Source organism: Pholcus phalangioides, unplaced genomic scaffold, assembly GCF_987345545.1.
Source record: "Pholcus phalangioides strain wild (caught in Gottingen) unplaced genomic scaffold, Ppha-v1.0 ptg000037l_1, whole genome shotgun sequence".
Taxonomy (NCBI): Eukaryota; Metazoa; Arthropoda; class Arachnida; order Araneae; family Pholcidae; genus Pholcus; species Pholcus phalangioides.
Window position 1 is genome coordinate 2,874,912 of NW_028301624.1, and position 72,089 is coordinate 2,947,000.

Consider the following 72,089-nt stretch of genomic DNA (forward strand, 5'->3'; position numbering starts at 1 on the left):
GGAGTCTTTCCCAGTCCAGTCCGCACAACACATTATGAAGACATGTAAGCTTTTAAAAATGACGCTCTTTCGAGACCACTTCCAAAAAAAAAGCACAGTGCAAAATGTGTAAATTACAAGGTCTGATGTAAATAAGTCAAGGTAACCAGATGGTTTTTTTACTGCATTGTCCATCTTTTTTTAAACAGATTTATTTATACAGTCGAATCCTGTTTTAACAAATACCATTATAGCAAAAATCTCGTTTTAACAAACACTTTTATAATCCTCCACATAAATTTACACAGTAACAATGCGAAAAGATCTGGAATTCTTTCATAATTAAATTTTGTTATAACAAAGTGATTTCTTCAGTCTCTTGGAGTTCGTTATAACAGGATTCTACATTTCACTGTTCAATATGCCAGTGTAATCATTTTTGACAAATGAAGCACTCCCATTTCTAGCTCTTTGGTGAGCATTGCAAATATTGTTTTTGCCTCTGCATGCCCTAAAAAATGCAGTGGGCAATTAAATGCTACAAACCTAGAATAGCCTATGTATCCAACTGCTTTGTAATGCAAACTGTTGTTTCACCTATACACCAAATGTGGACTATAATTTTGAATGACGAATGTTCAAGACTGTGAAGTAGGAAACACAAAATTATTTTTTCCATCTAGACAGAAGTTTTTAATGACTATTCCACTTGTTGGAACCTCAAACTAAGCAAATGAAAAATGAATAAACCAAATAATCCACATACACCCCCTCCACCAAATAGCCTTAAAAACAATATAGTTTCCGCTTTGGCAGAATCATTAATTGCAATCCACAACATTTGTAATATTTTTGACAATATATATCAATGATTCCCCTGCTCAATTGAAATCATTACACAAATTTTGTTGATTTGGTAAAAAAGTAGGAAAAATTAAAACAAAAGTATAGGATATTTTACCGAAAAGTAGGAGCCCTGCATTTTGCTAAATGGAGTAAAAACTCACTCGCTGAGAGTGACAGGATTCCAATACTCAGCTCTGCCCCCGGTTAGGGTGCCTATGACTCTCACTAAATGCAGGCTCATTATAAACAGGTTTTACTGTATTAACTTCAACTATCAGGTATATAAGAAATCTAGTCACTCTCAAGGATATATATTTTTAATTTAACATAAATAAATACAATATCAATAACATCTTAATTGTGCACATGCACTTTTCCATGTGTTTTATTTTCACATGGAACCAGCATTTAAAGCATTTAAAATATTTTTTTCCTTTTGAAAACAACTAGAATCAAATCCAACTTTAAAAATTCAATTGCACTGTCAAAATAAAGCAAGAGAGCTTTTCTAAAAAAAATTATCAATGCATGTTCAAGAATAAAGGCGATCAACACTTAATTGACATTCACTAAAAAAAAAGTGAAATGATGTGTCTTACACAGTGTATAAGCTGCTGAAAAAAGAATCAACACTAATTTTACACGGTAACCTCACAAACCAATTGTCCTGTGGTAGCCTGATGTATTTAGTGCCGTCTCTGAACTCGCGGTAGTGTACTTCCTCTATGAAGCCTTTCCTGTTTATGAAAGACGAGAATAGGTCTTTGGATAATTTCTCTGGAGAGCTAAACAGATCAACTGGATTCTCACTTTTGCCAATTCGAATGAGACTCATGCGGAAGATATTGACGGACTGATCAGCCACACTGTCGTCATCCCACTCGATTAATTCCGCTGTTACATCACATGGAGAGAGGACCTGATCAAATTGGTTCTTGGTTTTTGGCTCGTTCTGGGACCCTTCAAAATTCAGATTAGAGAACGCATTGGAAAGCATATCATCCTCATCTCTGACATCTTGTTTTGGAAGAGTGAACTTTGCAGCCAATGTCTTCATTTCGTCGCTTATGGCTACGATGAGAAGTACTTCCGATTTCGTCACTACCATTCCTTGAATCTCCATTGTGAAGCATTTTCCATAGGCTTCTTGGACCTAGAGAATAAAAATTGATTCTTTCAGGAAACTTTTCAAAAGTAATTCTGGAATAACTTGTTATATCTCTTTTAATCGAAAGTTCTACGACTACTTCAAGGCATAAATTTTAATCAGCTTCACCATCAGAAATGCTTCCCTGTAGACCAACCCAGTATATTATGATAATGATATAAGATCAGAAAGGTTCAAATCAAAAATAGATTGACATTTTTTCTTTAAATTAGCCACAAAAAATTTTCTTCAAACATATTAGATGGCAAGTAGAAGATCAACAATTTTATTTTAAAAACTTTAAATATCCTTAAAACACATTTAGGATAACTATAGAAGCAACAGAAAATGATAGGCAAAGATTATACAAAGGATAAATTGTACTGAACCTGAACCTAAAGAATCAGATGCACACAGGTCCCAATCACTGTACCATTTCAAACCTTTCCTGAAAGATGGATACATCCAGAAATCCACAGCCCCAACATCCTACAGTAGAAATGCTATCTATTATATCACAGTCCAAGAGAACTAGCGCAAGGTCCCATTCAGCATACAGATATGCTCTAGGTAGTGTTTCCCAACCTTTTTGATATCACCGACCCTCCCTGTAGTGAAGGTAAATGTACCGCAAACCCCTTGTAGCGTCAGAAGGTTGATTTTGAAAAGCCTCCCTCCCATAAAATACAAAATATATTGTTTATTATAATTTGTATTCCATAAAAAATCAAATAAATTACTATTTCGCAGCACAAAAAGTGTCATTAATGCAACTGCGATAAAAAAAATTTTTAATGATCCCGTAGATCCCTTCACAAACCCCTGGAGGTCTGCAGACCACAGGGGTGGAAAATAATGCTCTAAGGAAAGAAAATGCCAGTCCTCTGTAGCTTAATGGTAGAGCACTCGCCCAGATTACAAGGTTCAATTCCCTACAGTGATGTGAATTTTCATTCCCAGATTCATCTTCATCTCCTCTTGGGTTTCAACTCTTTCGTACTTTGTAAGAAACAGTTGAGAATGACATCTTTTCAAATTGGTGCATGCTGAGATGTGTTGTGTGTGTGTATATATATATGACATATTTATGATGTCTGAGTTATGGGTGTCTTGCTGCAAGATGATTGAAGCAATGGATGAAAAAGCAGCTGGACTTAAGAAACGTAAAAAAGATTAAGATTCAGGGAAACCTCTTGCATGTTCTGGACAAAATCATAGTGGAAGGGGGGGGGGGAGGAGGATTTAACATACCATAAAGGATGATTCAACTTATGAATGATTTGATTTATGGAAGGTTGGAAAATGTTTGGAATAGATTCTGTTCACAAGTTTGAGTAGTGGCAATACATATTTTATGGCCAAATATATAGGTCTGGCCTGCAGAAATACCTGGGCAGTTCTGTCAGGTATTCACCAAATCTTTGGCCAAATCATATGAGAAACTGACTACTTTAGACTTAATGACTAGCCTTCTGAGATTCACAGTAACATACAGACTACATAAAATAGGCCATAAGGCACGAAACGATTTTTCTGCAGCTGAAAATTTCATCATTTCTCACATTTAAATACAATAAAACTTTGAAAGAGAAAAAAAAAGTTCACCATTTCAGATAGGTAGTAATCCCGTTGACACACATTTTTTCCACAATCAGTGTGCGCTGCAATACAGAATGGACGATCCTCCACAAAATACTTCTTCCAGATTTCATCTGCAGAAGAAAATAAGATACTAAGATTTTACTTGGAAAACATTGAAATATAGCACAATTTAATGATTTTATATTTCAAGGATGCCACATTTGGTATGCTTGAGCATGGGGTTACCAGATATTTTTGATATGCTCAGTGTCTCATGAACTTTCCAAATCTCCCCCCTTCCTAATTTTCATTTTCCTAGAATTGCTTTCTTTTCTTGGACAAAAAAAATTGAGCGGTGCTTTCCATCAGTGTGTGTTTGTATAGTTTTTCGAAACATATTTACACACTTTGACCAATCAATGTCAAAATTTACAGAAAACCAGAACCCTCCAGAAGATCTGCCGTTTTTTCAACAAAGCCTACTGGAATTTTTGTTCTTCACTGAAATAAAGGATTAAAATTATTTTACCAATTTATAAATTATGTTATGATAATTACGACTTGACTATAAATAGGAATATTTTTATCTCACATAACTTATTTGTCATGCTGAATGGTTTTTTTCATGTAAAATTCCCCCAAAATTCATTTTAATCTACTGTTTACTGATTTGCAGTAGATCTTCAATTCCCGCTATCAGAATTTTTTTCAGCAATTTTGGGCAAGTAACTGTTAACTTTTGGTATCATATTTGGCAACAAATGATGATTTGGATTTGAAATTCCAATTTCACATATTTTTCTCAAAGAAACATGGTCAGCTTAGGATTGGAAGATTTATTTTTAGAGATTTTTCATTTTGCAAAGTACACTTCATGGATTTTTCTATTAAGATACAAAAAATCAGAAGACTCTGATTTCCAATTTGAAGATTTTAACAATGACACAAAATCAGAAAGCTTCTGGGTTAGTCAAAAGCATTAACACCTATGGCATCATTTGTCCCTCGGGCAAAATAGTATTTGGGGCTCCTTCTACCAGGCAGGAAGTACCAAGCTACGACTTTGCATACTTTTCAAAACTATAGTACCAGATCCCATTGTCATGGAGTCACTCGAAGCCTTTGAGCCATGCCTGTTTAGGCCCATGCGTTGAAGCAGCCCTGGAAATTATCTTAGACTCCTTCCATCCAGAAGTAAATAAAAAAGGTGAAACACTACTTAATGCGAGATTCCTTGATAAATACCCTTTGATACGAAGAAGCCTCCTAAAAATAATGTGGGAAGGATTCTGTTTGGGTTCAAAAAGAGTTGTTCTTATTTGTTGATATAATGGTGTCACCTAATAATTTTGCTGACAAATTTTGAAAATTTTGTGTAGCCCTTAAATTCTTTAATTTAGTAATCACTCAGAGAAAATTTTAGGCTTCAAATGAAAAATTTTCAGTTGTCATGGCGACTCGACAACTGAGATTAGTCAACCCCTTCATTAATGAATAATTTGATAAATTCTCCTGAAAGCAAGTTACGTAACTAAAAAAATGATAAACAAACCTTCTGTGAATGCTTTCATCACTCTGCAGAATTTTGAATCCTCGAGCAAGTATCTGAGTCCAGATCTGACTTCCATCACAATGAATTTTGTATCCTCCTGTCCCAGGAACCATCCAGTGTATACCGGAATGCATTCCTGCCACTGATTCAGACGTATTTGAAAGTATTCTTCCTTTAATCCTTTCTTGTTCGTTTGAGCTAAAATCTGAATGGGAGAAAAAAAGATCTCCACATGAGGTTCATTTTTCGGCAGGTGGCATGCATACATCTTGTATTTAAGTTTCATAAATTGAAAGTGAATTTTTGGAAAAATGGTTAATGCATGAAGTCAAACAATCATTGTGTTTACCAGCAGATCTAACCATTTTTCGCAGTTCAGACCAACAAAATAATAGTCATAAACTCTTATGGATTGTGAGAGAAACGCTTTCACTCTAGCTGATATGAGGAGGAGACACTATCCTTACAGACATTTCAAATATCCTACCCCCCCCCCACCCCCTACATATGACCACTGCTTTTTGGGGAAGAAATTGTCTCCACAAAAGCTTCAAATAGAACCAATTTCCTTAATCCAGGAAGCTGTTTCCCCAGCAGGGGAGGGTTCTGTCTTCAAAACGGGTTTTCTTTCTATCAATCCCGAGAGACACGCTTTTCTTACATACTTGTCATGTTTAGTATTGATCTGAAATTCCTTAGTCAGTGGCATAGCCGGGGGGGGGGGAGCAGCAGGGGGGTGTGAAAGTTTTACCTACATTGCCACCTATTCTCCGAAATAAAATTTGATCCACACAAAAAAAAAAATTTTAAAGAACTTGAATTTTTTTTCTGCATCAAATACCTACGTGAGAAAAATAAAAACTTGATTTACATGCTTCCTCTTGCAGTTTCACTATGACTGGGTTTGTGCCATACATTTTAGAAAAGACAGAGAAAAGTGTAGGGATTTCCTTACTACCATTTTTCAAAATTGCTATTCAGCTCTTCATCTGAAAGCATGGTCAGGGCGGCCTGCTCCTTTTCAAAGGACAATACTTTACCACATCTTTGCCTAGATTTTTTGCCCACTGTTTATCGTTAAGGGTAGAGCTCCCAGAAACACCTTTTTTGGCACCTTAGTTCTGACAACTAAATGCTCATTCTGTTGTGAGGTAGTCTTGTAGAGCTTTGTTTAAGGTGCCTACCGAAAAATTTAGGTATGATAGAATCCTACGGTGGAAAGACCACCCAGCCTAGGAAGTGATGGCTAAATTTTGAGCTCCTAAAAATACCAGCCTATCTATAGGTGCCTCTGCTAGAATTACTAGCTTGCGTTAGCTCAGTGTCTAGAAAAAAAGATGAAAAGCAACTCTGAAATTCTGAGCCCCAAAAACCACCAAGATCAAATACAATGGAGTAATAGCATCTGAACAAGTTGTTTCTTGCAGATGAGTAAACTGAAAAAGAAAAAAGGTTAAGCTATAACAGGTCCCATAGCTCCTTAGATGCAGAGAACGGGGAGAGGAAATGACAACAACCTCAGGAACGTCATTTGAAGGGGGAGCGGGGGTCGTTATCCCCCCCGGCTTTTGAAAATACACTAAAAATAGTGTATATATATACACAAATATATATACATACATTGAGTACATGTGTTTTGCCCCCCCCCCCTCGGAAAAAGTTGAAATGACGGCCCTGAGCAACCTATATTGTGTGATGACTAGAACAGTTTAGTTGATAGATAGATATATTTAGTGTTTTTAAAAAATTTACTCTCAGAATCACTTTTTTCTTTTTGCGTGTTGTGTTTCATCTCAATCATCTGTTGCCTCATACAGTGAGTCGGAGGAATCATCCCTAGAATTTCATGACCGATGCCTTTTTTATCTCGGGACGCCTACATTGCTCTTCCAATTAATCAGTTGGAAATTTTCAAAATAATATAAATGCACTACTTATCACTTTCCTGAAACCGACTCTGAGTTCAAAATAAATACCATGGCGTGCCGTCTGCCAAAGTTCTGCTGTTTCATGCCAAATGCGAAGATCCCATACAATGGCACCCCCACATCCTGAAGCGGGCCACCTAGATATATTTGGTCCAACAAGAATTTGGACAAAGTATTTCTAGGAAATGTGAAATTTGATCAAACAAGCCTTGTCTATTCATCGCTCACTATACAGTTTTATTACTTTTATTTTTTCTGGAATCACTGAAATAACCAAGGAGTGAGGTAAATAAAAAGTTAAAGAAATCATGCAATTTTTAATACGTTTTGATACCCAATGAGTGACGTCTTAGAGGATAAATCAGACCCCCACTATTATGCTTCTGGGGATCCCACTTGGTTAGTTACCAAATCTTATCTCCTGGTTGCTCCTAGGCTAAGATGTTTGGTGGGCCCCTTGACCAGACTTTTTAAGGGTCCTTTCTATAGTGAATAGCCTACATAGGGTGAAAAAAACCAAAAGATGAGAATTGTTCTGCAGCCCTGTCAGCCCCACCCTTATGGGGGAGGGCACTGCTACTAAACCACACATGCTCCTCGTCTATATTCCTCTGCAGAACCTCAAACGAATTGGAATGTACGTGTATATGTTGTGAATCTGACGTGAAGTAATGTAATTTCTGTGCAATGCTTGTTCTGTGTAGTGCTGCCATCTGCCATCAATTTTTCTACCTGTGAGTAGAATGTAATATTACGGAGATACAAACTTGGGGGTGGGGGTATGTCGTGATGAGCCTTGGATTGGTCAACTCTGTCATTGAGTGAAAATTTCATTTTTATGAAATGCTGTCATCATCAATTTATGATTCACGATTGTGGAAAACAGATGTTGATGATATGTATGCAAATAATGAAAGATATTAAGAAAAATGATTCAGAATAAGCAAAAACGAATCAGTTAAGGAAAATACAATTTGTTTCTGTGTAAATTTCACTTTTTTTTCACAATTTCCTGTGTAAATTAAAAAAGTTCTTATGTAAATCTCAAGAATGAAAAAAAATAATAATTGTAACTTACTTGAGCAGTGACTTTGAATTTCCTGTGAGTGACAACGAGAATGACATTATACCCATATTCGGCAGCAAAATCGATGTAAGGTGCTAATTCCCACCTCCTCACATGAGTATTTTGTACGATAATTGGATGCGTACTTTTCTGACATTCCTGCTTTACTCTGCGTGGAAAGAAAAAAAAATTTGTAAAATGCATCATGACAAAATGAAAATTTGAGTAACAATACGTGGTAAAAAAACAAAATATTTGCAGCATACCAAGCCTATTTATTTTCTTTTATTTATTTTTTTCCATATAAGTGATTTCCTAATTTTTGAAACAGAATATGAAAAATTTCCCTGGAAAACGAACTTAAGTGGAGTGAAACCTTGAAGAGCTGTTAACTACAGAACATTATTACAACGATCTTAGATTGAAAACATATTAATATAGACACAGCTATGTCGAAACCATTACATTACATACCACCCATCTAACTACATTTTCCATATTCTAGGATGCAGGCCATGCATGAAAAGCTCTGCTCCACGAAGTGCTGGAATACCAGTAACCACTTTTGTGCAGAGTGGGTTCTCTCCCCTTTGAGAATGCCATTTTTGAGATTGAATAAAATACATAAAACCAATTATTTGCTAATGTCTTGCATTCGATAGCCTCATCTTTCGACTTCATCTTATTATCCAGTATAATAAAGCATTTTGCGAAATCACACAAACAGATTTGGTATTATAAAAAAATTGTTATTGCCACCTAAGAATATTCTTTGTATAGTTACTAAATTGCAGACTGAGAGCAGCACAAAATATTTTGAATTTATAGCAGCATATCTGTTAACATGAAAGAGGGTGAGGTCACTATGCCCTGAAAAAGTCAAGAGAAGTATTATTTTGGAACTTTTTCTCCAGGTAAAAATTATTTTTAGCCTAAAATGTTTTTGTCGCCTTGATTTCTTTGTCCAGTTCAACATTTTTGATCTTCTGAGGGAATCCGATATTAGTATTTTGATCATCTATCACCAAGTTCATATTTTGAATCACCTGATCACTAAGTATTAACCTTTTAAGCGGTTTTCAAAATTCTGCATTAAAACTGTCTCAGTAGGAATCCCTAAACTCCCTGTAAAATGCCCCACCCTTTTTCAATTAAAATATTTTTTTCCAATTTTTTTGCAGCTGATATATGTGCTTCTCCCCCCCCCCCCCCCTCCTCACCAAGAATGATAAAAACAAAAAGGAAGATAAATGATACACCTTTTCCTATTAGTTATACTGTACACACACATTCCCATATACTACCCCAAAGGGTTAGAAAAAAAAACATTGTCTCTCTTTTCTTCTGTTACAACTTCGATTCAAACTTTGAATCAAAGTGGAGTCAGCAGACTGGAAAATGATCTGTCAGTTTGGAGGAGAGGGAAATGGAAAACACATTTGCAAACAAAGTTCTCTGAACAGAGCTATCTGGGCTTTGCATTATGGAAATAAGAGGGTTTTAAGAAGGCGACATATTGTGTAATTGCCAAAATAAAAGGCATCACGTTATGTGAGATATCTTGTCAATGCTGCTGCAAAGGATAATGATGTTGTTAGTAATTTTATTTTTTTACATAATGAAAGAGAGTGTAATACTGCAAATCCTTTACAAAGACAAAACATCTAATCAAATTTTGTTAATCTATCAATCATAATTTTTTGTGGCAAATAAATAAGTGCATTTTCTGGTGTTACTAACAACTTCGATTTAGAAGATATGTCAGCAACAGCACAAGTGATGATAGAGCTGCATCACGATGTAGCAATAATCCCCTACAATGATATTTTTTTCATATTCTGCAAAACATTATTATGTCAAAGCTTAATTACAACTGGTTGGGATTTTGAAAAGCTTCTTTCAACAGTTCAAAGGCACAGCAATCAAATGGTAGCATACCCAGAGACTCAGTAAAAAGATATGAAGAAAATGATATTGAATTTGTCACTTTTTCCTTCTAACAATGTTATTGCAAGGAGCATGACCTTTAGTTTTGATAAGTGTGTGGTTACTTATTTTGGTTTGAAAAACCCACGTTTCACTTATGAGTTGAATGTTATTACTATCCCAGACACAACTATGGTCACAGATTTGGGAATTCTCATTGACAAGCAGCTTATGTTTTCTGAACATTGTTCTCAGCGGTGTTCAAAAAAGTTTTTCCTGGACTGGAATATGCTGTAAGCTTTGGAGACCATACCTGCAGAAGGACATAGATCTGATCATGGGGGAATGCAAAGAAGAGCCATGTGTGCTCTTCTTCCATGGCACATAAGGTTTGAGCTATGAAAAAAAAAAAAGGCTAAATTTCTTGAATACGTTTACATTAGAGGAGCGCAGATGTCGGGGGGGGGGGATATGACTGAAATGGGACTTAAAATTTTCAATGGGAAGGATAAGATGAATCATGAATTATTAATACACAGTCAATCAACTGCTTTGACAAGGGGACACCAGTATCGATTGGTGAGTACAATTCTAGGTTATGGTGTCAAAGGGAATTTTTCCTCTAATAAGGTTGTGAATAAATGGGATAGCTTAACTCTGGGGTGTCGTGAATTCTAACACAATTTACATGTTTAAAAAGAAATATGACAAACATATTGGTATAAATCAAGAAGCTGTCTATACTTGGAATAAGATAACCATAATTTTTTTATATGGGCAGTATATTTATATTTTATGATAATTATCGGTTTTTATTGCTCTTATTGGGTTGCTGTAGTTTTTATATAGTTTAAAAATACATATTTGACAACCATATTTTTTTATGGGAATCTTTTTTCGGCCACCTCCTTGGGTATTTTGTCCGTTTGTATTTGTATTTTTCAGGTGTGACTGATCACTTAGGACAACTGGTGCTTAACATTTTAAAAGTTTTGGAATGTCTTCTTCATAAATACGAGTCAAGACATTATTTTGACAAATGCGTTGAGAATTAGAATTTAGAATTTTTTTTTAACTTTTATTATCTTTAAACGCCTTGCTGTAAGAGATGTCAGCTGCTTATGTGTTAATGTAATTGCTCTTAGGTGTGTATTTATGTGCATATCATGTACACTCTATTCGCAAAAGTTGAACTTTGATACCTTGAATATCTCTTTAAGTCGAAGTTTTCACTCAGCCATAGAACTTTTACCATATATTAGTGTTAAAATTTTCTTTTACCTCAAAGTTTTCTCTTCATGTCGAAGTGTTAGGGAATGAGAGAAATTTAAAAAATAGCACTTAGAGATAAAACTTAACTAAATTCTATTTCCAAATATTAAATCTATTATCAAATGCTAAATATTATATTGCTGTGTTTAGTAATAGAATTTAGCAGATTCATTTGCCTGCTAGCAAAAATGAATGACTTCCTCATGAAAGGAAGGAACAAAAGAGAGCGACAGAAAACTTCATAATTCATTTCATTTATATGAGTATCATATATATGTCGGTTTGCATAATATGCTGTAGTAACATCTTCACTGTTGCCACAGTGATGATCGGCTGAAGTTTGTTTTCTGTGGTTCCCAACTTTGAGGAGAGAATGCAAGCCGGTCTCCACTTTAAAAAGTCTCACCACAAAGACCAACAGGCCTACAAAAGTACAATTATTCATTCACCATACTTCACTCATAGTTGGAAAATTCATGTCAGATGGCAGCACTACACATAACAAGCATTACACAGTAACAAACTTCATGTCAGGTACACAACATGTATACGCACATTTCAATATGTACAATTCATTAGAAATTCCGCAGAGGAATGAGGATGAGGTGCATGTCTGGTTTGATAGTATATATAGTATGTACGTTTAGTTTATTTCTAAATAGTTTCATTGAAATAATTTAATATGATTCTTCATCTTCAGTATATATATATATAGTTTGACATGTTTTACTAATACGATATTTGTAAATAGCACTGTTATTTCAATAAATTCTTTCTTTTTCCCATTCAGAAATAAAAATTTCGGATAAGTTGAACTAACAATAACTCGTACGTTTTTACCGGCCGTTGCATATTCAACTTATCAAGATTCGACTGTAATAGTGGACTTTAGTTATTTACATCTTTTTAGAAATATAACTTTTTAAAAAAATCACTCAAATATTTCAAGTTTCTACTTTTCATTCAAATATTTCAAGTTCTCTTTTTACCTTCGTTGACAAAACTGGTGCGATTCCTTCAGATTTTCCTTGGAGCGGAATTTGTCGCCGAACGCGTGACTAAAGAAACTGTCGGCTGAACAAATGACTCCAGCAGGATACGTATCTGCAATCATGGCACTGAGAGTTGTTTTACCTGTCCCCGAGAAACCGCGGATGATGAACATCACCTTCTTGCACTTGGTAAAATATGCAATGGACTTCTTATCGACCAGGAATGGATAGGTGAAGACCTCTTCTGGCCGCACATCACTGCCGGGTATGAAACGAGCCGTGGGGCTGTTTTTGAATGGCCTACCTTGGTCTGAAAAATTATCCAGAGAAATTTCCTTTTTACACGTATAGATATTGGACTATAAATATACTTTCATGAAAAATATTCAACCATTTCATAAAAGTATGAAAAGTAGTGTCTTATCGAACTGCAAGAATAAAAGAAAGACAAGAAATTAAAAATGTGATAAATATGAAAATGATTAAGAATTCAAATACAGTCGAATCCCGTTTTAACGAATACCATTATAGCGAAAATCTCGTTTTAACAAACACTTTTCTAATCCCTAAAATAAGTTTACATAGGAACAATGCTACGTAATCTGGATTTTCCTTTATAACGAAATTTCGTTTTAACGAAGTGATTCCTCCAGGTCTCTTGGCGTTCGTTATAACGGGATTTGACTGTATATTTGTTTTCCTGATTGGCATAAATTATCACAAAAATTCTTTTCGTAGGGAAGGCTGTGGCCAGAGAATTTCTTTTATGAATGGAGTTAACCGACGAGTTCCTTTTTTTCCTGGTTGCACTTTGAATGATGCTCACCATAGGCAGATACAGAGTGAGGGAAAACGGGGTGTGATCCCAATAAAAAAGTTATATTAATGACCGGCGGATTGGTGGAGGTGGACAACTGCTCCCCTTCGTTCGAAGAGCTTGTACCCACTTTGCCTGAGCACCCACAAGTCTAAAACAGTTTTCAACACCTTTATCACAAGCTGATATGTACCACGTGTTCAAAAAGCGACTTATTTTAATACAGAAGAATAAATACAGATAGAACATGTTTATTTGGTGTTTCCTTCATTCCTTTGAAGTAACTACCCTATGCACACAATTATGCATTTTTGTCATTGTTCTTACAAAGATGAAATTCGAATTGCAAGCCTTTTTTTTTGTCACAACTGCCAGTGCTCTTGTCGGTGCTCGCAGCATTTCTTTGGAACCTGAGAATCCTTGCAGCTTTAAGCAAATTCTTTATCCTAGGAAGAAGTCACATGGAGCAAGATCAAGCCAATAAGCTGGTTGTGGAAGTATCTTAATGTGATGTTTTGACAGCTAATCTCACAGCAGGCAGGACCCATGAGTCCTTAAGCATCTGCATGATTTGGTGAGACGCAAGCAACCAGATCTTTGGAAGGCCAAGTCATGGGTACTCCATCACGACAATGCGTAGGCTCACAGGTCCCCTCTTGGGGTCAGATTACCCGTCAAATATCACACATTTCGATACTTCTTAAACCAGCTTATTCCCCCGATCTTGCCCCATGTGACTTTTTCCTTAATACTTAAAGAATTTGCTTAAGGGGCAATGATTCCTCAGGTTCTAAAGAAGTGGAATGAGCAGCGATGGAAGCATTGGAGAGTGTGACAAAAAAAGGCTGGCAATCCGCATTTACATCTTTGTAAGAACAATGACAAAAATGTATTTTTGTCACTAAAATTTGTCTTGCACTTTGTCTGCACTAAATTTTGTCTTGCACTAAAATTTTTTTTAGTGCAAGACTTAGCATCAAATTGAACAGTCTGGGAATTCTAGGAGCTCATCTTTTCCATTTGCATGTATCAAACACAGAAATGAGCTGACCACATCACATAACTTCACAGGGTAGTTATTTCGAAAGAAAAACCAAATAAATATTCAAAGTGTATTCATTCTCCAGTAATAAAAATAAGTCTCAGAACTTTTTTGAACGTAGCAGTAGATTTATAAATATACTTTCATGAAGAAATAGTAACTCATTCGTAAAAGTATGAAAAGTAGACTCTTACCCAACTGCAAGCATAAAAAAGGATAATTAATTAAAAATGTAGTGTATACAAGTTGACGAAGAAAACTAAAAAGAGGTTCTTCACTTTTTTCCCCATTAGGTGACTAGAAATAACACAGGAGAGTACCTTTTTCTTTTCCTGCACACACACTTTGAATGATGCTCACAAGCCAAGCACCTGTATGTCTAAAATTTGATCATTTTCGACACACCATTGTCGTTTTCTGCACATGAGGACTAATTAAACTGAGACCTATAATTTATTACCAATTTCAAACACAGTGCTAAACTTTTTCCGTATTTTTTATACTCACAGAGAGGTTGGTGCACCCAGGGGTGGATGTAGAGCTTGCTGTTGGGAGGGGAGATTTGTGAAATTGATTGTGAACAGAGTTACCATACATCCCGCATTTTGTTCCCAGAACAGTCTTGGTTTTTTCTCCATCCTGACCTTTTTTGAAAAAACTGCCAGGTTTTTCACATTTTTTAGTCACGTTTTTCTTGAATTTTTTATTTAATCAAAAACGTTGATACAGCTAATCATATTTATTGAATGCAATATTACCACATAGAAGATCCGAAAATTTCACGAATTATCTCATTTTGCTTGGGGGGGGGGGATAGATCCACGCATGGGTACACCATTGAGTCCTGCTTCAGTTTCTGTTGTACCTCTGTATCAGGAAAGTTTCCGACATGGAAGAAAAACTTGCAAAACCATTAAACATCTTTTGGTACTTTAGCGAGTATCGACTTCATCTACAGAGCCTGTATGTCTAAAACAGTTACTTCGATCATAAGCAGAGATAAGCTTAAAGGTTAATGGGGGGGGGGGGGACCCAAAGCCTGGAAAATCCATAAAAAAATCTAGACATCAGCAAAATATTTTAGAAGCCAAGCATATTTCTTTTGCCTGAGCTAGTAATCACATATACAAAATTTTTGGCGCCAATATCAATTTTTAAATCGACCCGCCATCTGGTATTTGTCAAGCCCCATGGGTCACAATGATGCCAATACAGGTATGCATAAAAAATTAACGGCAGATGGCAGCACTACACATAACAACCATTACACAGAAACAGACTTCACGTTAACTTCACAACACATATATGTACAGCTTCCAGTGTAGTAATTTGCCCCCTTAATCATTACCGTCAGTTCTAGAGACAAAGAAGAATGAAACCGAAGTCCCATTCTATTATGTTCCATGCACTATTATCTGGGCAATTTTTCGCCTGCCCTGAGTACTCTTAATTTTTCAAAGTAAATTCAACGGTCCCCGCGCCAAAGCTGGCGAAGGCCATCAAGGGGACACGGCTGCAGTTGATTGCCAATATTTACATTTATATATCATCATCATCAACAACAACCATTTTCAATCCACTGCTGGATGAAGGTCTCCTCTAAATTTTTTCATTCTGCTCTGTCTGATCCTTTAACCATCCAGTTGACTGCAGCCACTTTCCTGATCTCGTCAATCCATCTTGAGTGGGGACGCCTTCTCGGATGTTTAACACTGTGGGGGTACCACTCTAGAATACTTGTGGTCCATCTGTTGTCCTGTCTTCTTGCAATATGTCCAGCCCATATATTTCCATTTCAAATGTTTGATTCTTTCCATGATATCATATATCTTTGTGTGGTTCCTTATCCAAGTGATTCGTTTTCTGTCTCTTCTTGTGATGCCTAACATACATCTTTCCATGCTCTTTTGCATTGTCTGTAGCCTTCGTATCATCTTGCTTGTGAGTGTCGAAGTGTCGTGAGTGTCATACAGCTCCATAAGTCAGTGCTGGTAGCACACAATGGTTAAAAACTTTTCTTTTCAGACATAATGGCATGTGACTCTTCAGAATTACACCGTTTTTGCCAAAAGTGCTCCATCCAATCCTGATCCTTCTGTTTATTTCATTAATGATTCCGTTATCCATGGTGATTTCTTGTCCCAGGTATACATAGCTTTCCACTTCTTCTATCTCTGTGTTGTTGAGCAAGAACTTTTGAGCTGTGTGCAGCGTAAAAATGCTGATTAATTAAAAAAATGTGAATTTCAGGTTTTTAAACCAATCAGCGATTTCACACTGCATGGGCCGTAGAAAACCTTTTCCTAGAAAAACCTGGCTTATAAGGACAGAGTTGAAAGAACTACAGCCTAGGCAATTCTTTTTTTTTTCCACACAATAAATTCATGTCCCCCCCCCACCCTACGGGTACAACTGACAGGGCCCGGGACAATTCTCACCATTTTTGGTTGGGGGGGGGAAGCGTGACACAATGGCCCACCAAAGATCTCAGCCTTGGGGTCTTGCTGCATGCCTTGAGTGGGGCTATGTACCCACCCAAAGGGTTCAAGTTTAGAGACCCAGAGGCTTTATTTAAGAAACTTTCCACAATAAATTTACTCAGTATGATATATCGATTGTATATCGATTATGTAGTTCATCCTTATTATTTAGTTACAAGTGTGTGGCAACACTATGTTTTGTTTATGTTTGGTAGAGTAAAGATGTCAGTAGAAAAACGGACGCAGCGGGTCTTGAGTCTGTCTCATTGTCCACATATTTAGTCGTTATTTCTTGTTTACAAATCTAAATACACTACAAAATGGCGCAGTCGGTTCTCGCTCTACGTGGCATCGTATAACGAAGTCCGGTTTACAGTCTAAGCAGCGTCGTGATACGGTGATCGTCTCGGTTTCTTTTTCCTTCCTATCACTATGGCTGACTTGCAGGAGCTTCTTCGTCAGAACTTGGAGGTCCAGACGAGAATTGTACAACTACTGGGGAATTCCACCGCTTCAAGTTCATCGCCGCATTTAGAAAAATACGTGGAGGGAGAGGACATAGAAGATTTCGTGGACAAATTCGAAACTTTGACCACGCTGTACAACTACTCGGAAGAGAAAAAGGTGGCTAGTTTCGTTACGTTGTTGCCGACAAGTACATTTTCGCTTCTCAAGAATTTGCTCCATCCAGAGACATATCAAACGTCACGATTTGATACGATCAAGGATCGTCTGATAGCCCATCTGAAGCCGAAACCTCTCGTGATTCCAAGTCGTCATACGTTTCTAAATAGGCGACAGAGGGAAGGGGAAAGCATCTCCAGTTATATTTCAGCATTACGGCGTCTTGCTATTCCATGTAATTACTCAGAGGCTCAGCTGAAGGTGATGCTCAGAGACGTCTTCGTTAGTGGATTATTAGATAAAATCATGCTCGACCGAATGTTCGAAGAAGATGATCCCGATCTGGATAAGGTTCTCAAACTCGCTTTGGCAATAGAGCAAGCACAGTCAAGTACTCAAGATATTCTTCATTCAAAGAATACTGCTTTCACGTCCGTGAATGAACTCAAGCCATCTACGACGCAAGAGGTAAACAAGAAAGCTAAGGCCAAATTACCAAAGGCTAAAGCTCCTTCTACAATGAAAATACAATGCTACCGTTGTGGTGATGAAAATCACAAGGCTCCCTCTTGCAGGAAAAAAAAATCTTCATTGTAAACTGTGTGGAAAAAAAGGTCACGTTCAACAAGTGTGCCGAAGTAAATCCAAGCTACACAAATTAGAGGATGTCGGTGAGACTTTTTCATTGAATCACATCAAAAGTGATCATCCGCTGCTCACTACAGTATTGATCGAAGGTCATCCAGTTGCAATGGAAATTGACACAGGTAGTGCAAAGGCTCTGTTGAGCTATTCTACATTTCGACAAATTCCGGACAAGCCTCTCAGCAAGACCAACGTTAAATTTCACACCTACAGTCAGAATATTATTGTTCCCATGGGAGTTGTCAAAGTCGCTGTTGCATACGAAAATCAGCGAATGGAACTGCCTGTTTATATTGTGGAACAAGACTTTTCTTCAATACTTGGACGCGAATGGATAGGGTCTCTGTCGCTGAAGTGGGACCGCATCCACCAAGTAAAAACACAAAGTGTCAAAGCTACAAAAGAAGCTGTTTTGGATCTAGTTAATGAGTACAGAGATATTTTTGCTGAAACTTCGGGGAAAGCATCTAATTACACTGCTAAATTAGTTCTCAAAGAACATTCACAGCCAGTCTTCCAGAAGGCTCGACCTGTTCCTTATGCATTACAGCCCATGGTGGAAAAAGAATTACAGCGCCTTGAAGTGGAAGGTATTTTGCAAAAAGTAGAAACTTCTGACTTTGCTACACCAGTTGTTCCAGTAAAAAAACCAGATGGTTCACTTAGACTGTGTGCTGACTATTCTCATACAGTCAATCCTCAATTACAAGTGCCACAGTATCCTGTACCAAGAACAGAAGATCTGTTTGCCAAGTTGTCCAAAGGAAAAATTTTTGCAAAGATGGACATTCGCACTGCATATCATAGCATACCTGTTGATGAAGCTACATCAAAGCTGCTCACATTAAATACACATAAAGGTCTGTATCAACCGAAAAGATTGATGTTTGGAATAAATGCTGCCCCTGCTATCTGGCAAAAGTACATTGATTCAGTTTTACTCAGTGTCCACATTGAAGGACTATGTATTTTCTTTGATGACATTCTGTTAGCTGCTGAAAATGAGCATGAGTTACTCTGCAAGTTGAGAACTGTTTTCCAACGTTTACGGGAAAATGGGTTACATCTCAATATTAAGAAGTGTGAATTTTTTGCCAAAGAAGTCAACTATCTAGGATTTACTATTTCGTCAGGTGGTGTGAAGAAATCCAGTGCCAAAGTAGAAGCTATTTTGAAAATTCAAAGACCTTCTAACGTGAAAGAATTGAAATATTTTCTCGGAATGGCTACATTTTATGCAAAGTTTTTTCCTCAACTATCTGCAATTGCTGCACCCTTACATGATCTCACAAAGAAGGATACAAAATTTAAATGGTCTCAAGCATGTGAGGGAAGCTTCAGGAAAATCAAAGAAGAAATTGCGTCGGACAAAATTCTGGTACACTATGATCCACAAAAGCCAATTGTGTTAGCTGTGGATGCAGGGCCTCGAGGACTGGGTGCCGTCATCTCGCATATGCTTCCTGATGGATCAGAATGCCCAATTTCTTTTGCATCCCGTACTTTGACTAATAGTGAAAGGAACTATAGCCAAATTGATAAGGAAGCACTAGCCATAAAATGGGGGATCGAAAAATTTCATTATTATTTGATGGGACGTAGATTCACATTGATCACAGATCACCAACCATTGATACACATATTTGGAAAAAAATCAAAGTTACCAGGATTATGTGCTACACGCTTACTTCACTATGCTCTATTCCTGCAAAATTTTCAATTTGACATTTGTTACAGGAAATCTGAAAATAATGGAAATGCAGATTGTCTGTCACGATTTCCACTTGCTTGTGAAGAACTGTTTTCAATGGACAGTGTTTCATTGCATCACCTGGAACACATATCAAAACTTCCTATGAGCTACAAAGAAATAGCTATCGCTTCTTCTCAAGACCCTGAATTGAGGCCGACATTGGAAAAATTACGCCAAGGTATCACTTTAGGTGCAAGAGATAGGAACTTTTCCTTACAAAGTGGGTGCATCATGAATGGACTTAGAGTCTACATACCCAAGAAATTTCAAAATTCAATCTTGGAAGAGCTACATGTGGGTCACATGGGAATTGTGAAAATGAAAGCGTTAGCAAGATCATATGTGTACTGGCCAAAAATTGACACAGATATTGAAAGACTTTGCAGAAATTGTCCTAGCTGTGCTCAGTTCAAAGGTTCTCCACCTAAAAATGACATTCATTACTGGGAATATCCTTCAAAACCATGGGAAAGAATTCATATAGATTATGCCATGTATGGGAACAAGACGTACTTACTTATTGTGGATGCTCATTCCAAATGGCCAGAAATTTACATCGTTCCTAACATGAACTCTAAGACATTGATCAGTATTCTGGACTCTTTGTTTGCACGTTATGGAATGCCAGGTACCATAGTCTCTGACAATCAAAGTACGTTTGTGGGGGAAGAGATGCAACAGTTTCTGAAGTCATGTGGAATACAACACCTCACTTCACCACCTTATCATGCAGCTTCAAATGGACAGGCGGAACGACATGTTTTCAACTTGAAGCAAGCATTACGATGTCTCAAAAGTAAAAACCTACCCGAACAGAAAGCTCTCAATATCTTTCTTCTAGCCTATAGAAGAGCACCTCAGGTTTCTACTGGATATAGTCCAGCGTTATTATTTTTAAAAAGGGAATTGCACACGAGATTGGACTTATCACGGCCTGACATAGTCAGAGAAGTAGAAGCAAAGACCAGAAAGAGAGTTACATTTCTTGATCATGTTTACGAGGTGGGACAAAAAGTGGCTGTAAGAGACTACAGATCTCCATATAAAAAGTGGGTTTTTGGTGCTGTTGTTTCCAGAGACGGGGAACTACAGTATACTATATCGGTACAAAATCAGCTATGGAGGAGACACAGTGACCAGATTCGTCCAGTTGGACCAAGCATAGCGTTAACTCCAGCGATAATACCAACACCATCACAGGAAGTAACTCCTGAACCAGTGCAAGCACCATCACTTCAAGACAGTGATGTTCCATCGCCAGAGGTGGAAAGTTCAACCATGACACAACCAACTGCTGTTAAAGGACATGATCCTGTGTTGAAGTCCTCAGACACACCATTAGCTGTGCGACGGACCCGAAGAAATATAAAACCTCCAGAAAGACTCAATTTGTAAAGGGGGAGGAATATGATATATCGATTGTATATCGATTATGTAGTTCATCCTTATTATTTAGTTACAAGTGTGTGGCAACACTATGTTTTGTTTATTACAGTTACAGTTGAATTAAGCAGGGCTATCGGCTGCAGAGACCATTCCCTGGCTGGGAGAGAGAAATGTGAGGTAGGTAATAAAATAAAGAAAATTGAAAATTCAAAACAGCAACAGTAGTAGATTACTACAAAAACAAAAAGAATGGAAATGGGATGATATGAAAAAGAAAATCTTCAGATCTAGGGGACGATGCTAGATCACTTTTGTGAGTTATGAGATGTAGTCCCAGGATGAGTGTGTGTTTAGGTTGGAAAGGACCTCAAAACCAGAAAGAAATGTTAAATAAATCTTTTACTTAACGAAATGAATTTTTCGAAATGACCAATCGATATACGGAGGTTGGACGCCATGAAGGTAGGCCAAGATTTAATGGGAGGAGAGGACGCAAAAAAGGATGGAATGCGATGACGCATGAAGCGGGAGCAGTTGAAAAGAAAATGGGTCGCAGTTTCCGGAAGTTGGCAGTGTGAACAGAGAGGGCTGTTAACTTTTTTGATGAAAAACAAGTAAGCATTAAGAGGCGCTCTATCACAGATTAACTTGTAAAAGAGGCGTTCAAATTTTGAATTAGAGAAGAGATGAGAAATCTGATTACAACAGTTGAAGAAAATTTGAAAGTCAGGAATAGTGGAATTAAGCGAATCAGATATATATTGACGAAATGAGAGTCATTTCATTCAAAAAAAATATGTTTGGTAGAGTAAAGATGTCAGTAGAAAAACGGACGCAGCGGGTCTTGAGTCTGTCTCATTGTCCACATATTTAGTCGTTATTTCTTGTTTACAAATCTAAATACACTACACTCAGACATCAATTTAATTAGCAGAAAGAGATACGCTTCTGAATGGGAAGGAGGGGGGGGCATGGTTAAGATTGGGGGGCCAACAAGTTAAAAAAATGTTAAGAATGTCACAATATGGTTTTAAAGTAGCCAACATTTGTTTACAAACATGTCTAATTACACTGGACTTACTTCTCGCCGGGAAGCCGCCGAAGCTGCGCCTATAGCCCCTACTAGACCCACCATTTGCCATCGCTAAATAAATGGATTCGGAGCTAAATAAACGACGTCTAACTAGTTAAAAAACAACCAGTAAATTGCGACACACAAAGGCACGTCAAACACCACGTTCACGCCACCTTCTTATCGAAACTAAAACTGTCCCGCTTCTGATTACGAAGTGTTGCACTTTTGAGAACCGTTGGTCTTCTCGCCATGACGAAAAATGAGATTATTTTTGTTGAAAAAGTTCAGAACTTGTTGGTAAATTGAAAAAAAATGATATTTCTATCAGTGAAATGCCGTCTTGAATGCCGGAAATTTTTCGTATTTGCCCATATTTGAATTCCGTTCGTTTTCCGAGACCAAAAAAAGTAGGACCTATGCTGTCATCTATTATCCAGAAAGTAAAGCCGGGTTTTCCTAGGAGCAGGCTTCCTGTGACGCGCGCAACGTGATTCGCCCAGCGCGACACGTCGTTCACTCACCAGTAAGAAAAGCAGCATGACTGTTTTCCTACAGAGCGCAATACGGCTCACGACAGCGCTTTACGTCGGGCGTTATTGGCAGACTGCTTCTGGAGGAGTCAAATGCGTCGTGCGCCCGCGGTTTTGCCGATATTCTCTTCACTCGTGTGTTTTATTTTCCTTCCGTTCAAACCGGAGCATGCAGACGACAGAGTAGCTGATGACAAATCCATATATAGCCGACTTGATCTGATGCGCCTCGCTAGGAAAACACAAACGCGTAGCGTGATTATGTAACACGTTTCTGTCGCCACGAAATAGTCTAATTCGGTTCACGCTGTGCTATTCCTAGGAAAACCCGGCTTTAATGGGAAAGCTGTTCAACTAGTATTATTTTTAAAACATAGATGACGACAAAAGTTTCTTCATGTCCACTGAGCTATAAGTAAAGCTTATTTATAGCTCAGTGTTTTTTGTGAAGTTTTTGCTGCCATCTAGTTTTCAAGTATGATACTAAATCTGACTTTTATTATTTTTTATAAATACTAGATAGCAGCAGATGTGCCACAATAGATCAAATTTACCTCGATGAGGTTTTTGAGTCTGGCGATAGATGGCACTGAAACTCCCAATATTTAGACGTAAAATTATTATCCAAGAATAATGGATTCATTTTCGTGTATTTGACATCCGGAATCATTTTTATTAAGAGAAACTTATTAGGATTATTGTTTTCCTTCAATAATAGTTCCATCATCATCAACATCACTATTACCGTCATCATCATCACTATCATCATTTGTTTTTCGTAGTGAAGTGTAAGCCGTGAAAGCGTGTTCGGTAATGTGTTGAAATTTCGAAAAGAGGAAAGCGCAAAATGTCTTCGAGGACAGCTCATAAAATTAACACCAAGTGGCGTTCCGACGATATCAGAGCTGGGGAAAGCATCGATTTCTCGACGTTTTGTTTGAAGCCGCTGGTGTTGAAAGGCTTGCACAAAGCCGGTTTCAAAATCCCATCCCCGGTCCAGTTGAAGTCGATTCCGTTCGCGGTATTTGGCGAAGGTAAATATGCACAAATGAGGTTTAAATGTCTGGCTGAATTTTTTTTAAGGCTAGTTTATGGCTACGTTTAGCTGCTCTTCGTTTTTACGAAATTGTATATTTGGCTACTCTAATGTAGGGCGGCTTAAGCGAGAGTGCAAGGGGTGCGGTGCACTCGGCCGGGAAGTGATGAATGGCGGCTGAACAGCTGTATGATCCCTCTTGGAAATGTGCTGGCGACTTTTTTTTTCTTTGTTGAGGAAAAATGTCAGACAGCTTGACAAATTGCCGCCAAGAGTGAAACGTAGACATGCTTTTGGAGGTTTTTCATGCCAAATAAAACATCAACCAGTAAACCTAATTCACAAGCAGGGCTGCAACTGAGATAGCAATCACGTCTATGCTCCTTCAACATACATGAAGGGGGTGAAAATTTGAGCTAACCCCAGCTGACCAGTTGCGGCTTCTTCCTACTTTATTTTTGTGACTTTTTTGTTATTGCCTAACTCGATTTGGCACTATTTGCTACAGTTACTTGTGATACGATCATAAAATTTTGAAACGTGCAGGAGAGGATGGTGTCGGTGGAATATTGCTGTTTTGGCATAATCAGAATTCTGCGACAAAAAGGTATACCATATAATGAGATACAGACTGCAAAGGGTATACCATCGTTTTCTGCATTTCCCGCCATATTTCGATTGAAGAGGTTGGCTGAATAATGGTGTATATTCCATTTTTTGCAAAATCTTTTCTTTTTTCTACCTTTGAAGACCGAACACTACCCCCACTTCCCATCTCAGTGAGATATTGAAGCTTTCCCAGAGGATGGGCATATATTTTTTTTGGATGATTTTTTTGACTGAATAATGTTCTATATAGCTTCCATGCCACGTTCCTAAAGTAAGTTCCTGTTGAAATCGACAGATGTAGTTGCTAGGCATACCAGGTGTACAAGTATGAAATGCGGATTTTTTTTTTTTTTTTTAAATTCGGAAGAATGATAAAAAGTGCTTTATTCAAAGTATGCTCCATTGCTTGTTATACATTTCCCCCATCTTTCCTGAAATTTGTGAATACCACGCCAGTAAAAATCTTCCTCTTTTGCTGCGAACCATTCATCGAGCTATTTTTTCACATCTTCGTATGAACCAAAGCGTTGCTCAGAAAGTACGTGACCCATCAATGCAAACAAGTGGTAATCGGAAGTAGCCAAGTCTGGTGAATAAGCCGCATAGGGTAGAACTTCCAGCTGAGTGCTTCCAACGTGCCGCGAACCGCTTTTGCTGTATGTGATGGAACATTGAACATTGTCAAGGAGGATTTCACATTGTCATGGGGCATTGCAATTGGAAACAGCTTGTTGACTAACGCCCAATTGCTCTGTTTTTGTGTGTGTGTAGTATCATCTTCGTCCAACAATGTTTCCAATTCCACATCTTTTTCTTTTTTTTTGGCGGTTTTCCATGTTCCTTGTCTGTAACATCGAAGTCGCCACTTTTGAAAAACCTAAACCATCATTCACACGTATCTTGCGATGGAGCATGCTCACCATAAGCTTCTCGAAGTAATCGGTATGATTCAGCAGCAGTTTTCTTCAAATGAAAACAAAAAAATTAATGCTGTCCGCGAATGCACTTTGTTCAGTATAACTTTCGACATATTGAACACAACAATACAACACTCTGCACACACTTTTCCAATTTATTACTTGTGCGCATCTGACACTTGTTGATGACACAACAAAATGGTGCAGTGTCAAATCTTTGTAGCACAAACTGCATTGGTGCACCATCTGTTTTCTGAAATCCGCATTTCATACTTGTACACCTGGTATTTGCATGGCTCCAATCCATGTAGAGAAAAGCTGTTTCTGTTATTGCAGGATGACTTTTATGGTGTCTCTTAAGTTTGATAAAACGGCAAACCGTTGTTTGGCCGAACACTTCAATTATTGAATATTGTCGTATATTATAGATTGAGATAATAAACTGTGTATGTATATTCCATCTTGAATTCATCTCTGTGAAAGTGGCGATTGCTTGACGCAAAATAAAGTCGTCACGTTGGTGCTAACCATGCTTATGAAATAATAAACTGGTAAACTTAATTCATGAGCAAGGCTGCAACTGAGGGGGGGGGGGGGCAGTAGCCTGATGGTGGACCAGACAGCTTTCTCTCTGACCACGGGCACCAAACTTCATGCTTGCTATGGCTGACCAAGTATATAGTTGCAGCCCTGTTCACAAGTATGATTCAAGCCTCAACAGGGAAGCGGAGAAATATTCTTGATTATTGCATATTCAGGGGTGGGAAATTTGCGCCGCACTGCGCCAAAACTAATATCTTGCTCCATCCTGCTCCAATAGCGTATTTTCGCATTTTTCTGCGCCAAATAGTGAATTTTGCTTCAGTATGCCCGGAATTTCGGAAAGGACGTCAAAAAATTTTTGTTTCTGCTTGCCGCGAAACGTTTCTTTACGAGAGAGAAGAGCGTGTTTTATTCCACTATACTTAAACTATCGGCCCCTGATCGGGCTTTCCATCACGAAACCCCGATATTGTCCGTGATCGTGGAACTGAAGATGGTTTGCAATGCCTTTCAGCTTTAAAGTGCAAATTCGAGTGTTTCCGTTTAAAAAAAAAGTCATCACTGGAAGCAGCAGAAATTTCTGTAGTCGATTAACATTGTGTTAAATCCCGATGTTTCGTGAAAAAAAATGTTCATTCCGGGAGTAAAAAGTGCATGTCCGCCGAATTACGAATGTTAGTTTAGAAACTTTGTCGAATAACGAGCGTTAAATCGTCAATCTCGCCAAATAGCGAGTGTCAGATCGCCAATCTCGCCAGATAATGAGTGCTGAAATTCTCTCCCATTTTGCAACAATTTCTTTCCAAGTATAAAAAAATTAAAAACTTATAAAAATTTTTTAGCTCATTTGAAGTGCTGCTGTTCAAGGCAGCAAATAGTGCCCTCAGTAAGCAAAAATCATCTTAAATAGACGGGTGCAAAAAATTTTATGATAGCCGCTCTTTCAAACAAGGTGTCAAAAGCCTAAAACAAAAAACAAAAATCAAGCTGAAGAAAAGATGTTTGATAACAAAAGACAGTGCAGTTTTATTTTGAAAAGGATTGAGGGTTAACGAAAATATTCTTGTTAATTTTACTGCTCCAATTTATAAATATCTGCTCCGAATCCCATATTTTGCTGCTCCAAATCCCGAATTTGCTGCTCCAAAATGGACTTAGTCACTTCCCACCCCTGCATATTAGCTGAGTGATTTTGTTCTAAAATTGATTTTTCTATATTGGGAGGGGGGTGCGGAATGTCCTTCTTGCACATTTTTTTTTTTTTCTGAGCAGGAAAAACTTTTATCCTGCGACACTCCCTATAGCTACTACTACTAAACCAGACATGCACCTCATCCATATTCCTCTGCGGAACCTCTAACGAATTAGTACATGTTGGAGTGTACGTGTAGTAAAACCAGGAGTGAAGTTTGTTTCTGTGTAATATTTGTTATGTGTAGTGCTGCCATCTGCCACCAGTTTTTATAACTGTGAGTGAAGTGTAATGATTGAATGATTTATTGTTGTAGGCCTGTCGCACTCTGTGGTGAGACTTATGCAGGGATCGGCTCGCATTTGTGCCTCGAAGTTGGGAACCACAGAAAACCAACTTCAGCCAAACACCACTGTGGTGACGGTGGGGTTCGACTCTTTATAGCTGGAGGAGAGGCTACAAACACTCCACAAAAGCAAATCTTAACAGCATTAGAAACGGTTGTAGTATAATACTTCTGGCGAGAAGGGCATCTGAGAGCGTGGCAATAAGTTATCGAGTGAAAGGAACAAAACCGAAGAAACAGGGAAAAGGGAATAATAACAATAAAAAACGAACAGTGGAACAGCTATAGTATTAATTGTTTTTTTGGCAATTTCTTTTTCTTTGGCAAGAAAAATGTCTGAAATCATGATGAGAAGTCACCAAGAGTGAAACTGAGTGGCGACTAGTCATGGATTCCAGGGTTCAGTCTTATTTTATGAAATTTTAATTACCACCAAATTCATTACAATAAATAGCTCGCTCCTGAATGAAGGTAAGCTGGCTTTTGAAAATACACTAAAAATGGTATATATATATATATACATTGAGTACATGTGCTTTGTCTCTCCCCCCCCCCCCCTTCGGAAAAAGTTAAAATGACGGCCCTGGGGTAAGGCCCGCCGTATAAAGACCACCCCGTATAAGACGGGGCCAATAGAAGAAAATATAGTCAATAAAGGGGGCCATGGGTTGAAGAAAAAAAAGGAATAGGTTGAAAGCCACTGCATTAGAAAAGCCAAACCACTTTTGTCTTATTCAATTTTTTTATGAAATAATTTCAGTTTGACTTATTTGTGCATTGCTAAATATTTTTTCTTTTTTTCCCCCGTCAGATTTGATCATACAAGCCAAGTCTGGCACTGGGAAAACATGTGTCTTCGCTATCGCTGCTCTGGAAATTCTTGTTGACAGTCCAACTTTACAGGTGATGGTTTCATTTGCTGAGTTCATATCTTAAATGAATCGGTAAAACTTCAGATTACGAGCAACCTCGGTGTATGAGTGTCTCATACAAAGGTTTGCAACAACTGGCTGATGTAAATAGAGTCACTATGGGGGAACTTGAAAACCATTTGTGCCTAAAATAAGCTTATTTTTTAAGGGTTTTAACAATTTGCTGTAGTGGATTAGGACAAAAAAAAATCCAACTGCCTTTGCAGGGAATCAAGCCCACATCCTCTCACTTTTCAGTAGAGCGCATTAGACTGCATGGAGAATGAATATCTCAATCTTTCGTTAGAGCCGGTGTGTACTGAACAGGTCCATACATGGATGGTCAGACCGAACCTAACTCAGGCCAAAGATCACAATTGCTGACACTGCCACCAGGTGGCAACTTATCCTAGGATGATTATAGCCACCTTATCTGTTCAGTGGGCACGAGCTCTAAGGAGAGATTGAGATATTCATTGCTTAGTGAGTCTAGTGAGTCTGACACACTTCCGGAAAGATAGAAGACGTGGGTTTGATTCCCGTGAGGGCAGTTGAATTTTCTCTTTTTCCTAAATTCATCTTTGCTTCAGCCAGTTGCTAAAAACCTTTATATGAATAGCGGAGAGTGACATCATTCTAAGCTTGTTTTCATTCACTGAATTGGAATCTGATGACACAAATATGGAAAGTGGTCATTAAATCCTGGAAAATTCTGAAAAAAGAAAACTTGAATTCATAGAATGATGCAATAAATGGCTTATTAATATACGCTATAGTTAGGCCTAGCTAACAAATGAGCATTTTGACTATGTTATTGCAAAGTTTGGTTTCTTAATGCACAGACCCTTTGTGTGAAAAAATTGAAATATATAATTATTCACTTGCATTCTAATTTTTAATATTTTTATGTCAAACTTTAAATATGTGCTAGCTTCTGGTTGGCTGACTGTTTTGCGCCCTGTATTTTCCAGGTGCTGATTCTAGCACCGACACGTGAAATAGCTGTGCAGGTATGTGGTGTAATCAATTCGATAGGTGCGCTGCTCGCAAAGCTTCAATGCCATATGTTTATTGGTGGAACTCCAGTTTCCGAAGATTTCAAGAAACTCGAAAACTGTCAGATAGCAGTTGGAACCATGGGTAAGATTTTTTTGTATTTTACTAAAAAAAAAAAAATCTTTCTTCAAACAGAAAACCGTGGAGGGGGAAGAAATGTCGAGTGAATGTAGTCCCGTAATTTTAAAGCTAATGAATACTTCAAAAAAGTGTCAACTGATCTGAAAAGAGTGATGATTAAAAAGTTTTATGAGATCAGGCCAAATCCTGTGTGACCACGTTTAGTAGTAGCACATCATGGTTCTCTCTCAAAATGTAAAATTTATGATTAAAAATAATGTTCTTATCTCGAAACAAAGAAAAAAATCACAAAATAGTACTGTATTTAAAGATAGCTAGGGAAGTAAAGCCAAAAGTAGTGCAATGTAGCAAAAAGTGGACTATCAACAGTTCAATACTTCATTGTCCTCATGAGAATCTTTCCTGCTGCTTCAAGGATGAGCTGCTTAAGTATTTTGCGGACCGGTGCAAAATCAGCCTTGCTGCCCTTTAAAATGGAGTCCCCATCCCGCGAAAACCATGGTGCACGCCAAGTTTGCATGGGCACCTGAAAATGAACAATCAACTACTATTCCATAGTCATAAAAAAAACATTCGATCTGCTGTTCAGTAAAAAAATGAAAGTGGAAAAATGCAAGCTCCTGGGAAATTAAATTTTTGGGGAGGGGGCTGTCGGGGTTAGAGAACCAATTATTTACACAGGGCTGCAATTATATACTCTTCCAGCCAGACAAGCATGCGTTATGCCTACCTTGTGTATATTTTTTAGAATTTTAAAAGAGAAAAAATTTAGCAAACCCTCTGCTCCGGTGCTTGGGGCACTCTATATCTACCTCCATCCTTTTCTTGGCTTGTGGGAGGTCTATGGCAACCCTAGGCAAGAAGGTGCAATGTCTGAATCTTAGAGGTCTTGGACAGAATTTTAAGCTATTTGCTTTGTTAAAACATCAAAGTCAAATTGCAATCGAAATATTTTTATCCCATTATGCTGCCCCCCTGCAATTTAATGTCCAGACACAACCACACCTGCCAAAGTCTTACCATGTGCTGCTTAAAGGTACAACAGAAACAGCGATAACTTGACTGCAGGAAGCTTACCAGCACAGTAGTTAATGCTTCAACCTTGGTAAGATTAGTTTGTAACTATTACCTACTTCAATTTGTCTTGTTGCTCAAGTACCATATTTTTGGTGTTATCGTAAATATCGGCAGATATTGTGACTGTATGTGTGTAATTAGTTATTATTCAGTTACATTGTTCATGTCAAAAATCATGCTAAAACATTAAATCTGATTTAAACATTAAAGAATGAATGCCCAATTCAAAGGGAGAAAAGAATTAGGCATGAACAAGATAAAGTAAAGCTCATGGGATAAGTGGAGGTTTGCTCATTAAAAATACCATGTTTTCCCAAAACATGGGACCCGGGCATAGTAAATAAGAGCCGGTCATATACCATAGCTGCCAAGTCTCTCAGATTTTCCTGGAGGCTCCTGAATTTCTACTCTTTCTCCCGGACTCCGGAAAAATTCTTTTGTCTCCCAAATGTTGCCTGTGATTGTAAAAAATCCCTACATTTAGGAAAAAATTATTCCCCAAGAATTTATGCTAAAGAAAAAAACTGCTGCTTTATAAGAGTTCTGTAAATTGTCACAATTTCATCAAATCACAAAAAAAAAAAAATTCCATTTTTGGGAAGAAAACACAAATTTCAACAAACGTCAGTCCGGCCTTTCAAAATCCAAAATCGGCACTATCAAGTATATATGCTTTATCCATATGTCCTGTTTCAGTCCCGACAGATTTTTTGGTTTGCGAAATTTGATTTTTGAGATGTTATTTAACCTACTGGATGACCATGAATAACGATGGCTTGCACAATGTCACTGTTTTTGCAACAGGAAAATATCCATAAAATTTCCCTTTTACTAATGAAAAATCCCTAAAATGTTTTAAAAATTCCCTTTTACATTTATTGTACAAAATTTGGATCCGTGCAAAAAACTCCCAAATTCTCATTCTTTATAAAGTTCGCAGCTATGCTATACTGATTTGTGCTCTAAAAAATTCATTAGGGCTTATTTTCAGGTGTTGTACTATTTTTCCGATATACAAAGATCTGAATTATCTGCGAATGTCCGTAAAATTTGGCTTGAATTTCTTACTACTGTATATACTGAGAACCAACAAAATTTTTGTAATTCATGTCAGCATATCTATTAAAATGGAAAGGGGGCTGCTGTGTTTTAGAAAATTTGAAGAACATTATTTTGAACATTTTTCTTTGAAAAAAAAATGGCTCTTAAAAATTTTTTAACTGGTACCTATATTTTTTTGTGATTTGTCAAGTCTTGCCTTATATCTAATCTATCTAGAAATAAAGCTCTCTTAAAATGAGCATTTGTTGTCTATGGGGGGCCTGCTCCTAGTGCATTGGTACTACAGCTATCACTGATTTCATCCCCAATTTCCCCATATGCTGAGACGGCCCTGCTTTCAATAACTTGTTTTATGTACCTAGAATATCACAAATCTCAAGATAGGTAATGAACAGGACACATGCCCCACTTCATTTCTTAGAGATATATCAAAGCAGACCTGCCAGCTCTCCCGATTTAGGCGGGAGACTCTGGATTTTTCATCCTTCCTCCCGCTCTCCGGATTTTCGCAGAAAATTAGATTTTACGCAAGCTTTCACCCATAGAGGACAGTCGTGGTCATTTCCATCGAGCAGCCTTAAAAAAAGTCTCTGTAACCACATTTAAGCAACTAGCAAAGATGCGACTTCGTTTTTGTAGCGTTTATCGGCAATCATTTATCAGGGGCATGACCTTGGTTGCCGAAATTCCTGTATAATCGTTATTGTATTCCATTAACAACTGTGCGGTAAACACATTTTTTCGTCGGCAGCTTTGTCATTTGAGTTATTTTTTTAAATATTTCTTCCGATTAAACTTCTGTGTTCAGAAAGAAAATATAAAACTGTAAGCTATAATAAAGTTAAAATATAAAGCTTTTAAGAGTTCATATACCCAAGATAGAATCACTGATAGCATTCACGAAAGGAAACATATATTTTATGAACAATATGTAGATGTGATTTCTCTATTCTGCTCAGGGGCAATGCAGAACCTGCCTTGGGGGGGGGGGGGGTCCCCCTCGGGAGAATTTCTGGATTTCAAAAGTTGGCACGTCTGTCAAAGTGTTAAACTGTAGATAGGCAATCATTCTTGAATGAATCCTTACTTTGGAGTTGTCTGCTTCTCGTCTGAGGCACCGATTTTGAGTATTCAGTTATTTGATTAATATTGTTATTTTAAGTAAAATTAAATAAACAGATGGTAACCAAAGCGATAAAAATTTATGTATTAATGTTATATATATTTTGTAAATTTAGTGCATTCGTCAAATGTTACAGCAGCCGTGAAAATGTGTCCATGTCGCTGATTATTTTAACTAGGGCTTATTTTTGGGGTTGGGCATCCTGAAAAATTGTGCTAGGACTTATATATTGGTTAGGTTTTTTTATTTTCAAAGAGACACTGTAGATTTAACAGATAAGCATGCTCATCTTTTCACAACATTTTCGTGTATAGAAAACGTGTGTCTAACAGCAGCCAACTCTACGAAGATGTATTCCACTCCCTATAGAAAAAGTGTGGTATTTACTCTGTTTTCTGATGAATATACATATTTTTTCATGATTTATATTAGAATGTGAAGTGTTTATTGCAGCATCAGTGAATAACCACAAGTTTCCTAACTCTACATTTCATAACATCTGATTTTTACAGGTCGACTTAGACAGCTTGTCGAGTTGGGTGTCATGACCGTTGGCTGTGTTCGGTTGCTGGTACTTGATGAAGCAGACAATATGATGAACTATTCGTTTTCGGAAGATTTGCAGTAAGATTTTTAATTATTTTGTTCAAAAAAAATCTTAATTTAATTAGCTATTATTTTCATAATTCCCTAAGAATGTTTGGCTATACATAACTGACCAATATTAATATTTTCAGACATCCTATTTACTACAAACAGACGATTTTAGAGAAATCCTTTGGTACTTCAATATCCACAAAAGAGCAACAGGCCTACAACAATACAATTCAGTTATTAAATTTCACTCATAGTTAGAAAAATTGATGGCATTACACAGAAACAAACTTCACATCAGGTTCACAACATGTAAATGCACATTCCCACATGTACCAATTCTTTAAAAGTTCTGCAGAGGAATATGGGTGAGGTGCATGTGATGTTAGTTAGTAGTACTGCTATGAGATCATTTTTTTCAATTTTGAGTGAGTTCAATTTCTCAAATTTTTTTTAACTTAAAACATTGAAGTGAAACCTGTAGCAGCCAGCTCTCTGAATGACTGCCCCATTCTTGTGTAATCACAGGTTCTTAACCTTTTATTGTAGGTGCCAATGCTTCCAATTATTTGGGAAGCCTTCCAATTTTTTAATCTTATTAAAAATCTTCTGGTGAGAAACCAAATTATTCAGATTTTTTTTTTGTTTACTTATAGAACAGTTCTTGAAAACCCCCAAATTGGGCTTTGCAAAAATGGAAGTCCCCCAAAAGAAAATTTCTTAACCCCCTTGTAAATCTAGGCTATACAGTCGAATACTGTTTTAACGAATACCGTTATAACGAAAATCTTGTTTTAACTAACACTTTTCTAATCCCCCCCCCCAAATAAGTTTACATAGGAACAATGCTAGGTAACCTGGAATTCCTTTATAATGAAATTTCGTTAAAACAAAGTGATTCTTCCAGTCTCTTGACTTTTGTTATAACAGGATTCGACTGTATTATAAATAATGTTTTAAGAACTGGCTTAATATTAATAACATTATTTATTACATTAAAAGTAGGTACATAAACTAAGCACTAGAGTTAAAAGGCCCAAACTGCTTACTCACTGGAGACACAAAACGTTGCGCTTACAAAAGCCCCATTGCCACTACATGATAGCAAAATAACCCCTCTTGATTTTAGCCTTTTAAATGGCTAAGTATATTACAGTTTCCTTGACAAAAATATGAAAAATTGGGATTCGAAATAACTGGTAATCATTGGTTGTTGCCAAATATGATGCCACAGATAAGCAATGTTGCCAGTTATTGCTAAAATCAACAGTGGCAGGAAATAAAGCATGACTGCACATAACAGTTGATTAAAATGAATTCTGCAAAAAATAGACATTTATAGCATTGAAAATATGTGAGATATTCATATTTATAGTCATAGTTATCGTAATATAATTTATAGGTTGTAAAATTTTTTTTTAATCCATGATTTTAGTGAAGAATAAAAATTCATGTAGGTTTCGTTGAAAATGTTAGAAAAACAAGACATTTTTAAAGAAAAAAGTTGATACTGCCATAATTAGGGAAAAAATGCAAGAATGTCCTGTGGAAAACATGGTTATATGGTCAACCTGTGCGGTCCTCAAAAAAAACCCCATTTTCCCCTTTTATTTGTATGACTTTTTTTTGGCAGTGAAATATTTCATTGGAACCATAATCTCACCTCAATGCCTGGCTGAGGAAGCCTACATTATTCTAGTGTTTAAGTAGTAATCTAGTTAAAAAACAGTTGTATTCTGATGTCTGTTCATTAATGCCTAAGTAACTTGAGTGAGTTAAATAGAGCTTTGCATATGCACCAGGCAATTTTAGTAGACTGCCGTCTTCTTACAATATTGTTCAGAAAATCTTCACCCTTTTTTGTCTCCCTGTCTTTCTTTATAGCTACATATGTAATCGTTTACCAGAATCGAAACAAGTTTTGGCTCTCAGTGCAACCTACCCACCAGATCTACTTGATTGTGTCAAGAAGGTGATGAGAACTCCGAAAATTATTCGAATTGATGAAACAGAGCTTGCTCTAAAAGGTGCCTATTTTTTCCATTATATTCTCGCACCATATTTTATATTTTTTCCATATAAGTCTGGAGGTTTTGAATACCAATGTATAAAACACAGAGAATAATATTATTGTCCATAAGTCTATGCTTACGTTATACATTGTAAAATTTATTACTCAAATATTTATTTAACCCTCTCAGTGGCATTGCCGATGTGTCTTGCCTAACTTGATGCTTTCTATTTCAGCAATTACGAGTTGCTTTGAAAATTTTATTCCATATAAAAATTCTCATGCAGCATCTGTTAATGCACTAATTAAACTCATTTATTTTCACCTAAAAATTTCTTAGATCAGGGTGTATAAATTCACAGAGCTTTAAAGAGTATTTTCAACCAAAGCAGAGCTGACAAGACTTGATACCCAAAGCATTTGTTTTGCACGTTTGAATACAGCTTCAATTAGAAAACCATTGCATTATAAATGCTAGTAAATGTACCATATCATAGTGCAAAAGTAAGAATAACTAAGTTTGACATATACAAGCTAGCATTGCCAAATTAAATGACATTTTTGTCCTACAGTTTAGTATTTTGATCGCTAGATATATTTCAATGTTATGCGCAATAAGAGTATCGTTTTAAGTATCAGTGGTTATCTAGATCATTTAATAATAACAGAAATCAATATTACATTCATGATGTAATAAACTTTTTTAAACACTTATGTGTTGTAAAAAAAGAGGACAGCAGACTGTTTATATCAATGCAAACATATATATATAAGCAGTTGCAGAAATTTTGGAAGGTCAAGAGTCATCTTGAATCAAAGAATGTCAAATCGTTCCACAGTTTTCCCTTCAATGTTCATGTTATGCTTTATTCAAATTTTATAAGAAAAAAAAACATATTGTCCAAAATAATTCTGTCTAGAGTAGAAAATTATTTTAGAATCATATTTTAAATATTTATTCTTTGCATAACATAGTCACTTTAAACATTACATGCAATTAACGTGTGCATTTCCAATGGGAATTTTTATATCGAAAAGCAATATTTTTGAGGTTTTTGATGTGACAACAGTTAAACTGCGGTTTAAACCGTCAAAAACTGCTATGTGTCAAAAACATGCCAACCCTGGCAGAAAGTAGTTTCATGATAACGTAATTACATTTTTAAAGGGTAGATAGTGCTAAATACTGATGTTACTAAATGTCTTTGAAATAGCAAAAACTGAAGAATTTAAAAATGTATTGAGGGTGATTGTGAGAGAAATATATAAAATGTCATTGTAGTTTCGAAATTTCCTCCGTTGTAGAGGGATTTATCATTGTATCAAGTATAGTTGTAGTGAGGTTTCTCTGTATCTCTATAATTCCAATTGCTATTGCAGAAATTAATAGTTTCCAGAAACACTTTAAGACATCAAAAGTTAATCTATATGAACAGGTGAGTCTCTGCAAGGTTCCCTCTGAACATTGCAATTACACCAAGTCATGACAAAATGTTCCATTTTACGAGTAAATAAAAAATCAAATTTAGCAAATAAGTAGTGTCTATTCACTATTGGGTCAATTCGGCTGTTCATTTATCTGATTAGCCAAATTGCTAAAAATAATAGAAATAAAAAGCCAATGAAAAAAAATCTGTCTCCATATATTGAGAGGTCGTCTTTTTACTTCATCAAAAAGTTCATTACAGTCAATATCCATTTTAACAACTGGTAAGATGAGTCCCAAATGTTTACATATAATGAGTATCCTGCATGTTTTCCTTTTGATAAAAAGTTTATTTTTGATGTATGGGAGGGGATCGTTATAATGAGCGACTTGTATATAGAAAATTTATTACAGATAGATTAACAAAAGTATGAATCTTATACAAGAAATTTCATAATATAGACTAAAAGTTATTATGTGGAGACTCCTCTGTATCTGGTTAATTCTTATGTATTTTGTTTTTATTTGAAGGTATCCTGCAATTCTACCAGATCATTCGTTATCATCCCATTCATAACATTGTTTCACAAGCCAAATTTTCTGCATTGCTTGATATTTTGAATAATGTTGCATTTTCCCAGTGTTTGGTATATTGTCGAAGCATTGGAAGGTAAGTTTGTGTCTTGTGTTATGCAAATCGTGGATTGAATCCATGTCTTTTTTTCAGCAAATGTTTTCAGTGTTTGATTTATTTTAAAGAATTTCGCTTACCTTTCAGGGTGGATTATGTTTGTGATCTACTTAACAAAAGTGATCATGCTGCCGCAAAGATATCGAGCGGAGACAGCCAAGAAATGCGGATAACTGCAATGAATATGCTGAAGGATTTTCAGTGTAGAATTATGGTATCCTCTGATCTTGTAAGTGTTATTTTTTACTTCGGTAGGTGTATGCTCTTGATTTTTTGTTCAAAATATGAAGTGAAGTTGATGTAGCCTTGCTTATATTAAGTTATATGTTGAGATAAATGAACTAAAATTGAGATAAATTAAAACTTCCATGTTATGGGATTCAATCAATGGCTTTTATTCAATAATGTCAAGGTATTGAGATTTCTGTTTTTCCTTCTCATTCAGACTGCACGAGGAATTGATGCTGAAAATGTGGATATGGTAATCAATTTAGATATCCCAGATACATTAGAAACTTACTTGCATCGAATCGGAAGAGCTGGACGATATGGTCAGTTAAATTTTGAATTTATTTCCAGTTTGTGTTTTTTATCTTTCAAAATTGCCGTTAGAGATGTTAATGTCTCAATCGGATACCTCTCAATTCATAAATAATCTCTTGGTTGTTTTTTTTCCTAACAAATTCAGCTTTTGTTGATTGTAATCTTGTGTTAATTATAACAATCAAATGCTGCACGTCATTAATATCATTTCATTTCTCAAAAGGTTCTAAAGCGATTGCGATAACATTTGCTACTAGCGGACAGGAAGAACAAAAATTAGGCTTATTCGAAAAGCATGGGAATTTCAAAGTCAATGCTTTGCCAAGTAAATTTTTTTTCTTTGCTTACACACACATTTACTTTGGTATGAATGTGTTTTATTGCTCTCAAACTTAAAATGAAGTGTACTCTGTCAAAATGTTCATATATCTTGTTGACAGTTTTAATTTTGAAAATATGAAGTCAAACTTGGTTATACTGGCATTAAAGAAACTCCTGTATTTTTTCTTTTTGTTGATACTGAGGTTGAGGTTTTTGATATACAGTAAAACATAAATTAATTGAGATGATCACTAAAGATATAAAACAAAAAGCCTGTCAATCATAGGGGAATTTATTTTGTCCGATAACTTTTTCTCTGTAAACATCCAGTTGTTTAATCTCATGCTGATTCTTAAATTTGTTGAGCCAACCTTGGTCTGCCATGAACAACTCATCGCCACCCAGCCGGTTATTGAGCACCATCGCTTTCTCTTACAGTATGTTAAAACGTACATTACAAACCACCCTTTGGCTACTTTACTGTCAAAATCAAAACCTTTATCAAGCTCAAAATTTAGTTTTGTTTTGTTTATCCTGTTTTTAAAGGTTATTTTTTTAAATCATTTAATTATTTAATTTTGGATTTGTGTCATGCCCAGTCTCTGACCATCATTTTTGCAATACCATATCCCACAACGGTTCTCTTCATTGATTGGTCATCTTTTAGTCTTTTAATTGTTGTCACGTCCATTTTACAATGACACCACAACTCTCTTTCTTTTGAACAGCCTACCGTATTGTGTGTCTGCTAATCGTGTTAGAACCTTCAGGCTGTAGACGTTTGTTCAATCAATTCGTTTGTTCTGTTGTTCTTTTTTTTTTGTTATGAAACTGATATTCTGTGAACCATGACAATATCTGCAGAGTAGTGTTTTCCAAATCACCCACAGGGGGGGGGGGGGGGGTTGGAACATACCTGTGGAGCAGTGATGGTTACAGGTATAACGTAGGATCCTATGAGATTGCTCCAAAGTGGGTAATAAGAAAAACAAATTTCTGAGTAGTGAGGAGAGGGGTGGATGAACAAAAAAATTTTAGAACTATAGTGCAGAGCTGTGTTTCCAGGCCCATATTAGACTCGGGCAACAGGGGCATTCCCTCAGGGCTCCAGGCCAAATGATGGGCCCCACAAAAATGAATACTTACTTTGCATGATCCTTTCAAGGGGACCCCAAGAAAAGTCTGCCCATGGGCTTTGATAAGGTATGCTACGGTCCTTAGTGTTTCCTAACCTTTTTGATGTTGCAGACTCTCTGTAGTGAAAGTCAATGCTCCACATATCCCCTGTAATGCCAGAATGTGTTTCAACGCCACCCTTCCATAAAATCCAAAATATGGGGTTTTTTTTATAATTTGCATAACAAAAAATAATTTTTTAAAAATTGCTATTTCAAAACACATTTGTCAATCACGCAATGGTATTAAATGAAAATTATCTCATGGACCCCTTAGAAAGTACTCGCAGACCCCAGGTTCAAAGACACTGGTGTAGAGGGTTTATCATTATATCAACAGGAATTATGGCAGTGATGCACAAACTTTTTAGTCTGGGGACCAGATATGCAGTATTTCTGTCGCTTGTGGACCAGAAACTAGTATGTATGGTGTGACCACATGACCCAATACATTTCCATAGTTTTTGCTGTACCAAATTTTTAAATAAAATTTCCCGTTTTCACCTCTTACTTTCAATCAGGCTTACTTGAACTTTTGAAATAAAGAATTAAGATTTCTTTCACAATTTAGTCATAATCATCATAAAATAATTTATATTATAATTAATATATAGTCAAACCTCGTTAATGAATCACTCTTGGGAGAACAAAAATATGACTTATTAAGCGGAGTGACTCGCTAAATGGAGCAAGCCATAGCTGTGCCAGTTACTGCCTGAGGACAATTGGGACTTCGAAAAAGTGACCCGGTAAGCAGAGTGACGAGTTAACCGGGTGACGTATTAACGAGGTTTGACTGTAGTCATATAAACATATTCATCTCACATATTTGTCAAATATATACACTTTTGTGAATAATAAATTTTCACCCATTGCGTCTTGTGGAAGCTCTCTACTTCCCACCATTGGTGATTTTTCAGCAATTTTAGCGATAGTTGTTGTACTTCACAACTTATAGTTGATTGTTTACAACTTTACTTGTTTTTGAAATTTTTTATGGCTATACTATAATTGAGAACTTCCATTTGACACTTTTTGGGTGATAATTTGTGATATCCAGTAGGATCCCGATTTTCTATATCCTATATTTTTATGAAGAAAATATGTTCAGCGTAGGTATTTATACTTTCCTACCGGAACACCTTTGGTGAGCTGGATGTAAATCCTTAGCAGGCCATAGTTTGCCCTAGTCAAGGGTATCTTAACTTCTCGCCGAGACACTGCCTTAACAGTCTCTTGGTGCATGAGGTGTCTCTGGTGACCTTGCATAGCAGTTTGCATCTATTATGTCAGACTTGAAAGGTGGGAGGGGCTCGATGCATTGTTCAGCCTTGGAGGGGGGAGCATGGTGCAGTTGATGTTTCTGCACGTGTCACCAAACTTACACAGTTTCTTTGCCGCCTCCTTCTAATTCTGTGTTGTGGCATGGCCCCCACAACATGCAGCAGGGCCCCTAGGCTAAGATTTTTAGCGGGGCTTCTCAATAGTGAATTTATAGTGTGCAAAAGCAAAAAATGATAATCATTCTTGGCCAGAGTCCTTTCAGCCCTACGTTTGGGGCGTGGGCATGGATGTTGGTACCACTATAAAATGAGCTTGGCATATGAGCAACTAAATCATGACTGTATTGTACAGTCAGACCTTGTTGTAACATCATATAACTGAGGATCAAATAAATATTGACAAGCAAGGTGATGTGATATGATATGCAGTAATCCAAATTCGGTAATTATGGCAGGATTTTCATAAATTGATGTCTTAAGTTAGGTGATATTGAAAGCCTTAAAGCATAGATGCTCAACCTGTGGCTCTTGGAGTCATCTGATATGGCCCATGACCTCAAACCTAATTTTGCAAAAATGGACTAAGCAACACATTGCCAGATCGCTTAAGTAACCAGCGGAAAGTTCCACATCACTTAAATGTCCTATTGCACATTTCCAGATCTTTTGAAGGACCAGCACTGCATTTCCAGATCACTTTAATGACCCGCTGTGCAGTTCCATATCACTTCTTCTACACACATTCCCAGATCACTTTAGTGACCCACGGTATGTACCCAGATTATTTCATCCCCCCCCCCCCCCCCCCCACTGTAAATACCCAGATCACTCAAGTGACCTGCAGCATATGTTTAGATCACGTTCCATCAATTTCTCTGTGGCCTATTCACAAATCACTTGAGTTACGGGACCTGTGACGCTTTTCTAGAAGCTTTTCTAGGCTCATGCGCATTTCCCATGTGACTTGGCCCACACCACATTCCCAAATCACTTAAGTGACCCACATTTTCAAACCTATGAAGTGGCCCACGTTCTCCTAAATGAGAGTGAAAAAAAGCAAAAAGCACCTTTGCTTTTTTTCTCTTTTTTTATACCATGTAAATGTTTCCCCCCCCCCCCCCTCCACATCTGTCGGAAATGGAAGATGTAACCCTTAGTGACAGTATCATATCAATATTTTTTTTATCAACTCAACGTACAAATTCTATTGCAGATCCTCTTCCTTGGGAGTTGCTGACATGGACAGCAGAAATGCTCAAAGAATGTAAAACAAGGCGTTGCAAGCGTACCTTAGCTGAATTCAATGAACTACCTTCTCTGGCAGACACCTGTGAAAATGACAAAGCAGATGATTGGGAAACTGATCAGTTAAACTCGGATTATCAGGGGAAAAATGGAGTGAGTGGTACAAGCATTGAAACCATCAAATCAAGCAAAATAGCAACTTCAGAAAGCAGCAGTACAGAATCCAGTGATGATGATGACGTGAAGAAATACCAAACTCCCAATTCAAGGCATCGCTTGTCATCTGACTGTGATGACACGAAAGTTTTCACTGATGCTGTGGAAGATGAATTCAGCGATATCAATGAGGCTGGACCAGCATTAACTGTCGAGGAAATCAAAGCATGCAGCTTCTCGTCAACTAATAAAGTTTTCGATTGCACTGCAGATGATGATGTCACTCTAATTGCGGAGGAATCCGGCTGTTTGACTTCAGTTTGCGAGAACTTTGAAAACAAATCAACTTTACTCAATCCCAGAAGTCCTGGTGGATTGTGCGTGCTTCCAGAAGAGAGTGGTGAATTGAGTGCCTCACAATCGTCTTTACTGCTTGAGCAAGAAAATGAAAACATTGGTTCAGCTGTGTTGGGTGAAAAGCAAAAAGATACTGATGCGGAGAAAACAATAGACCTGCAAGATTCTTATATGAGCAATAGTGATTCGTCATCACGTGCTGATATTGAAATTAAAAGCAACTCGAGTCACTCGGATACTGAAGCAAAATATAATGATTGCAATAGCTTGGGTATGAATTTGAATGGTAATATAGAAACTATCGTTACCCCAATTGACAATAAGCAAAATGTCATTAAGTGTGAACCCAAGGAAAAATACAACATTGTCTCAGAAATTTCAATTGTTGAAATGATGAACAAGTTGTGCTTGCAAGAAAATATTGGTTCTTTCCTTTCTTATGAGGAGCTTCTGAATGATTACAATGCCTGCATGATAAAAGGCATCAATCTTGAAGTGAACTACGAACAGGTTGATTTGACGGAAAAGAAATTAAGCCACAGTACGCTTTCAATTGTCCAAGAATATCTCTTGCAGCAGAAAAGAGCCTTAAGTCATAATATAGCTGAAATATCTTGTAATGCCTCAGAACCTACTGCTGGGAAAAAGTACAATGGTTCAAATGGCATTGTGTCCGAGCAACAGTCAACCACATTATCATCGACAAAACATGAGAGTACCGGGAAGAAGTCTCCGGAATGCCAAAAACTCTTTGAAGGAAAGGAAAGTGGTGACGATCTTGAAGAACATAAGGAAGACCAGGTATGTTCCGTAATGAGCAAAGATCAAAATGCAGCCGATAACACGGATGCCAAGACATTGCTGTACAAGATTCCAGAAAATGGCAGAGTGAACAAAAAGAAATGGGAAAAAGATGTCAAGAGACTGGTGGGTTCGAAGATGAAAGGTAGAAAATCGCCTGTTTTGGAGCATGAGAACACCAAAAGTGTTGCATTGTCGAGTAATGGTTGCAATTCTCAAGAGAAAAATTATGAAATTTCAGAATTAAATGCTCCAGAAAACCATAAAGAAATTATTGAAAATAGCCCAAATAAAGATCAAGTATGTGATAATGAAAACGATACTGTGTATTTATGTCGAGGTACAAAAGAAAGAGAGCGAAGGTTTGGAACAAAAACTCATTCAGATGAAAAACAGTTTTCTGTAGGTTACAGAGCTTTGAAATATAGGTCTGGTAATGTTGTGCCTAACGGAAAGGACTCTCGAAGGTATCCAGGTGAAGAGAATGCAGATCCCGAGACAAAACCACATTTTCGGCATGTTAAGAGGGGTCATAAACAAATTAGAAGTCGAGGAGACTCTCATTCTGAACGTGAAGCATGCGTTGACGTAGCTCAGCAGCACAGATATGATCAGTCAAAGTTTCGCAGAGCTACTCACTCTGGTAATATGAATAAAAAAATGAGTTATAGTGATAAAAGAAATCATTTCGCTGCCGAATATTGCGCCAAATATCAACCCTACCTTCCTGGATTTAGACGTAATCAAGAAAGTTGCCCTGCTCGACATTCCAATGGTCACGAGGATAGACCCCATCATTGTGCATTTGAAGATGATAGGCAGAGGTACGACGACATTTTCAGGTATGCTGAACAGGACTCCAGTTTCATTTCGCTAAAGAAGTACATTCACTGCTGTGGCTGTCCCCACAATCAGGCTCCTTCTGCTAAAGATGGCGGGTTTTTGGATGTGCTATTTGAATGTGCAAGTCACCGTTTCTGCTGTGAACATAGGGAGCTGAAGGAATCGTGTTGTCTTTTTGGGAAACACAAGTGGATTACCTCACCACCTCTGAGGTGTGCTTTTGGGCAGCGTAGTTTTTATCGCCGGGATGAAGGAGTTAATCTGCATGATCAGCTGTTGGAGAGATTGAGATTCAAGGCCCAGCTTCAGCCCTGTGCTACTCGTCATTGAAAGTTCCTGTGTGTGTGCACCAATATTTTGTATTTATATGTGTGTTTATGTATGAAAATTACTGAGTAATTTACGATAGTACTTATTAACATGTTATCTTGAAAAATTTATCGTTCGTAAATGTATTTTCTAAGTTAACAAAAACTAATTTCGTCCTTTTCATGTCATTAAATCATCTGTAATTCTATACTAACGAAGTATAACTACAACTGTTAGTGTTTTGAGTAATCTTGAATTCTTACTTTCATTCATTGCGTATCAAATGATTATTGAATAGTCCCGCTACAAGATCAACGTGTACTTAAAGTATTTATTTTTTCCATTTCATGCATTATTAGACTTCTTGTTCATGTTATGTCAATTAAAGAGATAATGTCGGAACAATGATATGTGTGAAAGCTCCATACATTACATATCAGGATGCGCTTCTTTTGACCATTGAAGCACAGATGTGACCACATATCGAGTATTTGGCTTGGTACAAATTTCATTCAACATACTCAATAGCTATCAAACTGGTATTTCCCTAATGCCAAAAAATCAGGTGGTTTAATCGATGAAATTATGTGTGCCTGATCTTCCAAAAGTTTTTATTGCAGATCTACTTTTATTTCCAAATTAAAAATTCAACTTTAAGTTTGTTAAGGGTGAGGGTCTAAACTTCCTAGTGAAAATTTTGATTTGTATAAAACCCGAGTACAAGATGCAATTTGGCTACGTCACGTCAGACAGTCCTTTTCTTCTAAGTGAAGTGATCAAGGTATCAAGAAGCGCTCGTCAGCAACTAAACTTTTGCACATTTGGCTTTTAATTCTAGAAAAGAATAAAATTATCCAACACCACACATGACGTAGCCAAATCTAATTCCTGCTTGGATCTATAAATATGTTTGCTTTTTTCATGTAAACTCAATTCATACTGTATTTGGTTTACATAATTGAAGTCGTTTGTCATATTGCATATCAATTTATAATGAATATAAGATGTAATTATAATATAGTAATGTATTGGATGTATAACTTAATGTAAAGATAATTTTGTAATGAGATGTTTAAAAGTGGAGGAGCTTAATATAGCAAGAGAAAAAAAAAGTATGAAGAGTTATGTATACCAATTGTTTTTTTCCCCTGTCGAGTCTATTCATTTTGGAACATTCATCATTCTTATTTCGAGTTAACTGTGTTTGATGTGTTCAATGCCAAATATAAAAATGATTCATTTGACTGTGAATTCTGTTTAGTGTACTAACTGTAAATTCTAGGGTCTACTTTGCTAATTAACATATGTAATTTAATATTGTTTTGGTATAACATAGAATGTACACATGTAACATAGAAGCTATCAGAAAATAAAATTTTTAAATATCATGTTCATGAATCGGTACAGTAGAACTCCAATTACAGTGACCTCTCGCTTATGCACCAGTACAAGGAAACAGGAAAAAAAGATGTATAAGAGTGAATAGCATTATGTACCTATAGATTGTGAGTGCAGAAAATTGTGTCTCATAACTGAGAGAAAAGTATAAGTGAGAGATCTCTGTATTTGAGCTAATGTAGTCAGGACCTAACTTGGATTACTGAAACCTCATATCATACAGAATGGACAGAATTTTGAGATTGAGTAAAATTAATTGAATCGTAAATGGTGAAAATTTTACATTTACCCAAAAATTATTTCTAACTATTATGCTGTAGGAAAAAATGCTCGTTTAAAAATATGAAATGAATATAGTATAGACTTGCACTGTAATGTACAGGGTGATTACACATAAAATAAAGTTCCTGTACTCATCTAAATACAGCAAAATTTTCAGGACGTCTTAAGACCATGGGAGAGAGATTTATGCAATAAAAATAATAGTTCAATTTTTTACCACCAAGTGAAATGCTGATGCTTTTTTTATTGCATTTCTTTTTTTGATGTTCCATATAGGGTATGTACCAAGTTTCAATGGACTACGTCCACCAGAACAGGTGCTACATAGGTCGAATCTGTCATTGTACTGACAGGCGCTACATTAGTCTGAGCAGTGGCAGAATAGAATTGAAACTACTCAGATCGATGTGTTCTGATGGATGTATTCCATTGAACCTTGGTATATATGCTATATGGACCATGGGAACAAAGAAAATGATATAAAAAGTGCCAATATTTCACCTGGTGGTAAAAAATTTTAATATTTTTATTGCATGAATCTCTCTCCAGTGGTCTCATTTAAACATCCTGAAAATGCAGCTGTATTCAGATGAGTAGTTTTTCTCTAACTACTCAGAGAATGAGAACTTATAATAATCTTATTTATTATCTTTACATTATTTATTGTAATCTTATTTATTATACTCTCCCTGTATTTACAGATTACAACATTTTGGAGATTACATACAATACACTAGAACCCTGCTAATTCAAAAATCCGCTTAATCCAAAGGGTTCTTTAAGAAAAAGGTGTGAATGGGAAACTTGAAGAATAAACAGCAGAAAAACAAACGCGTATAAATTCTTTGTTGTGACACATATTTTACATATTGACAATTAATGTATGATCTTGCCTCATAGTGATGAATCACATAGTTGCCTTGAAAAAATCTGTTTTCATTTAAAGTGGCATATACCTAACAGATGGAGTTCGTTGTGAGTAGTGCTTCCATCTGCCATCGGTTTTTCTAACTATGAGTGAAGTGTAATAATTGAATATTTGTACCGTTTGTAGGCCTGTTGCTCTCTGTGGCCAGACTTTTTAAAGGGAATCATGATGTCTACAGGGGTTGCCTTATCATGCTGCTCCATTTAGAGAAGGGCAGTTTCAAAACCTGCCACAACTTCTTAGCCAGCCTTTGGTGGCAGAGCATCATAATCTAACCCAGAGGTTCTCGTGGCTCCCTTGCTATGGTAACATTTATCCATGACGCCCCAGAATAGTCTAAGAAAGAACCATTCCAAAGCACTGAATAGGCAATCATCAATGTTTGCAGCTCACCGCGACACCCTTGACAGTGGTTGGCGACGTCTCTAGGGAAACAACGCACACTTTGAGAACCATTGATCTAATCCATCACTTGACGATGGGTCATTGCCAGTTGAAACTTTGGAGACGATATCTGCATCTGTGAAATTTTGGTGGCTGTAAGCTTGAGGATTTTGTCAGAATCCTTTGTTGTTTTTTGATTATCATCAAAAGCAAGTCTTGGCCATAATTTTTCCCAGGTTTTCTTTAGCGAAGTTTCCTTCACGTTTCCCCTTGCCTCTGGGCCAGTAAATGGCATTTTTCATCATTTTTTTTGAGAATGGAAAGGGATTCATTCTCATCTTCAATGAGATAGTGAAGTAACATATTTCTTATACACTTGTTTTGATGTTTTCAAACTCCTCTTAGTTCATTGGCTGAAGCAAAGATGTAACAGTGAAAGATGAAAAAAAAAAGCTGTAATTTCCCTGCAATTGTTTGTCATTGTTAAACTGAATTATGTGGTGTGTAACTCTTGTACCACCCATAGGGATACTCACTATTATTACAGTTTAAAAAAAAAAACCATGGTTAGGAAACAAACCCTGGTAATCTGAGCAGGTTCACAGTCAGTTCGGATTATCAGGGTTCTAGTGTACTGTGAGAAATTGTCTTTCATTACCTTCTGTCATCAAGAATTCTTAAATGCTTCAGGGAACCCCATGATACTCACAAGCAACAAGTTTAAGGAAAGCCTTGTGGTCTCGAAATGCCCCTTACATTTCCCAAATCTGAAATCTTTGAAAATTAGAAGAAACAAAATGAAAATTTATGTAATCTTACATAAGCAATGAATATTTTTAAATTTTATCTAACCTGAACATGCTTTCAACCAACTTTCATCTTTTTCTCTGTTATGTGTTATACTGTGCTGAAGTTTCTGTATCAAATGTAACATTCTCTTTTCTTTTTCCCGTCTTCAATAATAAAAGTGCTTTAAAGCAAGTATTTCAACATTATAATTGAATTTTTATACTTATGCTAGATTTCGTGCTCTCAAGGTATCAATGCACATTCAATGTGATTAGCATTAAAATCATTTTCCCACACGTAGTGAGATTGTTCTGACAATAGTAAGATGTGTTGTGCTTCTGAGTCAAAATAAGGTTTATTTATACAATATTATTGACCCTGGGGCCTATACAAGAGAATGCGATTGAAAATGACGAAGATATTGGTTGATATTGGATAAAAAACTAGTGATGTTATTTATTTATACAATAAGTAATTGTGGACAAAGAAAATATAATTCTCTCTCTTGCATCATGAATAAATTTGAAACGATAAAAAAATGTCTTCCTTTTACATTTGAATGCTGTCTGTATATCAATAAAATGTCTATTTTCTTGGATTGCCTTCCTTTATAGCAATCAAAGAATTTGATGTCTATTGCCTCACAAAATTAGACTGACGTTATAAAAGTCTGTCTATGGAACCTCAGTAAATCTTTATTGCTTTCTTTCATGTTTGCTTTACTGTCAAAGTGAATTTATTCGATTTTAATGTCTCATATATATATATATTGGAATAAAGCTTTTTGTGGCAGTGTTTTGGTGATGCCATCTATTTTGCGAAACATATATGCAATGTTAGGTTCCACTAGGAAATAATTCTGACACAATAGCCACTGCAGAGGCAATAGGCAAACACTTATAGACTTTTCGAACAAGAACACGTGAGTGACAACCTGTCTACCACCAGGGCTGCAGGGCTCGGCACGGGTCACTTTTCCCCTAAAAGTCACTTTTTTAGAAGCTGGTCACTTTTATTACCTATTTTCGGGCCCAGGTCACTTTTTCCACTTTTTTTTAGCAAAAAAACCTTGGTCTCGCGCGCTTTTCTGCTGCCAGTGTTTTTCTTTTCTTCAAGGAGGAACTTTACCGGTTCAAGGTCGCTAATTTTCTCCCTCCCTTCATTGAACTACGACCGTACAAGGAACCCCTATATGTATATGAAGGCATCTTTATCTTCCCGGGAGCATACCGTGTGACGTCAGCATAACTTGATTTCAAGGCGCTTGGAAAGGAAGTTCCTTAGTTAAAGATTCGTCATTGTATGGAAAAGCCGGTCGGAAAAAAATAGTGTGAAAGGCGTACTTGCAACAAAAAATGTTTTCCCCTCCTCTACTACCATTCTTTCTTATTTCCCCACTCGTTCTTTCATTTTCATCTTATTTTAAAATTGATCCTTTATTTTATTTGTTTTAAAAAGTTTTAGTCCTAAGGGCCGAATTCCTTTCTTGGAGCATCGAGCAAGTTACATTTGTTGTTTGTTCTATCGTTACTTTCATTAATTTTTTTAAATGACGATTTAAAGGCTCATTTACATTGAGCGAGTTTATAAAGAGAGCCCGTGCAGAAACTAACGTACGCGCAGCGGGAGAATACCAAAGCGCGCATATTAAAGATGCGTACTATTAATACTTATTAAGCGTATTGTTAGTACGCTTTGGAGAATACTCTTGTAGCTGGCCAACGTTAAAGAAGCTCGCAAGTATTTTGAACTTACTTACAATAAAAAAATATCATCCGACTGAAAATCGCGATCTATCTAGAAATAAAATTCGTACTATTTTTCTAACGGGATTTAAATCTCAGCAAGAAACCGTAGCCCCAGATATGATCGAAAGGAGAACTATTTATGAAAAGATACAGAATCCTGCAATTCAACGTTTATGGAAGTATGACGTCACTCTCTGCTACCACACGAAGGTTTTTAACAACTGGCTGTTGCAAAGATATATTTTGGAAAGAGAGAAAATTCAACTGCCCCTGCTGGAAATCGAACCCACGTCCTTTCACTTTCCGGTTGAATTTTCTCTTTCCAAAATATATCTTCGCAACAGCCAGTTGTTAAAAACCTTCGTGTGGTAGCGGAGAGTGACGTCATCCTTCCATAAGTCGCCATCTGGTGGCAACGTCAGCAGTTGTGAGCTTGGCCTGAGTCTGGTCTGGCCGTCCATGTACGGTCCTTTTCAGTGTACACGAGCTCCAAGGAAAGATTGAGAGATTCGTTGCCTCTGTAGTTCGTTCACCCGGAAAGTGAAAGGACGTGGGTTCGATTCCTCGCAGGGGCAGTTGAATTTTCTCTCTTTCCAAAATATATCTTCGCAACAGCCAGTTGTTAAAACCTTCGGATTCAACGTTTAGTTTAACCAAATCAGATGAAAATTGGTCATCAGGCTGATGAAAACTCAGTTAACGTGCATGCGGGCCGTACATAGAGGCGGATTTAACGGTGGGCACACCGACCGCGCCTTTGGCCCCCTACTTTATACTTTTTGCCTCATTTGAGGGGCGTAATATTAATTTTTTTATGCCCGGTGCCGTCAACAACTGACCTTTATCCGCTTCTGGTCGTAACTTAATTTAGAGCATCTTCACGATGCTGATTGTTGACTTAATATCGACATATTGCGCTCCATTCTCGGTGTTGTGTAAAAAAAATCCCCTTTTCAGACCTCGGAAGTTATTACGTTTTTGTCTCGAGTCGCTGTTATGACCGCAATAGCAGAGGGCGGGGTCTGGTTCCACGGGTGTTGAACGAGGAAGGGTGCCGAGTTTACTCTTTTTTCCGTTATTAAAAATGGATACCGGCCCCGGGCGATAGTAAATTTTCGTTCGTACTTGCGGCCTGGGTTGCTACATACCGTGATCAAATCCAAAACTGGGGGGGGGGGGGAATGGAATTTTTTAGAAAAGGAAATAAATTCCTTTGCAAAATTATCGAATTTCACAGTCAAGGGGTAGTAAAATTACATTTCCCCTCCAGAAAAAATATCGTATTATGGCCATGGTAAATCGAGTGCCCCGGGTGGGGGCGAATTCACTGTTTTTGTTTGAAAATTACGGGAGGAGTCCGAGCTAACGTGGCGACTTTTTTTCGCGCTAAAATAGGTAGCCATGACAGCAGCATCCATAAACTCTATCAACCGCATTTATAAACCCCGTATGTCGTTGATTCGATTTTTGTGTTTATTTTATCCTAATTTTCCGTATTTCCCGATATATTTCTATCGATTTTCGCATATTGCCGCATATTTGGTTGATTCATGTTATAAATTACATATTTTTTTGTAATTTTATGTTCCCTTTGTCAGCCATCTTGAATTGAATGCCGCAAAACGGCGATTGGTTGGCGCGGAAAAAAGTCGCCACGTTGGTGCTTACAAGGTTCATGGGAAATTTACCGGGGAAGACCGCGGAGTCTTTTTCTGTTAAAAATTACGGGGGGGGGGGGGCAAAATTATATTGTTTCTGGGTAAAGAAGTAAATGTTTTTTTTGCAGGGGTGTATGTTGTGTGTAAAAAAAAAAGGAAAATATATATTTACAAATTTTTCTCTCAAAAACCAAACAATTTCAAAACTGATTTGTTTTCTCCCTCACCCAAGGGCAGTATTATTTTGGAGCCTCCTCCGCCTGTAAAAGAGTGGACCCACCCACCCTTCCCAGTCCAGTCATAGGTGCAGATAGACTTGAAGGTCTTAGAGGTGCGGCAGATGACAATTGATATACATCATGTATACATCAGTAGGCTCTGCCATTGACGTTGGGTGGAGGATGGATTGCCCTCCCTCAACGTATAAGGGGCCGTTCAAGTATTACGTAAGCAAATTTTTAGCCATTTTTGTTTTGACCCCCTTCCCCCCCCCCTGTCAGCAAAATTTCGTCATCAGCTCTGCCCCTCTGAATCCTAACTCGTATTTTCATAAAGGGTGGTTGATGACGTAAGCATTATCGAAACCCCCCTCCCCCCTTGTCATCAAAAGTCAGCAAGTCAGAAACCCCCCCCCCTCTATCGATGATGACGTAATACTTGAACGGCCCCTAACAATTAAAATAATTCAGTTAATTTAATAATTTAAATAATTTATTTAATTCAGTAGTTTAAGTAATATTTTAATTTAATAATTTAAAATAATATTGTTAAAAATGTAATTTTAGTTTTTTTTTAAATCAATCATTATAGTAAATTTCTTAAAATTTGTTGGAAGATATTATACAAACCTAATTATGTAAATCAATTTGTACTAGTTAAAAAAAGTTTGAGTACATTTTGTATACTGTCATTCATAGCATAACATAATGAAAAATTCACTAGAATGTAGATGGGACCAATTCTCTCATCAAATTTTGTGTTATTTCATTTTTTTTTTCCTTCTTTGAATGTGAAAATTTTTTCCCGTTTTGAAGTTTTTCCTGCTTAAATTGATTTTAAGATGGGTTGTGGATAGCAATATGGGCCATTCAAGTATTACATAAGCAAATTTTTAGCCATTTTTGACCACCACCCCCCCCCCCCGTCAGTAAAATTTCGTCATCAGCTCTGCCCCCCCCCCCTGAATCCTAACTCATATTTTCATAAAGGGTGGTTGATGATGTAAGCGTTATTCAACCTCCCCCCTTGTCATCAAAAGTCAGCAAATCGGAAACCCCCCTCCCCCATCTATGATGACGTAATACTTGAACGGCCCCTATGGGGGGGGAAAGGCATTACTACTGTTACTTAGAAAGGATGTAATGTTACTCTCTCACACATAGTTGTTGATAAATTTGATAAGTTATTCAAAACTTTTCTGGTTAGCAGAATGCATTCGAGTTTCATTTATTTCACACTACTATATGTAAAAAAAGCAATTTCGATGAGCTCCATTGAAATACAAAGTTTAGTGAAAACTAAATTCAATTTCAATTCATTCAATTTGGTAATAATCAAAATTCATTGTCCATTTGGTCGCTTTCTAAAATTATTTTGGTCACTATTGGGTCACTTTTTAAATATTTTGGTCACTATTTGGTCACTTTTTTAAATATTTTGGTCACTATTTTCACTAGTTTTGAGGCCATGATCCGTGCTGAGCCCTGGGGCCGTAACTAGATACTTTGTCAGCCGAAGCGAACACTTATTTCAGAAACCCATGTGTAATGTAGAAAGAGCGGTTGAAGTGTGAATTCGGCACCCAGGGCACCAAATTTGCCTGCTTCCCCACCTACACTGGTGTAAGAAATTAAGAGAATTTGCAGACTTGGTCGATTATCTCTAGAACTACTGTACCGATTTTAATGAAATTTGATATGTACATATATTGATACAGTACAAAACATAACGATTCAATAATTGTAATACACACGCATGATCGTGCGTAACACTCGCTGGAGTCGGAAGGTGTGAAACAGCGGTTGCAGAATAAACATGGGTTAATAGGTGCCCTCTTACAGATATGCAGGTCTCGCAGCGTGATTTCATACTTGAAATAAGGCAGTTTATCATTTCCTGTGGCAATTGGTCCCACTCATTCAGCAACGCTGTTTTCATTCCCTGGATGGTTCCCGGAGGGGAGTTGCAATTGCCCTCCCCAGAGCGCCCCAGACATGCTCTATAGGGTTAAGGTCTGGAGATCTGGCTGGCCAATCCATCCGGCGAATATCCTCACTCCCTAGAAAATCGTCGAGCAGAAGAGCTCTATGTGGCCTCGCGTCATCGTCCATTAAAATGAACTCGAGGCCAACTGCACCCCTGAAAAGGCGAACATGGGGCTCCAAGACCTCATCCCTATACCTCACACCAGTCACAGTGCCTCTTTCAAAGACATGGAGAGGTGAGCGGCCATCCAACATGCCGCCTGCCCAGACCATTAAACCTCCTCCGCCATAATAGTCGATTTCGCGGACATTGGAGGGTAGGTAGCGGGTCCCTGGATCTCTCCATATGAACGTACGGCGAGAATCGGTGCTTAGGCTGAACCGGGACTCATCAGTGAAGAGAACGGTCGCCCATTGATTCATATTACAATCTCTATGCTCTCTGCACCATGATAAACGGATTCTCCTGTTCGTAGAAGTGAGCGGGACGCAAACAGCATGTCTTCTTGCAAACAACCCTCTCTCATGAAGTCTTTCGGAAACAGTCACCCTTGATACACGGGTTCCTGTGGCTGCATACAAGTCACGAGAGACCTGAGAAGCTGTAGCACTCCTGTTACGCCTCGCTATAATCGACAAATGGCGATCTTCTCTGGCCGTCGTGGCTCTTGGATGACCTTGCCCAGGCTTTCTCTAGATGGATCCGGTATCCTGGAACTGTTTCCATAAGTTACACACGACGCTGGGCGTTAAATTGAACTCTCTACAAATCTGGACTTGAGATTGGCCTGCTTCTAGCCTCCCCACAATTCGCCGCCTCATTCCATCATCTAAACGTTGGTGGTTACTCATTTTAACTGTTGCAATTTGAAATTAACCGATTGCTGCAAAATAACACCAAGAAATTCGCCAAGGTGTGCTAGCGAACGAAATGCGTCATGGGCGGGGTGCATGTGGGGTGTAGTAGTAGGTAGGGCCTCCAAAAAATGGCTCGGGGATCAATGGTGTTCTTAAGTCAACCACCTCGTTGGGCAATTTGCCTGTTGTGGCGTTGTATTTGTATTTGTATGTATTTGACGTACAAGATTTGCATTTTTGTCTAGAAGCAGTGGTTTTACATTCAGTTCAGTTCTTTTCATGAAATTCGATAAAATATGCAAATTCTCTTAATTTATTTCACCAGTGTAGTTGAGACCCTGGCCACCCTCCTAAGTCAATAATACAATTAATTTTAGTGTGAACGGAGGTAAAACTGTTTCCTCTACAGCGATATATCAGGGTTATATACAGTATAAGTATTGATGTGCAAGTTGGTGATGACTGCAGCTAAACCGTTGCTGATAGGTTGAAAAAAACCTAATTTCAGGTTTTTTTTTAACCAATCAGCAACGGCGTTTCACCTTTAGGTCATAAAAATCTGAGCCCTAGTGATGGTACTACTACTATACCACGCACATGCAGCTCGTCCATATTCCTCTACGGAACTTCTAACACATTCGCACATGTTGTACCTAACGTAAGGTTTGTTTCTGTGTAATGCTTATTATGTGTAGTGTACTGCCATCTGTCATCAATTTTTCTAACTGAGTGTGTGAAGTGTAATGATTGATATGCTTTTACCGTTGTAGGCCTGTTGCTCTCCTGTGGCGAGACTTTTTACTGGGGAGATCGGCTCGCAATCGCGCCTTGAAGTTCGGAACCACATAGTGACCATTGGCGTACGCAAAGGGAGGATGTTTGGGGGTTCTAACCCCCCTCTGGAGCCAAGATTATAGTGTTATTTTGTAGGAAAAAAACCTGCGTATTCCTACGATAGTGACACTATGGATCTTTGATTCTGGCTAGTTTTGGGGGGTCTGACGCGATAAAACGTCACCCCTGGTGGAAGGAAAAAGACTTAATAAGCCATGTGACTTAATAAAAAGTCCAATTTACTAATTAACTGACAGAGATCTTTAAAAAAACAAGTTATAAGTTCGGGACATGTAAAAGTGGTTTACATAACATTTAAAGTGCCTGTAATGGAGAACGGACTCAACTCATTGTCCTCCATTCATGGCCTCCCACATTGTCAGACCAAACACGACCCTTTGTCCCTTCCGGGTAGTGCCGTCTTAACACATGGGTCCACCCGGGGGCTCCCAAGAGAAGAGGGGCCTCACAAAAATGAGATCCAGTTGAAAGTTTCTGGAATTTACTAGATAGGGCCTCAGAAAAACCACTTGGCCCGAGGGCCCATGATGCTCTTAAAACGGCCCTGCTTCCGGGATGTAAGCCCTTTACCCGTGTGGGTTCGATCGTGCTGTGAACCCCCCCCCCCTCCCACATCTTGGAACAGGGTCTCTAGGCTGGGATTTTTTTCGGGCCCCCAAGTTGGACTTTTCACAGGCCCTTCCATAGTGAATTTATAGCGTGAAAAAACAGAAAATTATAGTAATTGTCCCAACCTTACCCATGGGGGGGGGGGGCATACCTCCATTTTTGAACCAAAGAAACTGGTTTACCAGTGATGTCTAAAACACCCATGTCAGACAAAAGAAAAAAGATTATTTCAAACAAGGACAGAAATTTCTAAAAAAAATATGCAAAATAAGTTTACATTTCTTTGTGGGGGGCTCAATTTGTAGTTTTTGGTGGTTTATTTTTTTATGTAATTCTACAATGGGGTCGTGGACCCCCGGAGTCCAGGCACCCCCATTCAGGAACCACTGGACTATCGTATGCTTGCAAACTTTCTTGGTCACCCACTGACCTGCCCTATCCCTCGCCACTCTAGGCAGAGGCAGATAAATGGTTTCACCACGCTCTTTTCCTATTTCATTCTAATTTTTTTGACTACCTCGAATTTTCCGCCCTGGGCTATAGCCCGCTTAGCCCCCATCCGTAAATACACTTCTGACCCAAAGTAATGTGCGTAAATTATTCGGAAGTTCACTATACATGCGCGCGTGCAGCAGTATTGAAAGTTTTTAGAATTGGAGAGAAAGTCATTTTGCAGTGATGTTTTTTCCCAAACTTACAAGAAGGATTGTACATATTTACACCGTTGGCAAGGTGATTCAAGCTACATCAATTATGTATGAAGCCCGTCAATAAATAAAAACAATTAAAGTACAATTTTTTTACACCAATTATTTCCAATATCAGATGAACACGCGTTGCATGAAATTGTCGTTTTAAAAGAAATCTATGAAATACAGAAAGACAATCTAAATAGCAAATGGCGAAATAAATTATTTACGTTTAATGCTCACTTTGCGTGAGCGGAGCTAAACACGAATTTCTAATGCAATTTCACTAAAACAAACATCGCCGCTTTGTAATATATATATAGAAGGCTTATTATTTTCTGTACAGTCCATAAACAACATGAGTTAATCCCGTCTTCAAGTGTGAAATGAATCCGGATAATCATTGGTTTCGATTTTCAACATTTTCAATTTTGACGGCTTTCATTCATCTGATTGCAATTACGGTAATACTATTTATTTTTTAATTTTTAGATACTCTTAAATACTAGATTATTTTATTATATGATTTCAAGTTCGTTTCATACGGCATTTGACTATACAGGGTGTAAAGTTAAGTGCTTAGACACCCTTTATCTTTTGAACCGTTGGCTATTAAAGCACTTTCAATTAGAAAAAATATACAAATGACATGACCACATGTCAATTATTCCACTAAGAGCTGTATATGTATCGAGATACGCAATTATTTTTTTTATTACTGTCCTCTAACTAATTCGAATATCACAGTGAACATTGCACTTAGAAACTTGAAAATATTTTTATTGGCATCAGAGCAACAACTTTCTAAGTGGAAGTTAGAAGACGGGGACCGTATAAAAAATTAATTTTTGTTATCTCGATATATATATATACGGCCCTAGTGGAATAAATGGCATATCTGACATGGACATGTTATTTGGATACTTTTAGTACGATTCTACAGCCAATGGTTCAAAGGATAAATTGTGTCTAAGAAGTTAACTTTTCACACCCTGTATATGTTGTTTTTTCAAATTTATTTCATTGATTCAAGAATAGTTCAGATACCATGACCGTTGCTTGCAGGAAAAATGTTATAAAATGACTGATATATACAAGGTGTCCTGTGAGTTCTAATTCGGCCTTTATCCCATCAACCGTTCGTCGCAGAGGTATAGCTCTAATTTGAAAAATGTTCACAAGGTGTTCAGGAATCACTGTACCAGTTTCGAGAATGAAAATACAGTGTTTCATAAAATAAAAAGCAAAATTAAATTTTTATACGATCCCTATTTCCTCTAACTTCTAACTCTAAAATTGTTGCCCTGTCTCTCCCGGGGCCATGAAAAAACTTAGATGCATGTACCCATGCTTCTAAGTGCAATATTCACTGAGATATTTGAATTCAGAAATTTTAGAAAAGTTGGGAAAGAACAGCATCAACTAGCGGACAACGCTTCTTTCCCCCTTAATTGCACTGTTCTCTCTTCCTGATTTCAATTTCAAGTATCTCAACGAATATTGCACTTAGAAACGTGGAATTTTTTTATAACTTGTAGCATTACTCAGCTGCATCTGTTTTTTTAACCTCTTTAAATAGGCTACATGTTCCTTACAACAAATTAAAACGATGTATAGTTGAAGTACCAGTGATAAATCTCTGAAACCGGTGTCTTGTTTTATTTTTATTCGTCAAACCATGGCGAGGGAGAAAAGAATGCTGAGGTGAAGAAAAAAAGTCCCGTTTATTTAGGCTTACCAATAAAGCATCTCGATGAAGGAAAGAACAGAGAGGGAACTCTAATGCATTTCTACCATCTCCTCCAGGCTTAGATACCTCACCCTTGTACACAGGGCTGCAACAAGATGCATGGTCAACTGGGGCAAGCACGCATTTTGGTGCCCCTTGTAATTTTGAAGAATCGGTTAAAGGTTGGCATTTGCGTTCCCTCTGATCCAGCGCCCGGGGCACCTGACCCGCCAGCTCCCTCCTAGTTGCGGTCTTGCTTGTTCGAGAAGAGGTTTAAAGTGTGTCCAAAAGTAATAAAATTCTATGGAGCATTTCAGAGTCAAAGTTGCACACAGTATATGATGTCAGTTTTAATTCAGTTGTAATAGTCTTACCTCTTTAAAATTATAATTTGAAGAAACATGGAAACCAAATATTTTATGCGATTTACAGTCAAAAAAATGCAAAATGGTTAAATTTTCAACACTCAATTTTATACCGCACTATAACATGTAGAGAAAATTTTTCCGAGACATCAATAGTAGAAGTGGTGTGGAACCTCGTTTGAAGAAGCCGAGTCAAACGTCGTATAAATGTGTAAGTCGAATAACTTAGACTTTCGAAAAAAAAAAAAAGACCTTCTCCTCCCCCATCCCCATTTCCACCACAGACATACAAAATATTATAAAATTCAATGCGTTTAATGGCATCTCCAATTGCTATGGCCAATCGTCGTGGAAATTCCCAGAACACAAGATGCTTCTCCAAGCAGGGTGGATACTAAAAATTATTGTAGTGGCTGTGGGGTAATTTTTGTGAGTATAAATTGCGCACTGTTGAGACAATCGGAAAAAGTGACTTTACCAAGGGTGCCCACGCAAGCGTCCTCCTTTCTGTTTCCGAAAATCTGGTCACCGCACGTATCAAGGCACGACCACCTAAATTACACATTATCTAGGTTATCTAGGTGGTCGTGATCAAGGCCGGAACTAGAAAAGGGTGTGGGGGAGGGGGGGTTCAACTGCCCTGATGACAAAATTCAAGGGAGCTGCAAGCAATTTTAGGTAGAAACAGAGAACACCGTTGTAATGTTATCGAATTTTAAATTTGTGGGGATGGCAAAATCATGTTTGCCTTGCGCTGCAAAAATTCTAGTTACGACCCTGGCATGTATTATAATCACTAGAGCCCGGATTATAAGCACTAAAAGGGTGGCAAAATATGCTCTAAAAATATGCAAATATGCACTTAAAAATGCAAAAATAATGCACTTATAAATGCAAAAACACGCACTTAAAAATGCAAAAATATGCACTTATAAACGCAAAAACACGCACTGAAAAATGCAAAAATATTCACTTATAAATGCAAAAACACACACTTAAAATTCAAAATGTGCACTGAAAATTCAAAATGTGCACTTAAAATACAAAATGTGCTCTGAAAATTCCAAAATATGCATTAAACACCACAAAATATGCATTGGAAATCTTGAAAAAGTCAAAAATTCCGAAATATGTATAAAAAATGAGAAAATATGCATTAAAAAATCCGCCATGCAAAAAAAAAGCGAATGTGTTTTTAAAATGCATGTTTTCTATTTACCAGTGCATATGTATTTTTCATTTACAAAAAAATATCCCCTCATATACACTGAAGAGCCAAAAAAACTGGTACACCTGCCTAATATCGTGTAGGGCCCCCCCGCGAGCACACAGAAGTGCCGCAATACGACGTGGCATGGACTCGACTAATGTCTGAAGTAGTGCTGGAGGTAATTGACACCATGAATCCTGCAGGGCTGTCCATAAATCCGTAGGAGTGAGAGGGGGGTGGAGATCTCTTCTGAACAGCACGTTGCAAGGCATCCCAGATATGTTCAATAATGTTCATGTCTGGGGATTTAGGTGGCCAGCGGAAGTGTCTAAAGTCAGAAGAGTGTTCCTGGAGCCACTTTGTAGCAATTCTGGACGTGTGGGGTGTTGCATTGTCCTGCTGAAATTGTCCAAGTCCGTCGGAATGCACAATGGACATGAATGGGTGCAGGTGATCATACAGGATGCTTACGTACCTGTCACCTGTCAGAGTCGTATCTAGACACGTATCAGGGGTCCCATATCACGCCAACTGCACACGCCCCATACCATCACAGAGCCTCCACCAGCTTGAACAGTCCCCTGTTGACATGTAGGGTCCATGGATTCATGAGGTTGTCTCCGTACACGTCCATCAGCTCGAAGCAATCGGAACCGAGACTCGTCAGACCAGGCAACGTATTTCCAGTCCTGAACAGTCCAATGTCGGTGTTGTCGGGCCCAGGCGAGGCGTAAGGCTTTGTGTCGTGCAGTCATCAAGGGTGCACGAGTGGGCCTTCAGCTCCGAAAGCCCATATCGATGATGTTTCGTTGAATGGTTCGCACGCTGACACTTGTTGATGGCCCAGCATTGAAATCTGCAGCAATTTGCGGAAGGGTTGCAGGTCTGTCACGTTTAATGATTCTCGTCAGTCGTCGTTGGTCCCGTTCTTGCATGATCTTTTTCCGGCCGCAGCCATGTCGTAGATTTAATTTTTTACCGGATTCCCGATATTCACGGTACACTCGTGAAATGGTCGTACGTGAAAATCCAAATTTCATCGCTACCTCGGAGATGCTATGTCCCATCTCTCGTGCGCCGACTATAACACCACGTTCAAACTCACTTAAATCTCGATAACCTGCCATTGTAGCAGCAGTAACCGATCTAACAACTATGTCAGACACTCGTTGTGTTATAGGCGCTGCCGACAACAGCGCCGTACTCTGATTGGTTCCATATCTCTTTATTTGCATACGCATGTCTGTACCAGTTTTTTCGGCTCTTCAGTTTATATACCGCATATGCAAATAACTTCTTTTTTTTTATTTAGGCATTTTTTAGTTTTCAGTTTGTTGTAGCTGCTCAATAACGAAAATAGCAGTAATAAAAGAATTTCGACACTATTTCTAAAAAAAATTAACATTTTGACTCATCTCTAGAAATAGCCTTCCAATAAAACAGTTAGTAGTCGTAAAATACTTTATAAATATGTATTAATTCACTAAATTTCACATGCGGGGGAAAAAATCGATGTTATGAAAACATTATGAACAATATTTATTTGGAAAATTATAAAAAAAATTGAGTGAGCTTAAATAAACCTTCAAAAATATGCACTTATACTGAAAATCCTTTGATTTTATGCATTTATATGCATTAATGCTAAAAAAGGCCAAAATGTGCGAATGCATATGCACATATTCATTTGCATATAATCCGGGCTCTAAATTAATCACTATCAGTGTTGGCCAATACGCATCAAAGTTCAAATTTCGTTGAGGAGTGAAAATACTCCTTCAAATTTCAGGTGATTTTTTTTAATAGTTATTCATTTCCACTCATGACGGGGGAAAACCCCCCCTCTTTTTGCAAAAATACCCCTTATAATTTTGCAGAGTGAAATTACTCGTCAAAATTTTATTTTCGGATGGCACTGGTCACTACAGTAGAGCCTCGGAAATCGAAGCCCCGAAAGTTCGAGTTTCCGGATAATCCGAGGCACGGAAAATTTTCGAATTTCTTCCTTGGGACCCTTCCCCATGGCCCCCACATCCTGGAGTAGGGCCCCTAGGCTGGAATCTTTTACGGGCTCCTTTAGGATGGATTTATAGCGTGAAAAAACAAAAAAATAACGAAAATCGTCCCGGGCCCCAGGGCTGGAGCCTTGTGAGCCCACCCCTTGTGGGGGCCATACCCTCCCCCCCCCTCCAAGAATCCAACTTCTTTAATTTTTCCTCCAGGAGAACTACGCAGTATGTCCATTTATTGCACAGTAATTTTAGTTTAAAAAGGGACTAGGCAGCGGCTTTAGAAAATACACTAGAAATGGTATTGGTTATATATACATACATTGAGTATATGCTCTTAGCCCCCCCCCCCCCACCTGGAAAAAGTTGAAACGACGGGCCTGTTTTTACGAGGTGGCCGCCATCATGAATGGTTTGAAACACTGAGCTATAAGTAAAGTTTAGTGAGTTTACTTATAGCTCAGTGGTTTGTAAGCAGAGCTGGGCGGCCTCGGTCCCATCTACGCCAGATTATCTAGTCTAGGGTTACCAGATTCGAAAACTGGGAAAGGAGGACGCCTGCGCGCACCCTTGGTGACGTCACTTATCTCAATTTTAACAATGGCTGGCACCACCAAACCCGTCATTTGGGGGGGGGGCGGCTTTTGAAAATACACTACAAATGGTATATATACATACAAATCTACTCTATAATATAAAATCACAAACTCGAAAAGGGCCTGTTTCTAAGCAACCGAAATTAGTGACGATTTTATGTTACGGAAATGGGTGACGGAAATCTGTTACGTTTTTGTGTTACGGAAGTCGGTTACGATTTTGGGTCAAATATTCATTTAACTCTAGCACATATCGGGACCCATTTGACCCATCGGGACCATGTTATGTGCATGTACCGAGAGGCTCCTACAGCAGAGCCCTTAGACTGGAATTTAGATGGCGAGCCCCCAAACCAGATTTTCAGGGGCCCCTCTGTGGTTAATTTATAGTGTGAAAAATCAAAAAGTGATAAGAATCGTTGTGGCCCCTGTCAGCCCTGCCCTTGTTGGGGTGGGGTCATGCCGAGAGGTATGTGTAATAATATACATACAACAGCAGTGCTCCCATCACACAGGGTCGGGGTACCCGGGGAGATTGCACGTATAAGTTTTCATTTCCAGGGGCCCTTGATGGATTTCATTGTTTTCTTGCTGCTTTAACGTTGAAACATTTGCGATAGCGGAAGCAAAAGATATATCCAGTCTGGGGGCCCCCATAAAATTTGTGAATTCGGTCACGGGTAGTTGCGTGGGTGGGCCTGGATTTTATTCGTTAGTGAAACGAATACAAATGAAAATTTTTCATGGCACTCGCACCGACGGATGACCGACAAGCTTCCAAGTCGGGGGCCCCATGTTTACAGATTTCATTTTGGGGGACTTGGATGAATCTCATTCTTTTCTGTTGTAGAATTTGCAACAGCGGAAGCCCGAGATAAAGCTAGTATATATACATATATTGAGTATATGTTCTTTGCCTCCCTCCCGGTAAAAGTTGAAATGACGGCCCTGGGCACCACTATTCCGACCAATAAAACCGGCCGCAACAATAATTTTTCCCAACTCTAAAACAAAACCGCTAAAAAAAAAAATCAGAAACAGAAAAAATTCTAACAACTTCCTACGGCTATTGGTGAATGCGTGCGTTAGAAAAAACGACAAAAACACTCATATCAATGACAAAATATGTGTTTCACAGTGAGGAAAAAAAAATTTTTTCAGGAAAAAAGAGAAAAATAACTCCGGAAACCAGAAAAGGAGGCCTAAAGCCGGGTTTTCCTATAGGAATAGGTTTTTTGGGTAGCGTGAACCGAGTTAGACCATTTCGCGCCAGCAGAAACGTTACTAATTACGCTACGCATTTGTGTTTTCCTAGCGTGGCGCATCAGATCAGGGCAAAGCCGCTTGAAAGATCTCTTAATGCAGCTTTGGATCAGGGCGGCTATGTTATACTAGTATATGGCCTTGGCATCAGCTACTCTGTCATCTGCATGCTTTCGTTTGAAGGGAAGGGAAAAAACACACAAGAGTGAAGGAACATAGGCAAAACCGCGCGGCGCACGACGCATTTGACTCGTCTAGAAGCAATCTGCCAATCACGCCCGACATAAAGCGCTGTCGTGAGGCGTATTGCGCTCTGTAGGAAAACAGTCATGCTGCTTTTCTTATTGGTGAGTGTGCTCCTAGGAAAACCCGGCTAAAAGGGGCGAACTTTCCGAAACGTAGGAGGACGCTTGAAATGACATCAAAAAGTAGGACATGTTTTCCTATAGCCACTATGTCTTTCTAAAGACGGTTGCCAACCCTATTTCAGTGGAGCAGTTTCTTATCTTGCTTAGTGCTACCATCTTATATTTGGAGTTATTAAACATTTGGGTAATATCAAACGTCTCTCAAGTAATTTTATTTTTTAAATATGGCTTTTCAATTTTAAAATGAACTTTTGAATTTTATTTGCTCGTCATTTCAGAAAAAAAAATCATCGAAAAATATTGATCACTTTTCGATGGCTTCATCCCTAAAGCCGGGTTTTCCTAGGAGCAGGTTTCCTGCGCCACGCGCAACGTGATTCGCCCAGCGCGACACGCCGTCCACTCACCAGTAAGAAAAGCAGCATGACTGTTTTCCTACAGAGCGCAATACGGCTCACGACAGCGCTTTACGTTGGGCGTTATTGGCCGACTGCTTCTGGAGGAGTCAAATGCGTCGTGCGCCGCGGTTTTGCCGATATTCTCTTCACTCTTGTGTGTTTTATTTCCCTTCCCTTCAAACCGGAGCATGCAAACGACAGCGTAGTTGATGCCAAAGCCATATACTTTATATAGCCGCCCTGATCTGATGCGCCATGCTAGGAAAACACAAACGCGATTATGTAACTCGTTTCTGTCGGCGCGAAAAAGTCTATTTCGGTTCACGCTGCGTAACAAACCTATTCCTAGGAAAACCCGGCTTAAGAACAAAATGTGCAGAATTTCATCATAAAATAAATCGTATGTTTACGATATTATATTTATCGTAATGCCTGGCGTCTTTGATCGCAACCGCGTATGTTACCGCGGGAAACACATATATTTGGTTTGTTTATATTTAAAATGTGGTTCAGCCACATTTGTCAGTCAATTTGTTTCTACCAGTTTTTCTTCGGTCAATGTTTTGAATTATGTGGATTTTCATAGATTGAATGTTTGTCAAAGAGACTCTAAAACAGGAAAAATGAATATTTAAAAATATTTTTAAATTATCAAATACATTTTTTTTTATTCCTTTAAGTTAGTTTTATACCTAAAGTCCTTTTATATACAGCCATGGTGCTCATGAACTCCGGTAGGTATAAATTTGACAGAGGCGGGGGTAACAAGGATTCCCAAGCTAATTCCGCTGTTAGGCCGGAGGATTCCAGTGAAAAGCGCCTCCAACAATCCCTATTCAATGATGAAGTTGATGCCAAGTTCGGTTTCTCTCGATTCAATGAACATGGTGAGCGTATTGGTTGGCTATTCAACATGCATCCAACTGAGATACTCGACGATGACAAGAGGCTGACCAGTGCCGTTGACTATTATTTCATCGAAGATGACGGAGGGCGGTTCAAAGTGTCGGTGCCATTCAAGCCCTACTTCTATGTGGCAACGACCAAGGGCACCGAGATGGAGGTTGCGTCATACCTAACGAAGAAATACAGTGGCACCATGAGCAAAGTTGAGATGGTGGAGAAAGAGGATCTCGATCTGCCGAACCACCTGTCGGGTATAAAAGGTAAATTTTTGAAGCTCAAGTTCTGTACAGTGTCTGATTTGATGAAAGTACGTAAGGAAGTCATGCCACACGTCAAGAAGAATCGGGAGAGGCAAAAACACGCTGCGTCTTTCAATGACATTGTTAGTAAAAGGAGCATCGAGGGTGCTCAAGGCTCGTCGTCGAAGAAGCATGTCGATCAGATGGATAATATTATCGATATACGTGAGTATGATGTGCCGTATCATGTTCGGGTCTCGATTGATCTCAAAATATTTGTTGGACACTGGTACTCTGTGAAAGGCAAAGGCAATAATCCACCGGAAATTCATCTGAGGAAGGACCTGCTCGAGACACCAGATATGATCGTTTTAGCGTATGATATAGAAACGACCAAATTGCCATTGAAATTCCCAGATCCTGCAACGGATCAGATAATGATGATATCTTATATGATTGATGGTCAGGGTTTTCTCATTATCAACAGGGAGATCGTATCCAGTGATATAGAAGATTTTGAGTACACTCCCAGGCCTGAATTCGAAGGTATGTTCACAGTATTCAATGAAGAGAATGAAGCTCATTTGATTCAAAAATTTTTTGATCATATTCTGGAGATTAAGCCGATGGTCTTCGTGACATACAACGGAGATAACTTTGATTGGAAGTATGTTGAAGCAAGAGCTGCGTTTCATGAATATAACATGCTGGAAGAGATTGGCTTCTCTCTTAGTCGGGACGGGTTTTATCTGTGTAGACCTTGCGTACATCTTGATTGCCTTCATTGGGTGAAAAGAGACAGTTATTTGCCGGTAGGGAGCCAAAATCTAAAAGCGGTTGCCAAAGCGAAACTCAGGTATGATCCCGTTGAGCTGGATCCTGAGGACATGTGCCGCATGGCGTCTGAACAGCCCCAAGTTCTAGCTGACTATTCGGTTTCTGATGCAGTGGCTACCTATTATTTATACATGAAGTATGTCCATCCTTTCATCTTTGCATTGTGTACAATCATTCCATTGGAACCGGACGAAGTGTTGCGGAAAGGATCTGGAACATTATGTGAGTCTCTGCTTATGGTAGAGGCTTTCCATGCGAATGTGATATTCCCGAATAAACAAGAGACTGTTCTGAATAAGCTTACGGATGACGGCCATGTTTTGGATCAAGAAACGTACGTTGGTGGGCACGTGGAAGCGCTCGAAGCTGGTGTATTCAGAGCGGACTTGCCTTGTAGATTCAGGCTGGTGCCGGAAGCTCTACAAAAATTGATTGATGATGTGGGGAGAACCCTCAAATATGCTATAGAAGTAGAAGAGAGTACACCGTTGGATCTCGTAACAAATTTTGAAGAGGTCAAGATGGAGGTCATTGGGAAATTGAAGCGGTTGAGAGACTGTCCTTCCCGTTTAGAAAATCCTGTTATATACCATTTAGATGTTGGTGCAATGTATCCAAACATTATTCTGACCAATAGGCTTCAGCCATCTGCTATGGTCGATGAGGCTGCTTGTGCAGCATGTGACTTCAACAAACCAGATGCAAAGTGCCAGCGATCAATGCCATGGACTTGGAGGGGTGAATACATGCCCGCTAGCAGAGGGGAATTCCAACGCATCCAGCAGCAGCTTGAGACTGAAAAGTTTCCCAACATCGAACGACAAGGGGAACTTGTACCATTTCACGAACTCAGCAAAGAGCAACAGTGTGCGATAGAGAAGAAGAGACTATCAGAATACTGCCGCAAAGCATACAAGAAGGTACACATCACGCGCATGGAAGTGCGTTCTACCACGATCTGCCAACAGGAAAATTCCTTCTATGTAGATACCGTCAGAGCGTTCAGGGATAGACGGTATGAATTCAAAGCTCTTTTGAAAGTGGCTAAGAAAAAAGTTTTGGAGGCTGTTGAGAAAGGCGATGCCACAGATATAAAATCGGCTAAAAATCTGGAGATTCTTTACGATTCGCTACAGTTAGCTCATAAATGTATCCTGAATTCATTTTATGGATATGTCATGCGGAAGGGTGCTCGTTGGTACAGCATGGAAATGGCTGGCATTGTGTGTCACACTGGCGCTGGAATCATCATGAAGGCCAGAGAAATAGTCGAGCAGATCGGCAGACCACTCGAACTCGATACTGATGGTATATGGTGCGTCCTTCCGTCATCTTTTCCAGATAACTTTGTGATAAAGACGAAAAATACCAAGAAACCAAAGTTTACGCTGTCTTATCCAGGCGCTATGCTGAATACGATGGTGAAAGATCATAACACCAATGATCAATACCATGTGCTGGTCGATGCTGAAGCGAAGAAGTACGAAATCAAGAGCGAGAATTCAATTTTCTTTGAAGTTGATGGCCCGTATCTGGCCATGGTTCTTCCGGCTTCAAAAGAAGAAGGCAAAAAGCTCAAGAAAAGATATGCAGTCTTTAATTTTGACGGAAGTCTTGCAGAACTCAAGGGTTTCGAAGTCAAGCGTAGGGGAGAATTGCAGCTTGTGAAGATTTTTCAGTCCTCCGTCTTTGAAGCCTTCTTGAAAGGATCGACCCTCGAAGAATGTTATGCTGCTGTTGCCAAAATAGCGGACTATTGGCTAGATGTCCTGTATTCGAAAGCTGCCAACATGCCGGATAAAGAGCTGTTTGATTTGATATCCGAGAATCGTAGCATGTCTAGGAAACTGGAAGAATACGGGGAGCAAAAATCAACATCCATAAGTACAGCCAAACGGTTGGCAGAGTTCTTGGGTGACCAGATGGTCAAGGATGCTGGCCTCAGTTGTCGGTTCATAATTTCCAAGAAGCCAGATGGAGCTCCAGTCACAGAGCGGGCTATACCATTAGCCATATTCCAAGCAGAGCCCAGCGTTAAACGGCATTTCTTGAGGAAGTGGCTGAAAATGCCTGCCCTGAATGACTTTGATATCCGTACGATTCTCGATTGGGAGTATTACATCGAACGATTCGGCAGTGCTATCCAGAAGATAATCACGATTCCAGCTGCACTCCAACAAGTACCCAATCCAGTTTCACGCGTGCCTCACCCGGACTGGTTACATAAAAGGCTTCTCGAAAAAAATGACAGCCTGAAACAGAAAAAGATCAATGAGATATTCTGTTTGAAACCTAAATCGACAACCGTCGCCGATATCGAGGATCAGATTCCGCAGTCAGCTGAGGAAAATGTAGCAGTTGTTCCAGTTGCTAGTAAACGAAAAGCATTCGATGATGCTCGAACCAGTAGTGCCAAGAGACGTAACTTAAACAAGGGCAGCGACTTTGATCTGACCAAGTCGTGGCGGGAGTTTCTCGGGAATCCACCTCCAAGAGGCAAAACGAAAGAAGAACACATGATCTGGTTGAAGTTCCAGAAACGCAAGTGGGAGTTCCAGCTGCAACAGAAGAAAGCGGCAGCGGCAGAAGAGCGTAGGAACACCGGTCCCGGTAGAACTTCTGGCGTCATTTCCGGTGGTAGTCATAGTGGTGCCAGTATTGGAAATTTCTTGAGGAGAGCTAAGAGAACGCTGTTAGACACCCCATGGCAGATTATACAGATCGCAGAAACCGGACAGCTCGGTATCTTCAAGTTATGGATTTTGGTAGAAAACGACCTGCATCACATAAAGCTCAATATCCCTAGAATATTTTACGTCAATCAGCGTATCGCAAAAGAGGGCGACAGTGAATTATGGAGGAAAGTGTCTAGGAATCTGCCAAGATCTCATCCGGTGTACAATCTGTATGAGTACACGGTACCAGAGGAAGCGTATCAATTGCATAGCAATGACTTGTTGACTGAGTTATCTCTACCGCATGTTGAAGGGGTTTATGAAACCCATGTACCACTGATATTCCGAGCTGTTGTTGAAATAGGCTGCGTGTGCACAGTGAATCGCAAACACGCCCGACAATATTCATCGGTCGATTCTGACACTTTCAACTTGCGTCATCTCGAATTCCGCACTCTTGCTCAGCATGACTACCTGAAACCCGGTAGTTTGAAATTCCTTTATTTTTACCATCATGTATGCGGGCAGAAAGCAATGTTCGGACTCTTTTTCCCGCCTTCGAAGAAATCTGTTGTGCTCGTGTTGGATAGTGTTCGAACCAACCAGATGCCAAACCTTGGTAATCTGTTTACTGCCGAACGTAACGCGAAGCTTACTGCTGGTGTGGAGCAGTCAGTTCTACCAGAACCGGATTATGTGTTTGAAGTACATATCGAAAAAGATATCAAGCAGGTTTACAGAGGCTTGCAGAGGCACATATCGCTCTACAAAGATGAAAAACGGGGTCCGACTGCCATCGTAGCTCAAACTCCCATAGCCAGAGACTTGTGTTCATTGATGCCTGGATTTTCAGACTTTCCGATAATCTCTATACCTCTGTTCGACAGCAGTTCGCTATACCAAGTGATCGACTGGCAGCGAGTCGGCTCTAAGACCATGATTCGGCATTTCATGAATGTTGAGACTGCAATAACCGTGTTGTTGGAACAGGCACGTTACTTTCACGTGCCAGTCGGAAACTTGCCTCAAGATGCATCAGTGTTTGGGAGTGATGTATTCTTTGCCAGGCATCTGCAGAAACAAAACTTCATTCTCTGGTGTTCGCCGTCTGAGAGACCTGATCTCGGAGGAAAAGAAGCAGATGACAATAGGCTACTAGCCGATTCGGAGAACGTTTTAGCTGAAATAAACAAAAGTGGTGCCTACTCTTCGGTCTGCATAGAAGTGCTTGTTGATGGCATGGCTGTCACGACACTACTGCAGGCCCAAAACCTAGTCGAATTAGAAGGGACGAGTTCAAGCATTGCTTTCGATGCTGGATCTTTCACTACGCTTGAAGACATGATGTCCGGGCAGAGTGGGACATCTAATCTTGGTATTTATGATGCCACAGCTCTTTGTGCTGGTGCTTTCAGGATCCTGCGTACCATGGTGAATGGCTGGGTGCGCGACGTTACTTATTATAGTAATATATTTGCAGACAATCAGATTGTGAATTTCTACAGGTGGCTCCGCTGTTCTCAAGCCCTTCTCTTTGAACCAGCACTTAAACAAATACTGAACAATCTCATGAATAAAATGTTCACTCAACTGGTCACAGAATTTCACAGGCTCGGAGCGACCATCGTCTATGCTTCGTACAATAGGTTTGTTATCTCCACAAAGCGCAACAGTGTTCCAGATGCCATCGCTTACTTTGATTATATTTCAAATTGCATAAAGAACAAAGACATATTCCACAGTCTTCATCTGGCAGTCAACTCAACCTGGATGTATCTGCTGTGGATCGATATAGCAAACTTTGGCGGTGTTAAATCAAGGAAATCAAATAATAATGGTGAAGAAAACAATAAAAAAAGGAATGAAAACATCACTGAACTGGAAACAGAGTCTTCACAGGAAGTGATCGGTGAAAACTCTCAGGTCAAAGATGATTCAGATTTATCAGTGGCTTTGTGTTTCCACATGGCGAAGTTCTTACCCTCCGTTGCCGCTATCCAAGATAACTTCTATGCTGTCGTTGCAGAGTATGTCCAGGTAGCATACTTATATTACAAAGATCGTAATTGTGACGATGATGAAACCAACGTGGATGATCCTCAACCAATGCAAGAAGAACCAGAAAATTCTCAAGCAGTGACTTTGCTGGCAAAGTTTGTTAGAAACGACTTTGCTCACAAATTATATCTCCTTATTGAGAAAATCCATCGTAAGGTACCATCAGGTAGAGACAGAAATGGGGAGAGTATATTCCCAAAATTACCAGGTTCCTACCTGAATATGGAAAACGCAGCTTTAGAATTCACAAAAGCCATCTGCAAGATATTGTCCCTGGACAGCAACCTAACGGAAATAGTTATAAAAATCCGGAGAGATCTGCTGCGGCTGATCGGCGTCAGGGAGTTCAGCAGTGATGCTGAATGGAGGGACCCTTGTGCTTCATTCATCCTTACAGAAGTCATCTGCAAGAGCTGCCACAACTGCAACAGCATAGACTTGTGCCGGGACCAATATGCCACAAATACGAGCACCGGTGCACCTGTCTGGGTATGCATCATGTGCAAATCGCCTCATGACAAAGAGGAAATCGAAACTTTGGTGATGCAGTGTGTCAATCGTAAGTCCATGGCATTCGTGCTCCAGGACTTGGAGTGCAAGAAATGCCACATGGTCAAGGATAAAAATATGAATCGGTACTGTTCCTGTGGAGGTTCATTCAAGACGTTGATTTCCCACGAAGAGT

At 38.4% G+C, this 72,089-nt stretch overlaps 3 protein-coding genes across 3 annotated transcripts in view; 2 read left to right on the top strand and 1 right to left on the bottom strand.

Moving 5' to 3' along the window:
* Window positions 1-1,126: 1,126 nt before the first annotated feature.
* LOC149065911 (2',3'-cyclic-nucleotide 3'-phosphodiesterase-like) lies at window positions 1,127-22,317 on the bottom strand. Its single transcript, XM_089253367.1, has 6 exons — window positions 22,118-22,317; window positions 12,287-12,599; window positions 8,112-8,268; window positions 5,106-5,310; window positions 3,578-3,684; window positions 1,127-1,978 (listed from the first exon to the last, which is right to left on the bottom strand). Exons 1-6 carry the CDS (start codon window positions 22,176-22,178, stop codon window positions 1,421-1,423), a joined length of 1,401 nt encoding a protein of 466 aa, XP_089109493.1. The 5' UTR covers window positions 22,179-22,317; the 3' UTR covers window positions 1,127-1,420.
* A 1,082-nt stretch (window positions 22,318-23,399) lies between these two features.
* On the top strand, window positions 23,400-45,737 carry LOC149065912 (uncharacterized). Its single transcript, XM_089253331.1, has 10 exons — window positions 23,400-23,675; window positions 28,096-28,187; window positions 29,167-29,335; window positions 33,107-33,218; window positions 35,073-35,215; window positions 37,157-37,295; window positions 37,404-37,545; window positions 37,762-37,867; window positions 38,083-38,184; window positions 41,852-45,737. Exons 1-10 carry the CDS (start codon window positions 23,489-23,491, stop codon window positions 44,368-44,370), a joined length of 3,711 nt encoding a protein of 1,236 aa, XP_089109457.1. The 5' UTR covers window positions 23,400-23,488; the 3' UTR covers window positions 44,371-45,737.
* A 19,647-nt stretch (window positions 45,738-65,384) lies between these two features.
* PolE1 (DNA polymerase epsilon catalytic subunit 1) overlaps window positions 65,385-72,089 on the top strand; it is a 6,858-nt gene continuing 153 nt past the window's right edge. Inside the window, exon 1 of the mRNA XM_089253375.1 lies at window positions 65,385-72,089. This exon is cut by the window's right edge and continues 153 nt beyond it. Within this exon, the coding sequence (XP_089109501.1) occupies window positions 65,405-72,089 (6,685 nt within the window). The 5' untranslated portion in view covers window positions 65,385-65,404.

Bases quoted from the DNA above. Each gene is read 5' to 3' on its own strand.
- LOC149065911 (XM_089253367.1), bottom strand. From the start codon at position 22,178: ATGGCAAATGGTGGGTCTAGTAGGGGCTATAGGCGCAGCTTCGGCGGC. The intron at 8,269-12,286 runs GTAAAAAGAGAA...CTTTCCACGCAG, and splicing joins CACCAGTTTTGTCAACGAAG to AGTAAAGCAGGAATGTCAGA. The intron at 5,311-8,111 runs GTAAGTTACAAT...TCTCCCATTCAG, and splicing joins AATTCAAAGTCACTGCTCAA to ATTTTAGCTCAAACGAACAA.
- LOC149065912 (XM_089253331.1), top strand. From the start codon at position 23,489: ATGTCTTCGAGGACAGCTCATAAAATTAACACCAAGTGGCGTTCCGAC. The intron at 23,676-28,095 runs GTAAATATGCAC...TTCCCCCGTCAG, and splicing joins GTTCGCGGTATTTGGCGAAG to ATTTGATCATACAAGCCAAG. The intron at 37,546-37,761 runs GTAAGTGTTATT...CTTCTCATTCAG, and splicing joins TTATGGTATCCTCTGATCTT to ACTGCACGAGGAATTGATGC.